Genomic DNA, 72,089 nt, shown 5'->3' on the forward strand with positions numbered 1-72,089 from the left:
TGGGTCAGATCCCCCGACTTTATTTGTCTCCTCAGCGCAGTCATGAGTATAACTGATTGATTGATACTCCCCTCGGAATTGTGAGTAGAGCTGTTATTAATATCCCCACCAGGGTTGTAAGTGGAGTTGTTACCGCTTTTCCCCATGCAGTGTGCCAGCGGAATTGTCTGTTTCCTCAGCACGGTTGTTTTCTTTTGAAGACTTGGTAAGTCAGTGGTTTGATACCCGGTACTTTACCTTTTCCCCGGCGAAGTCGTCTGCGGAATTGTTGCTATCTCTCCATCAGAGTTTTTCTCTTCAGCAGAGCAGGATTTATTTTCCTGAGCAGTGGTTGATTGGGTTGACATCCCAGTATTGCAACCATCTTTTCCTCAGCATAGTCTGCAGAGTGTTTGTTGCGGCAGTTTCGCCTGTTGAATACTCTTTCATTCCCCGATATGGTCGGATGATGGCTCTAGCCTCCAGTGAACGGATTTGATTTCCTGACTGTTTGTGATCCCTAGTAGAGTGGCTTATATTGCAGAATCTACTTGTTGTGATCAGTTTGCTTTGTATATTCTCCCCAAGTGGAGTGGTTCGTTGCAGAATCTGCTTGTTTGGTCTATCCTCCCTCAGTGGGTTGTTCCCCAAGAGAGTAGCCGACAGTTTTCCCCAGTAGAGTTGCTTATGCAGTTAAGATTCTATCTGGATGATATCATTCTCCCTCAGTGGGTTGTCCCCCAGTGGAGTTGTGTGGATTTGCTTCTACAGCAGTTCGTGCTTGTGCAATGCACTTTTGTTTCTCAGTCGACACTGGGATCCCCTGCAGATATACTTTGGGATTTCTCTTGTTCCTCTACAGATTTGTCTTGGTGGCTGTCTTGCCCGTTGTGACTTTCTGTACCCTGATTGGGTTGTTTCCTGATGTCTCTGATTCTCTGTTTCTTCAGCAGTACTTGCAGATCTTTGCTTTACAGCATGTAGATCTTCGCAGATTGGCTCTCCAGTTGGTTTATTTCCCTGGAAGTATAATACCGGACGTTTGTTCCTGAACCTGTTGTGTTAGAATTGTCTGTTTTGTCAGCATTCATCAAACATAAATCACGCATATTCATGCACATTCATAAACATTCAGATATTCATGTTGCATTTCTTGCCATATATCTTTTGTTTGTCGTGTCTCCTGCTATGGTGATATGGATCTCTTTACAGATCTCCCCAAGCAGATGTCGGGTGTTTAAAATCTCTCCATATAGAGTCAGCCCCATAAGCAGAAAATGTTTGTCTTTCCTTCTGCAGTTCCCCACTGAGATATATCCTCGTGGATGACGGTTTCTTCCGTTTCCTCCCAACACATATATTGGGATGGATGTTCCTATTTGAGTTACATCCTCATTAGGATATGTTTTGATTCAGTCTGTCCTTTCGGATTATTCCCGAATCGGCTATTTGTCAGATGTCTTGTGTTTCCCAGTGGGTTGTCCCCCAGCGGAATGTCTTTGGGCCTCTACCCTCATAACCGGTAGTTATAAGTCCTACTTTTCCTGGCTTTCTTAACAGAATTTGTGGTTATACACCTTTTATTCTCCAGCCAGAGTTTTGGTTTTCTACCCGTATACCGGTAGTTGTAAATCCTATTTTCCTGCTTTTTAGCAGTTTGTGGTTTGTTATAAACCCTATTTTGGTTTCCCGTGCGGATTTGTGATTTGTTCTATCCCCACGCGGAGTTTTGGTCTTCTACCCCGTATTCGGTAGATGTAAACCCTAATTTTGTGGTTATCTTCATTCAATATTTGATGATGATTTTCCTTTTGCTTGTATAAGTTGCTCAGATCAGCACTTATATATCCCTAGCAAGTCTTTTATGGATAATTGCCGTATGCTAGCAATTTTATCCCCAGTGGGTCTTTTCACCGTATGCTCATGATTTGTTCCCCGGATCATTGGTTGTTTACCAGTGCATCCCCAGCTAGTCTTCTGTCGATAATTGCCGGATGCTTGCAATTTATCCTCAGCAGTTCGCCTTTCATTCACCCTTTTGTTGGTAATGTCTGTTGCTTCTTTGATTGGTTATCATTATATACCTAATTTGGTATCCCGATGTCTTTCTTTTCGGATTTTATCCTTAAACAACCCAGTAACCGGTTTTGGATAATCTTCCTTGCGAGTATATTATTCACGGTCTGCCGGTAATGAATAATATATCTCATGCACTCTTCAGTCGAAGCCTTTTGTGTTTCCCCAGTCGAGTAAGATTCGTTATTTCCCTTTGTGGAGTCGAATATTCTTGTTGTCGGATAATTGCCGGATGCTTGCAATTTATCCTTTGAGTTGTCTTTCGTTTACCCGGATGCTTGGTATCGATTGTCTCCCTTTTTGGTTAGTCACCTATTATATACCCAGTAACCGGTATCTCTGGTGTCTTTGCCTTTCGAGTATATTATCTACGTTCTGACGGTAATAGATAATATATCTCATGCGAGTGTATTATTCACGGTCTGCCGGTAATGAATAATATATCTCATGCGCTCTTTAGTTGGAATCCTTTGTTGATTTTCCCCAACTGAGCAAGATTCGTATTCTTTGTAGAATCGAATATCCATCCGTTAACCAGTTTGTGTTTTGGATGATGAGTGTTTTGGAAGTGAAATCCAATTCACGTTTTCGGTAGATCACCTATTATATACCCAGTAACCGGTATCTCTGGTGTTTCTTACCATGCGAGTTTATTATCTACGTTCTGACGGTAATAGATAATATATCTCATGCGAGTATCTTATCCACGGTCTGCCGGTAATGGATACTATATCTCATGCACTCTTTGGATTTGTGTCCCCATTTGAGTAAGATTCGTTTTCCCGTTGTGGATTCGAATGCCCATCCTTTAAGTTGTTTTGCTTTTTCAAGCCCTCCTTTCGGATGATGAGTGTTTTGGAAGTGAAAACCAATTCACGTCTTCGGATTTTATCCTATAAACAACCCAGTAACCGGTTCAGGATAATTTTCCTTTCGAGTATATTATTCACGGTCTGCCGGTAATGAATAATATGTCTCATCTGAGTATTCTATCCACGTTCTGACGGTAATGGATATTATATCTCGTTCGCTCTTGAGGCAATCTTTTGATTGTTTTCCCCTCAGAGTAAGATTCATTTTCCTTGTGGAATTGAATGTCCATCCTATAAACAAGTTTGCCTTTCTAGCTCTCTTCAGGATGATGAGTGTTTTGGAAGTGAAATCCAATTCACGTCTTTGGTCGGTCACCTATTATATACCCAGTAACCGGTATCCTTGGTGTTCCCTCCTTTCTGCTCCCTATTATGACCTCGGTACCCCGTGGAGTCAGATTTTCCTGAGTTTGTTACCCGTATGCCTGGTAATATCTCATTTCTTTGTTGCCTTCCCCAGTGAAACTTCCTGTTGCTTCTCCTCCAGGAGTCAGCTTGTGTCTCTCCAATGGATTTATTTTCCTTTGGAATTCCTTCCCAGTGTGAGTCCTTCACTCCCCAGTGAATTCTCCAGTCTGTTTTTCTGGTTTTCTAATCAGAGTCGTGTCTTGTTCACGTTGTGTCAGTTTTGTTTTTCCCCAGTTTAGAGTCGTGTATTGTCCACGCATTTCTTTTTCTTTTATTATCCCCATAGAGTCTTGTTAGAGTCTCTGTTCCTGGTGAGTGTATTACTCCGATGGATCGTCTTTTCTTCTGTGTGAATCATATTCCCCACGGAATTTGTGTCTTTTGCATACATACATTTGCATCATGAGGTCTCTTAGGGACCAAAATTTGTCTCATTACTGTTATTTAAGCCCATTCTACCGCGTCGAGTTGAAGATTTCTAAACTTCACTTCTCCGGCTAGAATGACCTTAAATAGGGGCATTTGTAAGACCCCAATTTTGGGCCCTAAGATCCCTCATGGCCCATATCATTCATATCATGGCCTCAAGGATCATTGCATGCCTTTGTCCCCTCCTAGTGGGTAGATTGCCTTGTGGTTTGTTTCTTGATCACCAAGCATACTTTGCATTTGTATATCTTTGCTTTCATATGTTTATCATTCAAAAAGTACAAAAATATTGTCTGTTTAACCTTGTTGCTTGCAGTGGAAGCAATCATCAGCAATTAGGTCAAAGTTGGTCAATGATCAGTCAAAGCAATGGATGGTGGCCATTCTTGCAGAATTTGGGCACCATGATCAATAATCACAAGTTCATACAACTTGTGATATCATTTGAAGTCAAGTTCTCAAGGAATCAGGTTTTGAAATCATCAGAAGAAGTTCAATCAGTCCAAAACCCTAGAAAAGTCAAACTTGGTCAACTATTGATTTAATCAAGGATTTGATGGATAGAATTGATCTGAAGGAGTTCATTCATGCTTGTATAAACCTCATCTATCATGTTCAACCTCATCATGGAAGAAAATCAAGTCAATCAGAAATTTTCCAGAAATAGAAAGTGGACCTGTAATTTCAACTACCAAAAATGGAAACTTCTTGATCTTAAACTTACATCATGATACAAGCTCCAAATGAATTTTTGCCCAACATGAAAGTTGAAGATCTTGTCTTCCCATTTTCAAAAAGTCCAAGAACATCAAAATCCCATGTGTGGTTGTCAAGATATGATCAAATCATTTTCACCAATTTTTGAACTTCAACAAGCCATAACTCTCAAACCATAAGGCCAAATTTGGTGGGGTTTTTTCCTACACATCACATTTTTCATCCTCTTTCCAAAAATATAAATTTCATGACCTAAAACCTTACCATTCAAAATGGCATTTTTGGACCTATTCCTTTAAAATCAAAGTTTGACTCACAGTTGACTTTTTGATTTATGCATTTTTTCTCACTTTGGCCAATTGGGAAAGGTTTAAAATCATATTTGAAACTTGCCTCAAGCTTAAAACCATCATCATACCACCATTTTCCCATCATTTTGAATTAAAATGCAAAATGGACAAAATTGGCAATTGGCTTCATTTGAACAAATCAAGTACAGCAATTCATGTGCAGCCACAAAACAGCAAACATACAGTCTGTCTGCAGCCTGTAGCAGGCCCAAATTTGTGCCAATTCACACCTCCACTTCACTTGTACAAAGATTAGCAAATGTGCATTTGGTCATCTTTTAGCTAAATATGATTAAGCATTCCTTAAGACAGTCATATATAAATTGTTTTTCTGCCACAAAGCAACCCTAGAGACCAAGAAATCGCAGCCTCCACAGACTTAAAGGACATTTTCTCTCATTCTTGCATTTTGGCAAAAACCCAATTTCTGCACAAACCATTAAAAGAGCTCGAGTTCTCTTGCATCCTTCATCATCAGAACATCTTTTGGAGCGTTGTTACGGCCTTAATCACCAGCTGGAACTCCAGTCTTTGTTCTGTTTTCCAAGCACATCAAACATGGCAGTGAGAGTTTGGAAGGATTTCAAGCAAGTGTGAGTCAAGGTTCTTCAAAGTTTCTTCACTCCAAAAGCATATTGGACCTCTGATTGAGCTGGAAGCATACAAACTGCACTGTTTCATTGGGTTTTCCAAACCAGGTGAATTTTTCGACTTCATTGTTTTCTTAAGTCTTGCTACACACCATGTAGGTCTTGTTTGGTAGGTTGACTTAAGCTCTGAATCACATTAAATGGATGACTATGCTATGAGATATAAGGATTGCTATTTTAGTGAGCATATGCATTTTTCATCGATTTGCCTTGTTGGGTTTGATTTGTTGAAATTGCATACCATATTCTTGTTGCTGGAGGTTTAATGATGCTATTGGCATGTTTGGTTTCATTTTTTTGGGCACTTTGATTCTTGATGATTTTTACATAATGATGATGAAACCATTGCTGCTGTTTGAACCAACCCTGTCCAAAATTTCCATGATCAATGTTTTTGGTTGTTGGCTAATGTTTGTTTGATGGTCATTATACCATGCCCTTGTGTGTCTTTGCTTGAAAACTTATTGGATGATTGTTGAACCATGGAGTTGAATTGATAAATGCTGCTGAAATTGATGCTGTTATGCTTGAATATTGCCCAGAAAAACCACATGTACTGTGTTGCATATTGTTGTTTGGTTGCTATGTGAACATTGCCATATGCCTTGCCATTAAGTAATTTTGCTCAAAACCTGTTTGATGCTGTTTGGATGTTGGCTAAATTTGTTTGAAAATACCATGAGCCATACTGTCAAACCATGCTGCCAAACCCTAATGCTGTTTATATGCTGTCGTGTACTTTTATTTTGTTTGATATGATGCTGACAAACATATGCTGCCATGCCTCTTGAATTTTGGTTGAGAATGCATGTTGATGATGAGCTTGTTTTGATTATATGATGAACATGAGTTGTTGCTGCTATTGCTGAACCTTACTGCAGTTTAGAAAACTCTCATGAACTGCATTTGAATGTTGTTGTTTGGTTTGTTGTTTGAATCATGATGATGAATACCATGCTGCTACACCCTGCTAGCTAAAACCTGCTGTTGTTATTTAAACCACAAACCATGACTAGAAACTCCCATGATTATGTTGTTTGCTGTTAGCTAGGCTTGCTAAAATGATAAATGATCATTACCATTGCTGTCTGCTTGATGCTGTTATGATAAGTACATGATGATGAATGCATTGTGCTGCTGTTGTTAGTATATGCTGTTGGTCTTTTTTGCTTGGCTTGATTTTAATGTTGTTGTTTTTTGAACATGATAACCATGCTGAACCATGCTGATAAACCCTGTTACTTTCTCCCAGAAATCCATCTCATGTATGTTGTTTTGCTGTTTGCTATATGAGCATCATGAATGTTTGTTGCCATGTGATTTCCACATTGTTGTTTGATGATGAAATCCCATGCTGTTTCGAAACCTATGCTGCCCAGAATTTCCAGGATTACTGTTTGCTTGGTTGTTGGTCAAAGTTTGCTTGATGTTCCATTGGCCATGTTGGTCATTATGTCTGTTTGAAATTGCCTGTGTGAATGTTGAGCAACTGCCCTGCTGTCGTGTGTGGGCTTGTGGCTACTTGTTTGCTGCATGTTTGTTATATTACATTTGTTGTTCATAATTTTGTTTGGGTGTTGGTGAATACACGATGCCTTGCTGTTGCCTTGCTGCAGTTTAAAATATTATGAACATGCCATTCTGCTGCAATGCTAAAACCATGTTGCTGTTGTGTTTTTGCTTGTTTGATGATTTTTTTTTAAACATGATGAGCACATGATAATGATGGTTGTTGCTGTTGTTTTAAAACCAATACCCTGCTGTTGTTTCCAAGCCAGGCTGCTAGAGCCATGTTGCTGTCTTGAACCTTTGCTAAAATTCATGCTGTTGTGTGACTTTGGTGGAATGCTGTTTGATGAAGAGGATGTTGCTTCTGTTATGTTGTTTGTTGGACTGGTTTGATGATAAACACTGATGTTGAACACATAATGTTACTGCTAAAATACTGCTGCTGTTACATGAGGCTTGGTTGAATTTTTGGTTGTGGATTACATAAAATGCTATGCTGTTATGTGCTGTTGTTTTGATTGCATGATGATTGTTGATGCTTGCTTGAAGACACCATGAAATTGATGCAGTTTTGAAACCCGACATCTTTTCCAGAATTTTTCATGATGTTTGTGTTGGTTTGGTTGTTAGCTGATGATTAGTAATGATGTTATGTTGTTTTGTTTTATGGTTGATGCTTTGATGATGAGCACTGAATGTTGCATGCTGCTGTTAGTTGATTTTGTCTGTTGGATTGCTGGAAGATAAGATGAACATTGCCCTGCTGATTAGAAACCCTAGGGGTTTGTTGCATGAAAACCAAAACATGAAGCCCCATTGGTCGTGTACTATTCCCTTAGCAGCTGGCCAATCACAACATTTCGTTGTGTAGGCCAAAGCTGTGTCGTTTCATTAAGTTGGTCAAGCATGTTACACATTTGCCACCCGTTGACTTACATTTGACCACTTGCCATGCTAGCTTGCTCATATTTCATCCAATATTTCACCCAATTTCACAAATCATTTTCTCATTCAAATTTCATCCAAAAATCTTGAAATTTTTTCCACATGTTCACAAAGATGTCTACTATTTTATGGTGAATTTTAATTAATTTTCCATTGGCTGGTTTTTAATTGATAATTATTTTCTTGACATGTATGCCAAAATGATACATTGTGCCATTCTCTTTGTGAAATTGTCATATTGCATCCAATGAGCTTGAAATTTTTTGTGGTAGAACTAGACACATTGACCTTCATTTCCATATCAAGTTTGTGCATTTATCATTTGTGGATTGATAGTTATGATTTTTTGAAGATTGTGTGTTGCATTTGGTGCTATGCCATGATCATGCATTTTTACAAATTTTGTTCACACACTTCCCCACATCCAAATCACTTCAAATTTTGCATGAATAATCCCTTGTATGTCTAATTGATGTATGAATTTTCTTGGAATTAATCTTGCTGTTTCCCATTTGATTGAGAATTTTCTTCCATACTTGGTCATTTGTTGACTTTTTGTGCTATGCATTGCCAAATCTTTTGTGAAATTCTCAAATCATATTGTATGTCCATGAAATTTCATATGTGATAACTAGACATCTCAAGCTTTGCATTGGTGTTAATCTCACTCATCTATCTTCTGTTTTCAAATTGATATGATTTTTTGAAGTTGACCCTTGCTTGTTGACTTTCACCATGCTTACTTGAACTTGGCTTGACTTCATGATTTTAATTGACTGCCTTCCTCTCATCCAAATGCATTGAAATTTGACATGTATACCATGTTAGATGTTAGGATTGAGTGTGATTTATTTCATGATTTTTGAAAATGTTTGAGTTGACTTTTGAATGAAGTCTTTGCTGTTGACTTTTGTATGCTTCTCTTGCCATGATTTGCATTGCTTTGCACATGAAATGATCATAATGCATGATTTGGTTATGAATCCAATTGAAAATGCTTCTTGAATGATTAAATTTGGTTTGGGTTGACTTTCCTTTGCTGTTTGACTTTTTTTTCTTTCATCTTTGACCCTAGGCTAGTCCTAGTGGTCTTCTGAGCTTATGTTGAGTTCATCTGTTTCAGGTTAAGCACCATTGCCTTGAGGATCATTCAAATATTTGTTTGAGTTGAATTATGTGATGTGCTAACCTTTGTTTTGTAGGTGACTCACATGCTTGAGTCTTTGTGCCTTGCACAATTGGTCCCTCTGTGGTTGACTATTTGGTTATTTCCTTTTGATTTTGACTGTTGACTTGTTTACTAATGAGTTTGACTTTTTTCAGGTACTTTAGTTGCCTAAGTTCTTTGAACTTGATTGCTTGCTTTGCTTTATAGCATTTGCTTTGAGGTATAATTACTTCTTCTTCATGTAGTCTGGAGACCCGGTCTGTTATTTGACCGGGCAAACTGTCTGAAGTCCTCCTTAAGAGGCAATGCCTGTGTTTGTTTATATTTGTCCTAAGCAGGAAAAGTCCTTCAAGTAAGGCAATTGGTGGAAGGTAGGGATAAGCAATCTATCCCCCACTATTCAGTGTGTCCTCTCTTTGCTCCCATTACATGGTTGAAGCAATGAGATAAATACCCAAGATCTAATCGAGTCAATAATGTGGAGAGAGTTCCTACTTTCTGAACTCCCACACTTTCTTTGATGCTCTCTCTGATTTGAGATTGAAGCAATGAGGCACACCCCTCATCTCCTTTTCATCTGCTTCACCTGAGCCCCTCAATGGCCAGGTTAAGAGCGACCTTTACCTATTACAGTGGACTGTTAAAGTCAAACCCTCTTGTGTGAGCCCCCATTGTTTGGCTATAGAGTGTGTTGTTTGCTATTCATTGATTGTTTGATTTGCTTCATGTGCACTTGCTTGCCTGTATGCTATGCATTTATCATCATCATCAATTGCCATTAATGCATGATCATCTCATTTGTTTTGTGATGTTATCATTGTTGTTTGCCCATTGAGGACAATTGTAAGTCCATTGCTTTGGCATTTGCTCCTGTGATATGGAAGGATAGAGTGTAAGACCTCATTGGTCACTCATATCTTCTGTTTATCTGTGTGTATGTGAGGATACAGTTATAAGTCCCTGTAAGTTGGCATCTGTTATCCTGTGATCATAATTTGATCTGTTTGGTTGGTATGTGAGGTTGCAGTTATAAGTCCCTGTAAGTTGGCATCTGCTTTCCTGTGATCATAGTTTTTTTTCATCTGTTTGTATGAGAGGTTGCAATTATAAGTCCCTGTAAGTTGGCATTTGCGTACCTGTGATCATATTGTTGCTTTTGTTCTTGTATGGGAGGATCCATTGTAAGCCCCTGTGATGTGGCATTGGATTTCCTGTGAGCATACTGTGGAGTTAACCTAAGTCCAGATAGATTGGCAGTTGACTTCCATATTTCATCTTTGTTCTTTTCTTTTGAGGAGATCGGTGTAAGTCCATTGAGTGGCATCTGATATCCTGTTCTGTTTTAGGAGACTGGTGTAAATCCATCTATTGGTATCCGGTATCCGCTTTTATTTCTTTGCCTGTGGAGATCGGTGTAAGTCCATTGAGTGGCTTCTGACATCCCGTTTTGTTTTTAGGAGATTGGTATAAGACCATTGATTGGCATCCGATATCCGCTTTTGCTTGCTTTGTTTGCTTGTTATTATCCATTGCTATTCCAAAGGACACACTTGAATCATCTCCCATATGATCTCAAGAAGTGAACCTTCTAAGAAGTTTTACAATCCATCCTCATCCATTCATCATTCATTACGTCTTAGAACCTTTTCACACCTTATCTTTTAAACTTGACATAAGTGTCGTGCAAACATCTTCATGTTTTTCTAACTAAAAACCTGGACTCAAGTCCTTGACCTTTTTCAAACTTCATTTCATAATACTTATTTGAATTGATCTTAATCATACTTTGACTCCATTTTCATAATCACAATCAATTAACTCCACTCATTCACTTGTTTTGGCTTTGTCCATTAATCTTTTCATACATGAGCTATAGGTTTGATTTATCTTAGTGGTTGATGTCAATCTCACCTTCTGTCTTTAGTGATTGAATTGTAAGTCTTCCTCGCCTATTATAGGGTTAACCCCTCTCTGGCCAGTTGAAGCTTTTCTCACATGGTGGACGTTGTTGTTTGTATAAGGTTGAGTTTTCTCCCGTGGATAACGTAAGACCTAGGGTTTGTGTTTAAAATTGAACCTAACCCACTTTTGGAAATCTTTTAGCCGAACTACGGCGTTCTGATCCTTACCTTTGATGGAAGGTACGTAGGCAACGGGTTCATCCGTTCGAACCCAATAATAATAAAACTTGTATATTCTTTTCTCATCATCCCAATCATGTTTGCACAATGTTTATGTCATACAAATAACAATATTTTACAACAAGTGTGAAAAGGGCTCCCTAGGAGTACCTAGGACGTAGTGGGTGCCTAACACCTTCCCATTGCGTAATTTACCCCTTACCCAGAATCTCTGATCTTTTTATTAGTTTTCTACGTGTAAAACTTCTTAGGCTTTTGTTCGCTTTTTAGCCAATCCTTTGGATAAATAAAAGTGCGGTGGCGACTCGAAATTTTTCATGTATCTCTTAGCTTATGATTTAATCGATAGATCATATAGCGACGAATACACCGCTACAGTACCACTGAATGTTATCTCAATGCTTCTTTAATCCAAAGAACAAGAATTGTTATGTGTAAATGTTCTTGAAGAAGAGTGATTGAGAAGATGAAGAAGATGAAGTCTCTTTCAGGTTTCTATGTGCTCACAAAACAATTGCTCCAACACTGCTTTTGATCTGTGTTCAATTGTTTTCCCTCAATGAATTCGTTTTCACCACCTGCTGTTGAAACCTGTATTTATATCCTTCAAGAAACAGTTGCTGTTATGACTTAAAACAACTCTGTGTATTGATACATAGAAGTGTGTATCGATGCATACTGTAAGTTGTATAGATTTTTGGTGAAATTAATTAATCATGTATCGATGCAGGAATCGTGTGTATCGATGCATGTGAATTTTACACTAATATGTATCGATGCCCAATGCGTATGTATCGATGCACAGGCTGACTCAAGTAGTCATGTATCGATGCAGGTGTCGTGTGTATCGATGCACAGAGTTTTTGGCCTTCCATGTATTGATGCATGGTTCGTATGTATCGATGCATACTGAACAAGAATTGTTTTATGATTAATCACAGGCTACATGTATCGATGCAAAGGGTCATGTATTGATACATACTGACATAAAATGCATTTTAATTGTTATTTTAAAGGAAATTTTCAATGTAGGCTTATATGTGTGGTTATGCAACAATAGAATGGGATGAATTACAAAGTAAGAACACAAATATATCATGTAATGCAATGCACAACCAATTTGGATGATGATCACACAATTTGCTATCATTAAAAGTTAATTCAAGTTAAAGAATTCTTTCACAAACTCCCACTTTTTGATGATGGCAAATTCTTGGCAAGATGTGTGATACTCCCCCTGAGTTTGTGCATATCTGCATTTTTCTCCCCCTTTGTCAACATCAAAAAGAGGAAGAACCAAAGTTATCAAGCAGAAAGTGAAGCAGGGCATGGCAAAAATGGATAAAAGGCTATCAATCACGAAGAAAGAAGCTGCAAGTTAAAGAATCATTCACAAAGAATCATTCAAACAGTAAGGGCAATAACAAATAGAGGTAAACAGAAATTGAAAAGCATTTTAAGTGTGCGAACAAGTTTAAGAGTTACATAAGCTAAACCATATAATGTGCAACAAAATAAAACATGAGCAATATGAAATGAAATGCAGTGAGATGAAAGGGTGGTTGGTTAATTTGGATTGTTTCCACCACAGGACTCCTCATCATGTCTGTCAGGATCTCGGTAGCTTGGCGGAGGCGGAGGAGGAGGCATTGTGTCTGGATTTTGGCCCATGAAGGAGTATCGCCTAAATCGATTCTGAACTTCAGTGCTTCTAAAGCTGTCCATAATCCCAGGGTTTTCACGGCAATCATCCATAAAGCCGGACATTTCGTTGTAGAAAACCTGATGCCATTTAACCAAGTCTTGGTGCCAAGCGTGTTGATTGTGATACATCCGTGTATGCTCATCATGCCAGTCCCGATGCTCGTTGTGCCATTCAGTTTGTTGAACATGCCAGTACCGTGCTTCTTCATGGCGTTCTTTGTTGACGATTTCCATCTGTTGAAGCATGTGAGTGATGTCCGCATTTGGTGTTGAGGCTGAAGTACCACCGGCGAATGGAGGGGCTGTAGGTTCAGGTACGTAGTTGGTGGGAGACCACCTTCGTGGCACCCACTCACCCCAACCAGTATTGGCCTCAGCTTGAGGCACATCTGTTTCAGGCGCATCTTGCATTTCTTCATCAGGCTGTTCTTCAGCAACATGGATGCGTTCCGAAGGCACGTCAAAGTTGTAAATTCTGGTTTTGGATTTTCTTTCAAAAAAGTAGAAGCACTTGCGGTCTTTGTCCCATCGATATCCCATATGCGATAGAGTGGCAGAATCAAATTCTTGAGCTGCAGATGGAGATAGGAGAGGCACAATAGGTATTGTAACTTTCCAAAACTTGAGAATTTTCATTACTTGAGAGGCATACCCTAGCGCCACAGTTTTGGAGCTGTCTCGCACATAAAATAGACGTTTTACAAAGTAGTTCGCCCAATTTAAGTGAATCTTATTTTGCAGAATGTAGAGAAGATGTATGCTAGGCCTATCCAACCGAGAGTGGCCACTGTTGGTTGGACGCAGAATGTGAGTAATGATCCAGTGAAGAATACGCGGAGTTTGTTTGATCATACCTGACGTGACGTGTTCGTCCTCACTCAACGGTCTATCAATCTTTAGGATAGAAGTTGTAAAGTCCTTCAGGTCAAATTCAGGATCAAAATGCAGGTCATGCCAGGACTTGAAAGCCATCGACGGAAGCGGCATTTGAAACACTGTTTCCCAATTACAAGCTTCAAAGGTATATGTTCTGACTCCGATAGAACACCGGAACATATAGCCTGTACCAGTTTGTAAACCAGCATAAAAGGCCCGGATGAAATCCTCATGATAGTCATCTTTTGTAGATAGAAAGGACCCAAGTCTTTGTGCATGTAACAGTTCAACTACTTCATTTAGGTGCAGATGAACAGCATCTGTTTTATCAAAGATATGAGGTTTCATTACCAACCTGGCCTTGAATGATTCCTCAAATTCAGCAGCAATGGCAGGATGAAGAATGTCTAAGGCATTTGAAGGAACATCTGGTGGTTGCTGAGACGTACCGGCTGCTTCCTTTCCCTTTCCTTTTCCTTTGGCTCTGGCTGGGATGGTGCGTGGAGGCATGGTGATATGAGATTTAGGGTTTTACCAAGTTTGTGAGAGAGTGAAGATGAGAAGGATTAGGGTTAGCCACTGGTTTTGGGGTTTTTGAGGGCAGATGAGATGAAGTAATGAGATAGGAAGTGAGATGATTGGCTGATGTGTCGATGCATGAGAGAGAAAAAGAATGCATTTAATTCAGATGACAGCAGTAAGTATCGATGCAGAGAGTTATGCGTCGATGCCAAGTATTTCAAAATTGTCATGTGTATCGATACATGCGATGGATGCGTCGATGCCTAGTGTTTACAATTGCCTTGTGTATCGATACATGCGATAGATGCATCGATGCATACTGAAGCAGTTTTTCAAAAAATTTAATTTCAGAGTATATGTATCGATGCAGGCTTCGTATGTGCCGATACATACTGATGCTGAACTGGTTTTTAATGAGTTTTAATGCAGTATGATTATGCAGTTGCACTATGTCATGATAATTTTGCTCAGAAATCAGATTGTTAATGAACACACATTATAGACAGGAAGTATATTCAAGCAAATTTTACATCAACTAGAGTAAGCATATTTGTTTTAACATACACAATCACTAATCAATAAGAAAATTGTAGAAAGGATTGATATTACCTCTGTTGGAGAGATCTTGTGAAGGATAATTGACATCTAAAACAGTGCTTGTCACACACGGTGAGGCATAATATAATTAAGATGTAACATGCTTATGACATCAAATGAGATAGATCTAAGATTCCTAATTCACGACGTATGTTGAAGAAAGGTTCCGTTGCCAATGGTTTAGTGAAAATATCAGCAAGCTGATTTTTGGAGTCAACGTGCTCAAAGACAACGTCTTCTTTTTCAACATGATCGCGAAGGAAATGATGTCTAATCTCTATGTGTTTAGTGCGTGAGTGTAAAACAGGGTTTTTAGTAAGGTTTATGGCACTAGTGTTGTCACATTTGATAGGAATACGTTTGAGTTGAATGTTGAAGTCTTGTAGTTGCTGCTTAAGCCATAAAATCTGAGCGCAACAACTACCGGCTGCAACGTATTCGGCCTCTGCAGTTGACAAAGCCACAGAAACTTGCTTTTTGCTGTGCCAACTGACCAAGGAGTTTGAAAATAGGTGACACGTACCACTTGTACTTTTCCTATCTGATTTGCAGCCAGCAAAATCAGAATCGGAGTACCCTACTAGGCTACAATCACTTCCTTTAGAATACCAAAGCCCATATTTAGATGTTCCATGAAGATATCTAAATATGCGCTTCACCGCTTTTAGGTGCGATTCTTTAGGATTTGATTGATAGCGTGCACACATGCAAACACTAAACATGATGTCAGGTCTAGAAGCAGAAAGATACAAGAGAGATCCAATCATACCTCTGAATCTTTTGACATCTACACACTTACCGTGCTCATCCTTTTCTAGATTTCCGTTGGTAGGCATTGGAGTGTCGATTGATTTTGAGTCATTCATTCCAAAGCGCTTGAGTAGTTCTCTGCAGTATTTTGTTTGACATACTGCAGTACCTTCATCAAGTTGCTTTATTTGCAGTCCTAGGAAGTAGTTTAGCTCCCCCATTAGACTCATCTCAAATTCACCCTGCATAACCTTAGAAAATTCTTCGACCAAGTGTATGTTAGTTGAACCAAATATGATGTCGTCGACATAAACTTGAACTAAAAGAATGTGCTTCCCTTTGTGTTTAATAAAGAGAGTATTGTCCACTTTACCTCTTGAATATCCATGATCAATTAGGAATTTGCTAAGCCTTTCATACCAAACCCGAGGGGCTTGTTTAAGACCATACAAAGCTCTTTTTAATTTGTAAACATGATCTGGATTTTCAGCATTTTCAAAACCGGGAGGTTGTGAAACATATACTTCTTCATTTATGACACCATTAAGAAAGGCACTCTTTACGTCCATTTGGTAAAGCTTAAAATCCTTAGAACACGCATAGGCAAGCAAAAGACGTATAGCTTCGAGGCGAGCAACTGGAGCATAAGTTTCCTCATAGTCTATGCCCTCCTCTTGGTTATATCCTTGTGCTACTAAGCGTGCCTTGTTCCTAGTAATCACTCCGTTTTCGTCAAGCTTGTTTCTAAAAACCCACTTAGTGCCTATGATATGATGATCTCGCGGACGAGGGACAAGTTCCCAAACGTCATTTCTTTTAAATTGATTAAGCTCTTCTTGCATGGCCATTAGCCAAAATTCATCAATCAAGGCCTCTTTGGCATTTTTAGGTTCTACTTGTGAAACAAACGCGAAGTGAGAACAAAAGTTACTTATCTTAGACCGGGTCATTACTCCCTTTGAAATGTCTCCCAAAATGTTGTCGATGGGATGGTCTTTTGAGGATCTCCAAGCTGTTGGAAGATCATTCACTTCAGCTGTCTTTTCTTCCTCAATTTCTTCATGACTTGTATCTTCCTCCTTCTCATGGGCAGCTGTTTTGGACTGATCAATTTCCTCAACAGCTTCCTTGAGTATGTCTTCTGTAGATACACCTGCGTCATCAAAAGAAATACCTTTTCCGACATTTTTCGGATAAGACTCATCAAAAGAAACATGAACCGACTCTTCAACAGTAAGTAAACGCTTATTATACACTCTATATGCTTTACTTGACATTGAGTAACCAAGAAAAATACCTTCATCCGCTTTTGCATCAAACTTCCCAATGTTTTCCTTACCGTTATTCAAAACAAAACATTTACAACCGAATACGTGAAGATGTGACAAGTTTGGTTTTCTTCCTTTCAAAAGTTCATAAGGAGTTTTGTTCAAAATAGGGCGAATTAAGATTCTGTTTAGGACATAACAGGCTGTGCTAACAGCATCAGCCCAAAAGTATTTTGGTAATCCACCCTCATTAAGCATTGTTCTTGCCAACTCCTCTAAAACACGATTTTTACGCTCCACAACGCCATTTTGTTGTGGAGTGCGAGGGGCTGAAAAGTTATGCTCAATGCCATACTTGTCACAAAACTTCTCAAAGTGATAATTTTGAAACTCACCACCATGATCGCTACGAATTGTAACTATTTTGGAATTCATTTTGTTTTGGGACAGATTTGCAAAATTTTTAAAAGCAGAAAAAGTTTCATCTTTGCTATGAAGGAATATAGTCCAAGTGAATCTAGAGTAGTCATCAACTATTACAAAGCCATAGTAGTTTCCACCTAGGCTCTTTGTCCTAGAAGGTCCAAAGAGGTCCATATGGAGAAGCTCAAGGGGTCGTGAAGTTGAAATTACATTTTTAGATTTAAAAGACACCCTTGTTTGCTTTCCCATTTGGCACGCGTCACATAGGTGGTCTTTTGAAAATTTTATTTTTGGTAGACCAACTACTAGATCCTTAGATACAACCTTGTTTAGCAAATCGAAGTTAACATGAGCTAAACGTCTATGCCAAAGCCAAGAATCATCATTCAAGGTGACTAGACATTTAGTATTTGTTAACGGTACATCAAACAAGTCAAGCATATAGATGTTGTTTACTCTTACACCCTTAAACACAATGTTTTGTTCAGCATGTTCAATTATGCAGCAAGTTTTTGTAAACGAAACTTTATAGCCCATGTCGCATAGTTGACTTATGCTTAACAAATTGTGTTTAAGTCCCTCAACTAAATGGACATTTGAAATAGTAGTGGTGGAGGGATTACCTACACTACCTTTGCCGAGTATAGCTCCTTTGTTGTTGTCTCCATAAGTAACATATCCCTTTTTCTTTGCCTTGAAATCTATAAAAAGCGATATGTCACCGGTCATGTGCCTTGAGCAGCCGCTGTCAAGAAACCACCTTCTATCTACGGAGGCAAGGCACTCATCCTACAACATCAAAAGAGAGAAGTTGGTCCCCAATTTTCATTGGGTCCAAGAGGGTAAGTGTTAACATGGTTGCCTTTTGGCTTCCATTGATAAATACCTTTAGGGACTAGAAATCTCCTAAATTTGCATTTCTCAATGGTATGGCCAGCATGACAACAATAATGACATAAACCATGATGATGTGTTTGTTGTTTCTTGTTCATTGAATCCTTTAAAATAAAAGAGTATTTTGCATATGGAGGATTCAATGACTTCTTAAACAACTTGGGGTCAACGGCATAAGTAATTTTAGGTTATAGCGCTTTCTCTAGTTTGACCTTAAGAGTGTTTACCTCTTTTTGCCAAACATAACAAGCGTCACAATACCTAACTCTACTACATCCGTCAATGTCAGTAGTTTTTGAATTTTCTGCAATACTAGTTTTCAATGCTTCTAAATCAATTTCAGCTTTGTTTACTTTACCTTCCAAAAAAGAGAAGATATGTTTGTCGGAAGCAAGTCGTTTAAAAGCATCTACAGCTTCGTTATGCAGTTTTTCAAAAGCTATTTTTAATTCCGAAAAAGACATAGAGGAGAAGTTATTGAAATAGGCTTGTTTTACCTTTTTGTCATTGCTTTTCTTCTTGTGGTAGGACTGAATTTTTGTGTGAGCCATAAGGCACAGATTTGCAGCTTCATCATCATCACTTGAGCTTTGTGTGCTTGATGAATCACTATCACTTTCCCATGCAATATACGCTCTTCTTTGCTTGCTGTACCCTTTTGGTGAGTCTTTTCTTTGGTCCTTATACTTCATAGGGCAGTCCGTTTTAAAGTGTCCGGATTTACCACAATTAAAGCATGATCCTCTTCCTCTACTCTTCTTGTTTTCTTCTTGTTTCGAATTTATGGATTGTCTTCGAAACTTCATGAGATTTTTGTCGGAATGCTTGACTCCATTCTTTCGAATGAATCTATTGTATCTCCTTACAAACAGTCCTATTTCCTTATCATCCGAGTCTTTGTCACTACTTGAATCATTGTCGCTTTGCTCTTTTCGTGAGGACTTAGAGCTAGAAGCCACAAGAGCTATTGGCTTCTTCTCTCCCTCTTTGTCTCTTTTCTTCTCCTTTTCCTTCTTACTTTTATTCTCATATTTTTCAAGACTTTCCAAAGCTTGCTGATGTTCTTCCAGCTTTCCAAACAGTGTTGTAATCGTAAGTCTTGTAAGATCGTTGGCTTCCTTGATTGCTGTAACTTTAGGTTGCCACTCCCTGCTTAGACACCTGAGAATTTTATTAGTAGCAATTTCATTGGAAATAGGTTTTCCAAGAGCATTCAATCGGTTAGTTAGATGGGTGAATCTCTTTTGCATGTCGGAGATGGATTCTCCTTGTTTCATGCGAAAGAGTTCAAACTCTTGATTGAGTGTGTTAATGCGGGACTGTTTTACTTCAGTAGTACCCTCATGGGCAACTTCTAAAGCGTCCCACATTTCTTTAGCTGTCGTGCAATGTGATACTCGATAATACTCATCAACACCAAGTGCTGAAATTAACATGTTTCGAGCTCTCCAATCACACGACCACTTTTTTTCATCTTTCTCATTCCAATCATCTTCTGGTTTAGGTACTATGGCGCCAGCCGCATTAGTCATTGTAATTTGAAACGGACCGTTTTCAATGGCAGCCCATACTAACCTATCCACAGAATTTATATGAACTCGCATGCAGTCTTTCCAGTAGCCATAGTTTTCACCGTTGAAAATAGGCGCTCTATTATACGCCCCCTTTGGTTCAGAATCCATACTGTTACAGGCAGCCACAGAGCACCAGCGAACCGGCGCTCTGATAGCACTTGTTAGACGGTGTGGCTAGTGATCGAGAGGGGGGGTGAATAGATCACCTCTATAAAATTAACGGATTTAACGTTTAGTCAGAGTTTTCAAAAACAACGGAAAAAGCAGTCCCGAATCGACTTCCGTCTATTCTGAACTGCTACTAGAAAGCCGGACACGCAAGTACAGTTGCTGGATTTTAATGAGAATGACAGAAATAATACACACAGAATTTTAACAGATTGAATGCGCTTATCCTCAAATACTATTTCCAATGAACACAATCAAGTTAACCGTTTTGTCAAACAGTTGGTGTGTGAGTGTTTGATGATAAACAACAATGGTGTATGACTAAAGGTTTTATTATCACTGCTGTCCAGAAATATGATCAATCACCACACACTAACAGAAATTGCAAAACAGTTTTGAAACGTAAAGAAGATTAAGGTAAGAGTACGATACGCAGAGATTTGTTAAGGAAGTTCCCCACGTCGTCCTCGCGTGTGGGTACGTCTCCCTCTCAATTTCAAATGAAATTGAGAACTTTTGATTATCAATTATTGCCGAATCCGTTGATACAAGGTTTTGATACAAAGACAGAATTTCTAAACTCCAAGAACCTCTTCTTGTATAAACCTTCACTTGATCTGAGCTCGATCAAGATTTTCCTGCACAAAGTTGCAAACAATTCACCGGTTCCACGACCTGCTTGCGAAATCCCCCGATCTCCAAACGCAACGCTGCGGCTGAATCTGTTCTGCAAATGTGACTCCCAAACCCTCAAGAACACACCAGTTCTTGAAGGACAAACCAGTAGGTTTTTCCTAGAAACCCCCTTCAATCTTCGACTCAGCTAGATCCTCGATCGTTCCACTGCAACCCACAGCTAGATCCTTGATCGTACCACTGAACGTTATCTCAATGCTTCTTTAATCCAAAGAACAAGAATTGTTATGTGTAAATGTTCTTGAAGAAGAGTGATTGAGAAGATGAAGAAGATGAAGTCTCTTTCAGGTTTCTATGTGCTCACAAAACAATTGCTCCAACACTGCTTTTGATCTGTGTTCAATTGTTTTCCCTCAATGAATTCGTTTTCACCACCTGCTGTTGAACCCTGTATTTATATCCTTCAAGAAACAGTTGCTGTTATGACTTAAAACAACTCTGTGTATTGATACATAGAAGTGTGTATCGATGCATACTGTAAGTTGTATAGATTTTTGGTGAAATTAATTAATCATGTATCGATGCAGGAATCGTGTGTACCGATGCATGTGAATTTTACACTAATATGTATCGATGCCCAATGCGTATGTATCGATGCACAGGCTGACTCAAGTAGTCATGTATCGATGCAGGTGTCGTGTGTATCGATGCACAGAGTTTTTGGCCTTCCATGTATTGATGCATGGTTCGTATGTATCGATGCATACTGAACAAGAATTGTTTTGTGATTAATCACAGGCTACATGTATCGATGCAAAGGGTCATGTATTGATACATACTGACATAAAATGCATTTTAATTGTTATTTTAAAGGAAATTTTCAATGTAGGCTTATATGTGTGGTTATGCAACAATAGAATGGGATGAATTACAAAGTAAGAACACAAATATATCATGTAATGCAATGCACAACCAATTTGGATGATGATCACACAATTTGCTATCATTAAAAGTTAATTCAAGTTAAAGAATTCTTTCACAACAACCATGGATGGCGAAGACTTCCCATCCCCTGTCAACTCAGATGCAGTAAAAAAAATACTTCGCATAAAATAGACCCGCTGGACAGTAAAAAGAATAGTCCAGGCAAAAAAAGGGCATCCCGACGAACCAAAAAAAGAATAAAGAGGTTCGGGCAAAAATTAGGGATATAAAAAGAAAAATGTACACCCGGTGAGTCGAAAACCTGAAAGGGCGACTCAGGAAAAAAAGGGTATCCCGGTGGATTGAAAACCCAAAAGGGCGGTCCATGCAAAAGTTAGGGAATAAGCGAATGACTGCAACCTGAGTTCACCTGTGTTACATCGCCGTTTCATTCAATCCGGTAATCTTCGAAGGTTAAAGATCGTCTAACCATCCACTTCAGAAAGCAAGATGAGCAGAGTGTCTTGAGGACATACGAGCCATAGCAGAGTCGAAACTCAGGGGGACCCCGTTTCCATATTGCCATTAGGATAGTTTCTCTTGTTCAATTTATAGCGATCGCCTCTTTCCAGGGATCAGCTTCCTGATGTACTCGCCTATTCCTGGCACAAATGTTTCAACCAACAAAAGTTGAATAATTCAGTTAAAAAGCCTCTCTACTTTTCATTTATCAGTTTGTTTGCAAAAGATGTCTGAATTCTTGAGGAAACATATTGCATATAAATATAATGGTGGCTTTTACAGACGACTTGCACAGGAAAACAGTCAAAATTGCTTTGAATGTGCTTAATCCCGGACGATGAATTCAAAACGAGTAATTCCCCGGGGCATACATGTATTTTTTGGTTACAGGTCACAGGAACCGGATGCCAAGTCATGAATCCTCACCCCCAAGCGGTTGACAAAGTCTCTCCTCAGCAGAGCCTATCCCCAGGAGAGCTGACAGTATCCAGACTATATATCCCCAGTGGAGTTGACAGTGCCAGACTGTATCTTCCCAGCAACAGCGGAGTAGTCGCATACCCAACAGACAAGAGGGTGGTGTTCCCAGTGTTCATCTCATTCCCCCAGCAGATTATTTCTAACAGATTTGTTCTAATCCCCAGCTTGAGGACGATTAGCAAGTCCATATCCCCAGCAAAGGTCGATTCATACGACATTTCCCCAGGAAGTGCTTTCCTCACAGACTCTCCTCGCAGAGCCTCGCCAAGCAAAGTTTCCATAGTTGATACTTCCCCAGCAAGGTCAACTTTTCAAAAAAGGCCGATTTATTTTCGGTGGCTCCCCGGTCCCGGAAGACGGATTGTTCCCCACAGAGCATTCAAGGATTGATACAGCGATCCGCTCCCTACTAGAGTTGCTTCCCCAAGCAGATTTCTTTTTTCTTTTGCATCATGCATAACATTTGCATTTGCATTTGCATGCATATCAAACATACACATAAGCTGATAAACAGGTTCTTCCAAGCAGACTGAAGAATTACTTTACAACCAGAGTCATGAGATCTAGCCAGAGGATCAAGTGTGAGTGATCCAGCCTGAGGGTCATTTTTGAAGATTCAGCCTGAGAATCGTTTTCCCAAGAGCCAGCCTGAGGTTCAATTTGAAGATTCAGCCTGAGAATCGTTTTCCCAAGAGCCAGCCTGAGGTTCAATTTAAAGATTCAGCCTGAGAATCGTTTTCCCAAGAGCCAGCCTGAGGTTCAATTCAAAGATTCAGCCTGAGAATCGTTTTCCAATGAGCCAGCCTGAGGTTCAATTTGAAGATTCAGCCAGAGAGTCGACTACGAGCGTTATTTCCCCAGCCAGCCAGCTAGAGGAATAAATTGACAGTTCAACAGAAAATCAGCCTACAAGAGGATCCAGCCCGTGGATCGCATTTAAAAAACAAAGTCTAATCGAAGAGTCGTTATAACATGTTCTAGCCTGAAGAATATGTACGAAGCCCAAGAGTGGGATATTCTCGAAGCTGCATATCTAACATGAAGATTGGGCGCAGATTTCGAAAGAGAGTCAACCAGCGCATGTCTCAGATGCGAGATCCTGATGATGGGAATTTATCATCAAATCAATCCAGATCTAGCCAAAAGATCGAAGTAGATTCAGCCGGAGAATCAAAGAAAATAGATTCAGCCAGAGAATCGAAACAAAGGAGATCTAGCCAGAAGATCGAAGAAGATCTAGCCAGAAGATCGAAGTCAGGTCTAGCCCGAAGACCGGAAATAGATTCAGCCAGAGAATCGAAACAATTCAGATCTAGCCAGAAGATCGAAGTAGATTCACCCAGAGAATCATGGATTCAGCTAGAGAATCGAAACAAAATCGTATCCAGCCCGAGGATCAAAATCGTATCCAGCCTGAGGATCAAAATTAACATCCAACCAGAGGACTAAATTGAGTATAGATTCAGTCAGAGGATCGAAACTCCAGATTAAATCAGAAGATTGATTCAGATTCAGATTCAGCTAGAGGATCGGAAGAGAAATAAACAGTGCGGTGTATTTCAGCATTTTTGTGGTGTCCTCGGAGCGCAAATTTTTGGTCTGTCTTTAGTATTCAATCACAGCTCACCCTGCTTGTCTGATAAGCTGTTCGCTTTCATCCTGCTCGGGTTAGCTGATGACTGAATAGGGGCAGCTGTAACACCCCAAAATTTTCCCTTCTTATTCACGCATTCATTTTTAGGTCATTTAACATTAGATACATTGCATTTCATCATGTCAATCGGGATTAGCTCCAAGAAGCTTGAACATCATCCAGGACACTTTGTGGGTTCTATTTAGATGATCAGTCAACAAAAGGGAAAGACTTGAGTTACTTCCAACAGGGGTCTATTCGTCAGTCAAAACGTTAATCTTGAAGGAGCAAAGGTTTGTTCATGAGTCGTCATGCTCGCTAGGCGAAACACACGTTTTTTGGAAAAAAAAAACGAAAAAAAAAACGAAAAATGAAATATAAATAAATAAATAAATAAATAAATAAAAAATCTTGGACTTGGACCTCTCTCATTTGAGCCCACAGGTTCACAAAAATCAGGTTATAAATTCAGAGTTTCAGTGAAACAAAATTTCATTCTATTTCTATTACCCTGGCTGGAGGAAAAAGATAGTGAGAGAAGAGCTGACAGAGTTCAGAGCAACCTCCAAACCCTGAAGGGAACTCAACTGCACAGAATCACCTTTGCCTCACATAAACCCTAAAGATCGTTTTGTAAACCTCACGGGTGCAACTCAATTTCAATCAAGCTCTCCAATCAGGTTTGCCCTATTCCCATTATTCTACGCCTTCAATTTGAATGCTCTGAATGTATGAGGTATTATGGGTGAATTTGATACCCTTTTGATGCATGTGTTTAACAAGAGGTTTAGGCCTCCTACCCTTGGTTGCTTTTTGTGAATTGAAAGGGCATGATTCATGTGGTTACATTTTGATTTGGGGGCAACTCTTGGTTACCCTATCTTGTTTCTCTAACCTGTTTGTTGAGTTTTGTTTTGTGAGGGCTCACATGACTTTTGCATGGATAACTTGCGTGGTTTCCCACCTTATTTGTGGGATACCCCCTGGAGGTTCATTCCGATTACCTGTACTGACCCACTTTCTTTGATGATGTTAGCTTGTAAGGATCTCAGGGTTTATCGTTCCTTTAATTGTTGTTACCTCGGATCTTCATCCGTGTGGTACTTTTACATTTATCCCGCATTTTACTGCTTTCCTAGCTGGAAGACCTCGATAGGAGGCAATGTTTTTGTGTTTACTTTATGCAGGTTCCTTCGTCTAGGATTTCCCTTTTGCCTGAGCGTTCCTAAAACGCAAACAAATTCATTGATTTTTCTTCTCCTAAGAACACGTTAACTCCTTATACTACAGGCGAGTAAGTCTCCAAAGGTCGAGCATCCGGTAGATTGCGTAGTAACGTCGTTCGTCCAAAACCCAATCCATAACCCCGTAGTTAGCCGAACTACGACTTGCTCTGATTCTTATTCCAGATGAGATACGTAGGCATAAGACGCGATGTTTTAGCGAGCACAATTCCCCCTAACCCCTAGGTCAGCCGAGCTACGAAGACTCTGATTCTCATACTCAGATGAGATACGTATGCAGTGGATGCGACATCCGTGCGAGTCATTTTCTTTTGACCCTTCTTTCAGTAAACAACACAAGATAAACCCACACCCTTTAGACAAGAACTACAAAAGTGGATCCCGTAGAGTACTACGAATGCGTAGGGGTGCTATTACCTTCCCTTCGCATAATCGACTCCCGAACCCAAGATTTGGTTGCGAGACCCTGTCTTGTCGTTTCCTTTTTCCATGTTTACTTCGAGCGTTTCCTTTCCCTCCTTTGGGATAAATAACGCACGGTGGCGACTCTCCTGTCTTTCTTCGCCGGTTGTTTTTTTCGCATTCCATTTTTCAGGTTGCGACAACAAGGATGACACGGTCTATGCCTTGTGTTCAATATAGACATAAGGGAAAAAGGGTAATTATACACATAAGTATTATCACAAAAGGATTTGTCACATCACATGATATTTTTGTGTCTTGGGTAGCAGTGATGTGTTGCTAGATACCGCTCACTATTTATTATGTTAAATACGTGATTTAATATAATTGCCAATGCCGTGAAAACCTACAGGGTCACACACAAAAGGACGGATTGATGAGAGATAGAGTAACTAAAGAATACCGTAATGTACGGTGCACTTAAGTGAATTCTAGAACATCGTAAGGTACGGTGTACTTAAGTAGAATACGAAATATGGTAAGGTACCACGCGCTTAAGTGATTTTGGCATATTATAAGATATGGGCCACATACACTTGAGTGGGCTTTTTTAGATTGCAACCCACACAAGTGGTTCTATAAATAGAACCCTTGTGTAGAAGCATTTGAGCAGTTGCAATTTCGTTTCTCTCTCTCTCTCTCTCTCTCTCTCTCACTCAAAGCCTTCATTCGTAGCAGCTAGCACTGAGATTGAAGGAATTCGTTCATGTGGACTGAGTAGAGGCGTTGTCATCGTTTAACGTTCGTGATCGCTCCATAGATCTGCATCAAAGGTAACAATCTCCACAAGAGGTAATGATTCTATCATTGATCATGCCTATTCATAAGGATCACTAAAGGAGAAATTTTAAATTCCGTTGTGTTATGGATCACCCTTCTCCTTCACTATGTTTATGGTTATGGTTGAGCCATTAACTCTCCCTAACCAAGATGTAGAGGAGTTGGAAGACGCACTCTCCAAGATGAAGCAAGAGAAGGATATGTAGGATGAGCATTTCCATGCATTGAGCAGAAAGCATGAGGAGTTGCAACTAGAGTCTAAGGACAAAGATGCACTTATTGAGCTTCTTGAAGACCAAGAAGTGAAGAGGGAGAAACAACCAGAGGGTCCATCTTCCTCTAGTATGCTTCAACCTTCCGTTGCTTGGAAGAAGATTGTAGATCAGCTTTTCCTTGAGAAGGCTCAGATGAAGACTTCTTTTGAGTCTGAGATTCGACGCATCCAAAGGAAGTACGCGCCTGCAGCCATATCATCTGAAACTGTTGTTAGGGGATCCTTAGGATGACTAGTTTCCATTTCTCTTGTATTTGTATTTTTGGTTTCTGAAAATGTACTCAGTGTAATCCTTCCAAAATTATAAGAATAAAATAGATTTTTATGGTCAGTCAAATTGTTAAAATTGTTATTATATATTTGCAAATAAAATAGTATGTTCCTTGAAAATAAAAACAATCAAAGCATTGCATTTCATGCATCATTTGCATAGCAGGTTTTCTTCCGCCAGATGTCTTATTGGTTATTCTTTCGTGCTTCTGGCAAGTTGACTCATCGATACAATACCCGCGCCAATCATCCGAGAATCATGGAACACTTGGAACAAGAGAATCGAGAACTGAAGGACGAGATTTCCCGCTTGACTGCCATGATGGAGTCTGTGTTAACTGCTCAAAGTCAATCTTCTCCAATGCCTGCAACTCATCCTCCTCAGAGGACTTCCATTTCAGAGGTTGTGACTTCAATCGTGCCTGCCACTCAGTTTTCTCCTGCCATGCCTGCCGGATTCCCATGGGGAATGCCGCCCAACTTTGTTCCTGAAGGTTATGCCCCTACATTTTCTTCCATGCCGATATCTAGCCCGGTCATGTCTGTTCCTCCTCCAGTTGTTGACACACTGCCTCGTGTTGAAGACACCATCTACCATTCCGAGCCGTTTGAGGGTCCATATGTTTATGAGAAAATGGACGAGATGAAAGACCAATTCCTTGAGTTGCGAAAGGAGTTGAAGACCTTGAGGGGAAAAGATCTGTTTGGCAAGAGTGTTGCTGAACTCTGCTTGGTTCCCAACATAAAAATACCGATGAAATTCAAAGTCCCTGACTTTGAAAAGTATAAGAGGAATACATGTCCACTCAACCATCTTGTCATGTATGCTATAAAGATGTCGACGCAAACCGATAATGATTAGTTATTGATTCATTACTTTCAAGATAGTCTGACTGGTGCCGCTCTGAGGTGGTACATGGGCTTGGATAGTGCGAGTGTCCGCACATTCAACAATTTGGGTGAGGCTTTTGTGAAACAGTATAAGTACAATATGGATATGGTGTCAGATAGGGACCAACTTCGGTCGATGTCTCAGAAGGACAAGGAGACGCTTAAAGAATATGCCCAGAGATGGAGAGAGCTAGCTGCTCAGATCAACCCTCCATTGGAAGAAAATGAGATGACTAAGATTTTACTCAAGACCCTGAGCTCATTTTATTATGAGCGAATGATTGTTAGTGCCCCTAGTGACTTTATCGAAATGGTAAATATGGGGATGAGGTTAGAAGAAGGTGTCCGTGAGGGACGGTTGTCTAAAGAAGAGGTATCTTCGAGCAAGAGGTATAATAACAGTTTCACTAAGAAGAAGGAAGTTGAGACCAATGCAGTATCAGTTGGGAGGTAGAGGAGGCCTCATGTCAGAAGAAGTCTGCAACCCCGTCAACACCATCATCAAGTATCATATGTTATTCCAGTGTTTTCCAATAATCAATCAGTGTTAGTTCAACAACAACGTCAACAACAACCACAACAAAGAACAAACAACTACTATAACAACACTAATAATACCCCACAACAACAGAATTTCGAGAGGAAGAAGGTCTCTTTCGACCATATTCCTATGTCATACGCTGAGTTATATCCGTCTCTGGTTCTCAAGACCCTACTCCAACCAAGAAATCCCCAGCAAATACCAGAACCACTTCCATGGTGGTATAAGCCAGAGCTTCATTGTGCCTTTCATCAAGGGGCTCCTGGCCATGATACTAAAAACTACTACCCGTTGAAGTACGAGGTCCAGAAGTTTGTGAAGAGTGGGATGGTGTCCTTTGAGGACCGTGCGCCAAATGTTAAAGCAGACCCATTGTCTGCTCATGGTAATTCCTTTGTCAACATGGTAGATGGCTGTCCAGGGAGTTTCCGGGTGTTTGATGTGCAACGTATTCGTCGATCTTTGGTTGAGATGCATAAAACCCTGTGTACTATTAGTGGTTGTGAGCATGATCATGATAGTTAAACAGTCTGCAGTGTGAACCCTCGAGGGTGTTCGATTTTCAAGAGAGATATCGAGATTGATGGACGAGAATGTGATTCAGATTCAACAATCAAGGGATGTAGATGATGTTAATGTGATAGCTACTGTGTTCGAAACCCTAGAGCGGGTGGCAATTCAGTTTGATAGCAGTAATAGTAACAATGTCAATAGATTAGTATCACCGTTGGTAATACGGTTACCGGGTCCAGTCCCGTATGTATCCGATAGAGCTGTTCCATATCAGTATAATGCAAATATGTTAGAGAATGGTCAAGAGGTTCCATTGCCTACGACCAACTCTGTTGTGAGTATCGCTGATGTAACAAAGGTGACCAATAATGGTCGTGTTTTTGGGCCTGTGTTCCCGAAGGATGTGGAGGATGTCAGTAAGAAGGTAGATGTGCCTGTGGTGAATTCGGTTAGCGCTCCAAGATGTAAGTTTGGTGAGCCCAGCACTTTGAAGCCTAATGATGATGATGATGAGGTACTCCGTTTGATAAAGAAAAGCAAATTCAATGTGGTGGAGCAGCTACTCCAAACTCCTTCCAAAATTTCAGTGTTTTCTCTGCTCATGAATTCGAAGGCACACAAAGAAGCATTGCAAAAAGTATTGGAGCAAGCTTATGTAGAGCATGATGTAATAGTAGACTAGTTCGATCATATTGTGGCTAACATTACTTCCTGCAACAACTTGAGTTTTTGTGATGAGGAACTTCCTGAGGAAGGCAGAAATCACAACTTAGCGTTGCACATATCAATGAATTGTAAGGAGGATGCACTGTCCAATGTATTAGTCGATAACGGTTCTTCATTAAATGTACTCCCGAAATCAACTCTTTCCAGATTGTCGTATCAAAGAGGTCCAATGAGATACAATGGCGTAATCGTCAAAGCTTTTGATGGTTCTCACAAAACTGTTATAGGAGAAGTGGACCTTCCAGTGAAGATAGGTCCGAGTGATTTCCAAATTACTTTCCAAGTAATGGATATCCATCCGGCCTATAGTTGCTTATTGGGAAGGCCGTGGATACATGAGGCGGGAGCTGTGACGTCAACTCTGCATCAGAAGTTGAAGTTTGTGAAGAATGGTAAGCTTGTTATCGTCGGTGGAGAGAAGGCTCTGTTGGTGAGCCACTTGTCATATTTCTCATTTGTTGAAGCTGAGGATGAGATTGGAACTCCGTTCTAGTCTCTATCTATTGCTGAAGCAAAGAGAGTTGGGGCACCCATGTCCTCTTTTAAAGATGCACAAAACATTGTTGAAGACAGTAATTCTGATCAGTGGGGCCGGATGGTAGAGGTCGCCAAGAACAAGAGCAGAGCTGGTTTGGGTTTCCAACAAGGGTCGTCAGTTGAAGATATGCAACCTAGTTTCCATAGTGGAGCGTTCATTCATGGTAATGAGCAACACTTAGCTGCAGTGATCGAGGGAGATGAAGATGAAAACTGCACCAATTTTGTGACGCATGGAAAAGCTTGCAACAATTGGACCGCTATCGATGTTCCTATTATTGTTCATCATTATAAGTAATTGCTTTATTGTTTTTGAAAATCCTTTTCCTATGCCTAAGGGAGAAGAGAACATTGTTTTGCATCTTTTAATTTGATTATTAATAAAATGCACTTCTATTCACATCTATGATGTTTTTATTTTTACTTTTTGCTTTTCTGAAAATGGTAATCACAAAAAACATAAGTAAGTAATAATTGTCCATCTGCATAATATTTTGTCACAATTCACTTCTCTAAAATCAAAATATCAAATCATTATGCAGGTTGGTTTCTAAACCCATTGAATAGAATGATCTTACTCTTTCTCCAAACTTTGAATTCCCTATGTTTGAGGCTGAGGAAGAAAGTGATGAAGAAACGTCTGATGAATTGTCTTGTCTACTTGAGCACGAGGAAAAAGCCATTTAGCCATTCGAAGAGTAGATTGAGTTAATCAACTTGGGCTCCGAAGATGATGTGAAGGAAGTCAAGATTGGGTCTCAACTGTGTCCAGAAGTGAAGAAGGGGTTGATTGATCTTCTTCGAGAGTATTCAGATGTGTTTGCCTGGTCCTATCAAGACATGTCTGGTTTAGATTCTGAGATTGTGTAGCATAGATTGCCGTTGAAACTAGAATGCACGCCAGTCAAGCAGAAGTTGAGAAGGACTCATCCTGATGTGGCAGTGAAGATCAAAGAAGAAGTGCAAAAGAAGATTGATGCTGGTTTCCTTGTTATTGCCGAGTATCCGCAATGGGTTGCCAATATTGTGCCTGTTCCAAAGAAGGATGGAAAAGTCTGCATGTGTGTCAATTATAGAGATTTGAACAAAGCTAGCCCAAAAGATGATTTCCCTCTGCCACACATTGATATGTTGGTAGACAATACAACTAAATTCAAAGTCTTTTCATTTATGGATGGATTTTCCGATTATAATCAGATTAAAATGGCACCCGAAGATATGGAGAAGACCATATTCATTACACCCTGGGGAACATTATGTTATAGAGTGATTACTTTCGGTTTAAAGAATGCTAGTGTAACATGCCAAAGAGCAATGACCACTCTTTTTCATGATATGATGCATAAAGAGATCGAAGTCTATGTTGGTGATATGATTGCTAAATACAGTGATGAAGAAGAACATGTTAAGCATTTGTTGAAGTTATTCCAGCATTTGAGGAAGTACAAACTCCGGTTGCATCCCAATAAGTGTACATGTGGTGTTCATTCTGGTAAGTTATTGGGCTTTATTGTCAGCGAGAAGTGTATTGAAGTTGATCCTGCCAACGTCAAAGAAATACAAGAGATGCCTGCGCCCAAAACTGAGAAGCAAGTCAGAGGTTTCATCTGCCGCTAGAATTATATCTCAAGATTCATTTCACACATGACTGCCACATGTGCGCCTATATTCAAGCTTCTTCAGAAAGATCAGTCTTGTGATCGGACCGAAGATTGCCAGAAAGCTTTTGACAGTATCAAAGAGTACTTGCTTGAGCCTTCGATTCTATCTCCTCCTGTTGAAGCAAGACCATTGATCATGTATCTGAATGTGCTTGAAGATAGTATGGGTTGTGTTCTAGGTCAGCAAGATGAAACTAGAAAGAAATAATATGCTATTTACTACCTCAGTAAGAAGCTCACCGACTGTGAGACTCGGTATTCTATGCTTGAGAAGACTTGTTGCGCATTGGCTTGGGCTGCTAAGCGTCTGCGCCAATATATGTTGAATCATACCACTTGGCTGATATCCGAGTATATTTTGAGAAGCCTGCTTTAACTGGGAGGATTTCCCATTGGCAGATGTTGTTATCCGAGTATGATATTGAATACCGATCTCAAAAAGCAATCAAGGGTAGTGTCTTGGCTAACCATTTGGCTCACCAACCGATTGAAGATTACAAGTCAGTGCAGTATGATTTTCCTGATGAAGAGATTTTGTACTTGAAAATGAAGGATTATGATGAACCATTGCTTGAAGAAGGGCCAGAACCTGGTTCCTGTTGGGGCATGGTATTTTATGGAGCTGTTAATCAATACAGTAATGGCATTGGGGCAGTGATTATTACTCCTCAAGGCACTCATTTTCCGTTTACAGCTAGATTGACTTTCAAGTGTACAAACAATATGGCAGAGTAAGAAGCCTGCATTATGGGGCTTGAATAGGCCATTGATCTCAGGGTCAAGTATTTGGACGTCTATGGGGATTCAACTTTGGTTGTAAATCAAATCAAAGGTGAATGGGAGACGAATCAACCCGGTTTGATACCATACAGAGACTATGTAAGGAGGATTTCAACGTTCTTTACAAAGGTTAAATTTCATCATATACCCCGAGACGAAAACCGGATGGCAGATGCTCTTGCAACGTTGGCTTCAATGATTGTGGTGAAATATTGGAATGAAGTTCCCAATTTGACTATGATTCATCTTTATAGGCTAGCTCATGTGTTTGTTGTTGAAGAGATCAAGGATGAGAAGCCGTGGTATTTTGATATCAACTGTTTTATCCAACGTCAGATATCCCTGCCTGGGGAATCCTTGAAAGATAAGAAAACCTTGAGGAGATTAGCTGGAAACTTCTACCTAAATGGTGATGTGCTTTACAAGAGAAACTTCAATATGGTTCTGCTCTGATGCATAGATAGGCACGAAGCAAACTTATTGATGACTGAAGTCCATGAAGGTTCCTCTGGTACTCACTCTAATGGAAACACTATGGCTAAGAAGATATTGAAAGCAGGTTACTATTGGCTGACAATGGAATCAGACTGTTGCAAGTTTGTGAAGAAATGTCACAAGTGTCAAATCTATGCAGATAGGATTCATGTCCCTCTGACACTGTTGAATGTCATTTCCTCTCCATGGCCCTTCTCCATGTGGGGAATTGATATGATTGGCATGATTGAGCCCGAAGCGTCAAACAGATATCGTTTCATTTTGGTGGCTATTGACTACTTCACAAAGTGGGTTGAAGCGACATCATATGCGAATGTAATCAAACAGGTTGTTGTGAGGTTTATCAAGAATCATATTATATGCCGTTATGGTGTGCCAAGTAGGATCATTACTGATAATGGTTCGAACTCGAATAACAATTTGATAGAAGCTCTTTGAAAAGACTTTAAGATTACACATCATAATTATTCTCCTTACAGACCTAAGATGAATGGGGTTGTTGAAGCTGTGAACAAGAACATCAAGAAAATCATCCAGAAGATGATGGTGACGTACAAGGATTGGCATGAGAAGCTCCCATTTGCTTTGCACGGGTATCGTACATCCATCTGCACTTCAACAGGGGAAACCCCTTTCTCACTTGTTTATGTCATAGAAAGTATGTTCCTCGTAGAGGTTGAGATCCCATCATTATGTGTGTATATGGAAGCCAAGTTGACTGAAGCTGAATGGTGTCAGACCAGGTATGACCAGCTGAATTTGATTGAAGAGAAGAGGTTGACTGCCATGTGTCATGGACAGTTATATCAGCAGAGAATGAAGAAACCTTTTGACAAGAAGGTTAGGCCTCGTGTGTCCAGAGAAGGTGATCTTGTGCTCAAGAAGATTCTATCTTTCAAACCAGATTCTAGAGGAAAATGGACTCCTAATTATAAAGGCCCATATGTTGTTTAGAGAGCCTTTTCAGGCGGTGCTTTGATTCTTACAACTATGGATAGTGAAGAGTTCACTAGTCCTGTGAATGCCGATGCGGTCAAGAAATACTTCGCCTAAAAAAGAAAAGAACAACTCGCTAAGTTGAAAACCCGAAAGGGAGGCTTAGGAAAAAATGAGTGTCTCGGTGGATTGAAAACCTGAAAGGGAGATCTAGGAAAAAATTAGAGACATAAAATCTAAAATTATCCCGATAAATTGAGTACCTCACCTTGGGGAAATTTATGCAAAAATTAGGGATCATGGCAAGTAACTGCATCTTGTTGATCTTCAATCTTGAAGACTTTCTTAAGCACAATGATTGGTTATGATTCATCTTCAACCAAAGCCATAAGTAATGTGGATTTTAAAGACGGTACAAGGATTAGTGATCATTGTATTCAATGTAGCCCTTTTCCATGTAAATTACCATTTTTCAACTTTTGAAAAGATCTATGGAGTCTTGTCATTAGAGACTACCATTCTATTAAATAAAGTTGAGCTTTTATCCAATTGTTTCTACTCTTATTTATTCAGCTAAATAGAATTAAATTTTATTGTGATCATTTTGAAGTTAAAGTTTTAAAATAAAAAAGCATGTTTTCTTAAATAATAAAAGCAGTTACTTTTAAAAAGCAATTAAAGGAATATCAACAACGGTCTGAAAACAATAAGCCCTAAATGTGAAGCATTATTGGTTTTTCCTTAAGAAGTTGACGTGACCTTTGTTTCTTCCCCAACAGCTTTTCAGCATCTCCAACTGGGTTTCGTTGGTTTCCCCAGCTGAGTTTATGATTGCCTCCCTCGAGTTGTAGGCATGCTATTTGCAGTAATTCACACGACTCGGCAGATTTTGTTTCCCCTCAAGTCGCCAGCAGCGTTGTCCATGACCCTTGTTAACCCGATTCTCGAGCGGGATTTTCGATCCTCTGCAAGGTTGTCTCCCATTTGATATGGTGTTGACCTAAAATTCCCTACAGAATTGGTAATGCAGTTTCCTTAGCAAATTCTCTCCTCTTTTCCCCAGCCAGGGTTGAGCCTTTGAGGTGACCGATTCTCTCCAGCAGTTGTTTCCCTCCTTTGAGGATTGGCGGAGTATTGTATGGATGACGTAGTCCAGTGACATTTGTATCCTTTGTGATCTTTCTGTCAGCATAATCATCATGTAAACATATACATATACATATACATTCATAAATTTCATCATTACATAATACACTTTGTGATTCATTGTATCCCTGATCCTCTGCTATGGTGGTATCTTTTCACCATGCAGATGTGGTTTGTTTGTCCTCTTTCAATTGTAGAGTGTCGACCCCTTAAGCAGAAAGAATATAACCTTTCTCATTCCCCACTGAGTTATTTCCCCGTGGATGATTATTGTTTCAGTTTCCTCCCCAGTTGATTATCTGGATGGAACCACTACCCTTGAGTTATATCCTTATTAGGTTGAGTCTTTGATTGACCGTTCATTTCTAGATCTTACCTAGATGGATGCTTTTGGTCCACTGAGAGTATATTACCCAGTAACTGGTAATATTCTTTTCAATTTTTAAGTATTTCACTTTTTTTCCCAATATCCGGCAAAAGTAACCCCTTTTCTCCCCGGCGAATTCGTTTTCACGTCTCCTAGAAAGTTTATCCTTGATATGTTCATCTTAACCGATGACAGATACTCTTTCCCTTCTGAGGTTATCCTTGATATGCTCAGCCTAACTGGTGACGGATATTCTCTTTTTGTTATTCTACCAAGTAAAAAGGTAGTTGTAATTCCTATTTTCATTCCCCATAGAGTTAATCCTTGATATATTCATCCTAACCGGTGACAGGTTTCTTTCTCTTTACGATCTTTTCCCCAGTAACCGGTAGTTGTAAATCCTGCTTCCACTCGGAGTTTATCCTTAATATGTTCATCTTAATCGGTGACGGATAATCTCTTTTCGGTATTCTTTCCAGTAGCTGATAGATGTAATCCCTATTCCTCCCCGCAGAGTTTATCCTTGATATGTTCACCCTAATCGGTGACGGATATTCTCTTTTCTGGTTTTCTATCCAGTATCCAATAGATATAATTCCTACTTTTTCAGGCGGTTTATCCTTGATATGTTCATCTTAACCGGTGACGGATATCCTTCCTAATGTCCCTAGGTGAGTCTATCCTTGATATGTTCATCTTATCCGATGACGGATATTCTTCCCCTTTGAGTTTATCCTTGATATGTTCACTTTCATCAGTGACGAATATTCTCTCCCTTTGCTGTCTTCTACCCAGTAATCGGTAGTTGTAAATCCTATTTAGCTTTTCCAAGCAGGTTATTCTTACCCAGTAACTGGTAATGAATATACTGCCTGTTTACCCTCAGCAATTCATCCTTGATATGTTTACCCTAACCGGTAACGAATGTCCTCCTTGTCAGAATTTGTTATCCCCTTTACCCAGTAACCGGTAGCGGATAATATAATTATGTTCCTCCTGTGTTGAAGATCATTTCTTCCCTAGTTGCGTTTGAGTGGGTAATTCCTTAGTGAGATCGCCATTTCCTGCTTAGTTCGAGTATTTCAGCTTTGTTCTGATCTACCCGTTTCCCTAGCATATGTTCCTTTTATTTCCCTAGCTAAGCCTTTCTGTAGCAGGGTATTCGTTACCTTTAGATTTATTGAATAAATCAAAAGTAAATCATACAATTCGAGTCGCCACCGCACTTCTATTTATCCAAAGGAAAGGTTAGAAAACGAACAAAAACCGAGATCTGGATAAGGGGGTTGGTTATGCAATGGGAAGGTTTTAAGCATCCAAAACATCCTTAGTACTCTAAGGGAGCCCTTTTTGCAAATGGTGTATGGTAGGTTGGTATTTGTGAAAATATTTGTGCAAACATGATTGGGGAGATGGGAAAAGAATATACAAATTATTTACAATTTTGTTGTTTGAATGGATAAAACCATTGCCTACATACCATCACAAAGGTAGGATCAAAACCTCGTAGTTTGGGGTAAAAATCTCAAAATAAGTTGGTGAATTGGTTTGTCAAAAGCCTTAAGGTCTTTTGTTATCAGAGGGAGAAAACTCAACCTAAACCAACAATCCACCATGTCAGGAGAGCTTCAACATACTAGTGAGGGATCCACCCTATAATAAGTATGGAAGACTTATAGTCCAATCACTATGGATGAGGTGAGGTTTACATCAACTACTATGATAACTCAAACCTATGGCTAATGTTTATGAAAAGCTTTGGCAAAGGTGGCCATTGGAACCACAAGAAAACAATTTGAGTGAGTAGGATTTACCAATTAGAAGTATTCACAAAAGGAAGTCAAATTTGACTTAACAGTCAATTCAAAATAAGTATTAATGAAAAGAGTTTGAAAAAAAAATCAATGGCATATGGCCTAGGTTTCTAGTTTTTGAAAACAATGTCAATGTTTGCACAAAATGAGTTTGGCTTAGGTTAGAGTGGAGAGAAGAAGAGAAGGGCTAATCCTAAACATGCAAAGATGAGAGAAGAGAATAAAACCCTTGGAGTTCCTTTCTTGAGATCATAAAGATGATTCAAGAGCTCCTTTCCTTTGGACTTAGAAAGCAATAAGCAATTAACTCAAGCAATCAAGCAAATATTCAATCGAGCTCCTAGGATCTTCCAATTGGCTTGTCTTTCTCTTAACTTGGATGTTCATGACAATGGTCCTTCTAACTAGCTCAAGTTTGGAATCCCTATCACACAAGAACAAACAATCAAAAAGTTCACAATACAATAAGAGGAATGGACAAAGAGAGAGTTTAGATTAGGGGTCCTTTCAATGTCATCTTCAAGATTAAGCATTCTAAAGGCATGAGGCCTAGTTGCTCTTCAACAAATTTAGCATTCTAAAGGCATGAGGCCTAGTTGCTCTTGAACTCCATTAAGCATAGGTAAGGTCCTAATTCTAAGTCCTTTCTCCTCTTTTGCATTGGATTCACACACAAAAAAACAAACAAACACAAGGCAATAGTATATTTACACAATAATGTGCTCAAGTGAGCAAAAGGCAAATGACATAAACATAAATATGAGCTCAAGTGAGCAAAGGGAAAAGGCAATATGAATAAATGGGCAAGAAATTAAATTGCATTAAAGTAAATTACAAGAATTAAATGCTTGAATTAAAAGTTAGTAATTAGTAGTTAGTGTTAGTGTGCCATAAGGCAATTTAGTGCTATGTTAAGCAATCGTAAGTGGACTAATGTAGTAGTCACACCTATCTGAGGCCGGTCAATAAAACTATAGGCAAAATAAATACAAGTTAGAGATCATGACTAGTAAGCTAGGGTGATGTACATCACCCCTGTAACCTTAGTTTTTACTCAAGATCCTTATAGAAGAAGAAATCTGAGGTTGAAAAACTAGGTGTTCAATCTGAAGTTCACCAATTCACAAAATTAAAGCCACAATTGACTTGCCTCTCACATGAGGACTTCAGAAATGCAAACCAACACATGCAATGCACAAAATATAAGGAGATTCGAAGCAACACAGTTGAGGTATAAACCTTTGTAGAGCAACTTTTATGAGCATAATTCAACCAATCCTTTGCTTGCAGCTTGATTCTGATGCTTCGTATGAGAGCTAGGCTTAGGAATTAGTGATGATAATCAACTAATGTTGTTGAAAATCACACTTGAAAATGAAAAGTGAAAACTCAAATTCCTTTGGTGATAGGTTGGGGAATGAATTCAACAGAGATTTAGGCACCTTCAGGTTACCATTTGAGTGAGGCAAGCATTCTATTTATAGCCACTTGCAAGGAAAGTGTGAACAAATTCGTGTGCATGAAGTTGGGTCCTCCATGCATGGGCCTGTACAGGCGCATGTGAGGCCCAAAACCAATTGCAAATGAATGTTGAACATCAACCAAGTTGAATTGGACGTGCAGTTTGCAAGGCAATGGATTGTGTATCAAGATTTAACATGAAATGCATAAATGGTCATAAAAGTTCCTCTCTTCGAAAATCACATTTTGAAAATTCAAACATAAGCATGTGAGTAATGGTTGGAAAGGTCTTGACATAAGGAACAAAAATCCATTTGGAGTTTGGAAACTTATGAAAACTAGCCACGAAGTACAAGGTACAAAACATGCATTGAAATTTTTTACCAAAAATGAACAACTTCAAGCCCTCCTGTTTCAGTGATGCAAGCTTCAAATGACAAAACTTTAAACATCGAAGTTGTAGATCTTTTCAAGAAAATTAATTTGGACTTAAATTTTGCATCATTTGGATTTTTGATGAGAAAGTTATGGACACTCAAAGTTGGACTTTTTCAAGATTCAATGGCTTTGGTCCAAAGTGACCTATAATGTTTTGTATTATCACATGTGTTTGTTTTAGGATTATGAAATTTTGTCCAACACAACATTTTAAGAAGACATCTTGAAATTTCCAATGCACTTTGTCTCACCTCAAAATCATAAAAAATGAAGGAGTTAGGTCTTTGGGAATTTGACCCAAAATTAGGGTTTCAGTCAAAATGACCTATAATGTTTTGAAATGAATGATGACCTTCCAAGTTTCAAATGGATTTTGGATGAACATTAAAGTTTTTCATATGGTTCTTAAGAACATGTTTTCTCTTGGGGTCATCTTCATTTGACAAACACATCAAAAGTTAGGTCTCAGTGGATTTCAAAATAGTTAGATGATTTGACTAATCAACTTCTCAAAGCTAAACTTCAAATATTAATGAAAGAATGATTGAGGATACTCACATAGGCTCATATATGCATACAATTATGAATGAAAGAACTTGCCTTGATTTAATTTGATCATAGGTTGAAGTTGCTTCATGAGCAAGGCACAATCAATGCATAGTTGAATTAGGGTTTCCTTGGGAAACAATCCTCAAGCCCTTTGGTTTATCTTGATAAAATTGACAAATTGAGATACTTGGGAGGCATATATGATGATTGAGAGCTTTGGGAACCATTGTCATGCTTGCTTCCAACTTCATCTAGCCACTTCAATGGGCATAGGGGCCTCCTAGAAGCCTTGGATCAGATGACTGCTTAAGCTTCAAAATAAAAGATGTTAGTGACATATTTTTGTGCTTTTGGTTAGTAAAAAAAATAAGAAAAGCAATAATATACAATTCAAGCATGCTTGGTGGTCTCAAACCAACTCACACAAGTCCCAACCCAAGGGTTAAGGAGCCAAGATGCTATGATCCTTGAGGCAAATGCAAAGAGCAATGATATGATGCCATGAGGGATCTTAGGGTCAAAATTAGGGTCTTACAGATGCCCCTATTTAAGGTCATTCTATCCGGAGATATGAAGTTTAAAATATTCGTCTCGACGAGGTAGAATGGGCTTAAATAATAACAAAGAGACAAATTTTGGTCCCTAAGAGACCTCATAATGCAAATGTATGTATGCAAAAATTAATGCTCTGTGGGGATATATGTTCATAAAGGAAAAAGAAATCAGGAGACACTGAAAATCCAAAGGAGTAATACGCTCACTAGGGAGACAGAGACTCTGGGGGGAAATAAGGGTAAAAATGCGTGAGCAGGTCACGACTTGAATCTTGCTGAGAGACACGAAGGGATTCCATGAAAATAATTCAATGGAAAGACTCGAGTTGACGCAAAAACGCATGTATTGGGTAATATGCCAATACAGCAAAACTATTGTTAAAAAGTATATTTTCGGCAAATATTTTAATATCGTATCCACAGAGATTGGTTGTTATTACCGCTGTTCTATAATCCAAGTTGTTATAAGTTCAAAGTGTAACCAACTTGTTTTGTTTGAAAAGTTATCTTTTGAGTAAAATTTCACTAAAACAATAAAATAGTTTGGACAGCAAAATATAATGGTGAAACAAACTCTGTTTTTCTCTTACAATGTGTGAAACTATGAATGAATGAATGACTATTTTCCATTCTGTTTTCTTAAAGAGTAACTTTTCCTAAAATGTTCATTTTCATCTAAAACTGAAAAGTACCCTAAAACAGATACAAAACTGTCATAATACAGCTGGCTTAAAAACAGAGCACTTGGCCCAAACAAACAGCTTGCTGGTTTCGCAAGGTTCGCGACGCCATCCCTGGTCGCGGCGCGAACTGAAGCTAATTCAGCTTCCTTGCCTTGCAAGCTTCATGCAATAATTCTCCCAAGTGTTAATCTTCCAAATTATGCCTCCAAATTGCATTCAACACTTCTTCCAAATTATGCTTATGCACTCCGAAGCTCTCTTGTCCAAAAACTCTACAAAACTAACAAATACGTGAAATAACTACTCAAAACAACATCAATTAAACTTAATTGCATTTATACAAAATTGTGAGAATAAAAGTGTGTAATTACATCAAAATTTGGTAAAAGGGACCAATAAAATTATATGAAAAGTAGTACTAATTGGTCCCTAACAACTCTCCCCAACTTATCATTTTGTTTGTCCCTAAACAAAAGTTTCCACCAACACAACCAAAGCAATGACACAAAAGATTGAAACAAGGATTAACCAAGGACATTCAAATGGTTCAAAAGTGTATGGCACTTTCTCAATCCACCTATCTCATTGCTAGACAAAACATGAATAAGAGCAATGGTTGGGTGCAAAAATCATACCAAGGAATTCAAAGCCATATATGTCAAAATTGAATCAAACTTACACACACATCATAATAATGATGAATAAACATGAAGGTTTACTTTCACTCATCCAAGCAATTAAATCAACAACAACTCAAATCATGCGGTCATCAAAACAAATACCAAATCATGTGAAAAATGAGAATCAAGAGGTCTTTCAAGGGTTGTAATGTGGCTTGGGTTACAAGAAAGGATATGATTAAGAGAATTCAACAAAAATGCCTATCTTAAGGGAGCATTCCCATACATTCAACTCTATACAATTTCCATTTCTTTGATCCCCGTCTTTTTTCTTTTCTTATTGATTTTTACATCCACACAACCATGAGCCTTTTCTTTGTTTTTTTCTTTCTTTTCTTTTTCTTTGCTCTATGGTTTCAAGGGTGATTTCTTTTTCTTGTTTCTTATCATACTTTCACCCTTTCATAAAAACTCATTTTTCCAAGTTTCTAATCAACTCTTTTTACTTTACTCTCCCCAACTTTAGATTCCAAAACCAAATTTATTCAATAATGCTCCCTACTTAGACATAAGAAAAAGGAAAAATTTGCAAACAACTCGGTTTGAGGGTTCAATTGACACGAAAGAAATTAGGATTCATTTATTCACAAAATTTTCAATTGATTTTACACTTATCAATCAAATGAATCCTAAAGCAAGCTCAAAGGGGGTTAACTAAGGATCACTCCTCACAAGGTTAGTTGATTCAAAACTTTTTGGTCAAGTGGTTTTTCTCATAACAAACAATGCCTCTATCATTTTCAATATTTTCACCCAAAAATAGATTAATGCATGATTTACCATGATAAGAATGAGTTGAAATAATGTTCGGTTTCCCTCATTTTAGTGTACAATGGAAAGCTTCCTTACAATTGGTTAAGTCCTATTTTGATTCAAAAATGATATGTATTTCAATGAATTTATGATATGGAATTGCAACACACCATCAAACTACTCATGTTAAGTCTATAAAGCGATAAAGTGTAGCTTGAAATGCCGACACTAATTCTTATCATCACCACTCGAAGTGTCCTATGCTTCCTTCTTTACGAACATTTCTTGGTTGCTTTAAGCTTGACTTAAGAATAAGAACAATTAAACAAACAAATGTTGGTATATCAAATTCATCGTAACACACTTAATTCCTCACAGAATATTCATGCAATTGACAAAACAAATTAACAACCCAAAGTTATGGTGAAACTAAAGCCACCAAAAGTACAATCATAATTAAACAAAAGCAATAATAATACAAAAAACTCAAAATAAAAACTACTCTAATTCAACAAACTCCTCAATCTTCCTCCTCATGGCCACCACCAACGGATCCAAGGACATCCTCCATCTCATCGTCATGGTTCGCACCACCTCCTGCACCCCCTATAAAAGCTGGCCTGCCCTCAAGCCAATTAGCATAAGCAACATACTCCGCCTGGGAAGGGAATGTGCAGGCTTCAGGTGCAAGGAAGGTGTTCTGAAATTGCTGCGGCATAACATCAAAAATGAATGATTGAGACCTCCTAGAGGCCTCAAAGCTCTCACAGCAATAATTAGCGAACGCCATCTGATCGAATGCTTGAGTAGTGCGGGCTCAGGGTCGAGAGGACGAAGTCCTAGCTCCTTCGGCTCTGTCCATTTGGCTCTGAAAAAACCTATTCAGATAAGCATCATTAATAACACTAGTGATAGACAAATGTACCTCATCCGGCATGGGAACATTTGCCCTTCGGCAAAGTCCCATAATCAGCCCCGGATATGTAAGAATACCTGCTTTACCATCGAACTTTGTTCCGCTAGTAGCCACTTTGCGCATTTCCCCCGCAATAATGGATGCCACATCTACAGATTTACCGATCATGATGTAGTACAATAGGCATCCTACATCCAAAGGAATAGTGGTGTTGTGGCTCCTTGGCCGGATATTATTCAAAAGCAGCACCAAATATGCCCTTGCCTCCAGATTCAAACTTTCTCTCTTCCATGACTTTGGGAATCCCTGATCATTTAAATCATACGTCCTTCCTTCAAGGCATAAGGTAGCGCTCACAGTCGGAAGATCCCAATCGTTGGCCAATTCTTTGGCACGGTACTCGCACCACCCATTCTCCGCCAAGATGAGAGGATTACCTAAATACGCGTTGATCGCGTCTCTACCGAATGAAATGGTCTTTCCTCTCACTCTTGTCTGATAGTGGAATGCCACTTCCTCTTCTAGATGAAGAGCATTGGCGTAAAACTCACGCATAATGTCATAATTAATTTCCGGCTCTGGTTCACAAATCTTATTCCATTTTCTTCGTTCAAAATTCAACACCAACTTCCGATAAGTTCCACCTGGCGACAAGCGGATGATTCTCTCCGGTTGAATGGTTCGTTTGATCAATTTGTCGAATCTCTCTTCATGCTCATCTCTTGTGAGTCGTCGCACGGAACGAGAAGGACCGACGCCCGTGGTTTTTGTTCGTTTTGACATCTGCAACAAAAATCAGAACAACCACACAAAAGACCATAAGAGAAGTTAGCACTCAAAAGCATAAAACACGAGACTGGAATTTCCCAGTTCACGGCGCGATAGCCCGTTTGCGACGCAAACCCTGCGAACCAGGAAAATTCCAGGTGCCTTTTAGGGTTCCTAATGCTTACACCTTTCTGCAATCATAACCACAATCCCTAACCTATTCCTAGTTTGAATCCACTTTAGACATGCAAGGTTATCTCTAACATCTAATTCCAATTTCTTTTATTTTTTTTTGCAAAACCCTATCTTACCTAAGTGAGAAACAAAAAGGAACGGGAAGAGAGCACACATACCTTGTTGAAATTGACTTGGTTCTTCGTTAACAAGTTGGGATTTGGGAGTGGAGAGAAATAGTTTTGAAATTTGGAAGTGGGGCAGTGAGATTGTTGAAGAAAATCTTAAGTTTGTGAAAATAAGAGTGAAAAGAAAATAACCAAAATAGAACTTAAATGGTTCTGCCACGCTCAGTTCGCTGGGCGAAAGTTATTCGCGGTGCGAACTTAATTTTTCCACTCAGTTCGCGGCGCGAACTGAAGGAATTTTTTTTGAAAAATTATTGGCAGTGGGCAGAACTCAATTTTCTCATAAAATAAACACAACAGAATATCATAACAACAGAATTGACAAAATTTAAAATGCAGACTTACAACGTTGGGTTGCCTCCCAACAAGCGCTTTGTTTAACGTCGTTTTGAGCTCGACGGTTCAATGATTAGCTCGGTCCGGTTAGGGAAATGACACAGACATCCCGATTCACTTCTCCACTACGGTAGACTTTGAGTCTTTGTCCATTTACAGTCCAGCTCTCCTATGACTTTGGATCCTCAACCACAATGGCCCCATAGTTGCGCACCTCCTTGACAACAAACGATCCTGACCACTTTGACTTCAGCTTACCAGGGAACAACTTCAGTCTTGAGTTGAAAAGCAGTACCATTTTTCCAACTTTAAACTCTTTATGACGGACCTTTCCATCATGGTATGCTTTTACCTTTTCCTTGTAAAGTTTTTTTCGAATGGTAAGCGTTGTTCCTTGATTCCTCCAATTCATGGAGCTGTCCTTTTCTTCTCTCTCCAGCTAAAGTGGAGTCAATGTTCAAGAATTTGAGAGCCCATAATGCTCTATGCTCCATTTCTACCGGAAGATGACAAGTCTTCCCATACACAATCTGAAATGGAGTTAGTCCAATAGGAGCTTTGTAGGCGGTACGATACGCCTACAAAGCTTCATCCAGTTTTAAAGACCAATCTTTTCTTGAACTCGAGACTGTTTTTTCAAGGATCCGCTTGACTTCCCAGTTAGAAACTTTCGTCTGACCATTTGCTTGTGGATGGTAGGGAGTGGTCACCTTATACTTTACACCATAATGTTGTAAAACGTTTTCTAAAGGTGTATTGCAAAAGTGTGATCCTCCATCACTTATCAACACCCGAGGCACAGCAAAACGTGAGAATATGTTTTTCTTTAAAAATTTAATCACTGTTTTGGCATCGGCCTTAGGTGAAGCTATTGCTTCCACCTACTTCGAAACATAGTCAACGACCACGAGGATATACTCATTTGAGAAGGAAGAGGGGAATGGGCCAACGAAATCAATACCCCAACAATCAAAAACTTCTACTTCTAGCATGTTGGTTAGAGGCATTTCATCCCGTTTGCTTATTCCTCCACTCCGTTGGCATGTATCACAACTCTTCGCGTGTTCATATGCATCTTTAAACAAAGACGACCAATAAAAGCCCGCTTGGAGCATTTTAGTGGCTGTTCTCAAACCGCTATAGTGACCTCCATACGGAGAGTTATGAAAATGCCAAAGGATGTCTTTTGACTCCTCAATTGTTACACACCTTCTCAAAATATTGTTTACACCCACTTTAAACAAATATGGATCATCCCAAACATAATATTTTGCATCCGCCAAGAATTTCCTTCTTTGATTACTAGTGAGGTCTTCCGGTGTTAAACCGGTTGCCTTGTAATTAGCAAAATCGGCAAACCAAGGCCTCACTTGAATCGCATACAGTTTTTCATCCGGAAATTCTTGTGTTATTTCCTCTTCTTTGTTTGTAATGTCCACATTAACCAAACGAGACAAATGATCCGCCACCAAGTTTTTGGAACCTTTTTTATCCCGGATTTCCAAATCAAATTCTTGCAATAAGAGAATCCAACGAATTAATCTTTGTTTGGAATCCGGCTTGGTTAACAAATATTTGATCGCCGAATGTTCGGTGTATACTACAACTTTAGACCCTATCAAGTAAGCTCTAAACTTTTCCAATGCGTACACTATAGCTAGTAATTCTTTTTCGGTAGTCGCATAATTGACTTGCGCCTCATTTAAAACTTTACTAGCATAGTGGATAGCATGAAATTTTTTATCTCTTCTTTGACCCAACACCGTACCAACCGCATAATCGCTTGCATCACACATAAGTTCAAAATCAAGTGTCCAATTTGGTGCAACGATTATGGGTGGGGTGACTAACTTTTCTTTCAAATCAAGGAAAGCTTTTAGACACGACTCATCGAAAAGAAAGTGCGTACCTTTGTTGAGCAAATTACTCAATGGCTTTGCTATCTTTGAAAAATCTTTGATGAATCTCCAGTAAAAACCGGAATGTCCGAGAAAGCTCCTTATTCCTTTTATATTTGTTGGAGGTGGTAATTTTTCAATGACTTCCACCTTTGCTTTGTCAACTTCTAACCCTTCGGAGGAGATCTTGTGACCGAGTACAACACCTTCGGTGACCATAAAGTTGCATTTTTCCTAATTGAGCACTAAGTTGGTCTCCACACATATTCCAAAAACTACATCAAGATGTTTCAAGCACAAATCAAAAGACGATCCATAAACGGAGAAATCATCCATGAACACCTCAATGCATTCTTCTATTAAATCCGAGAATATCGCTTGCATACACCGTTGAAATGTTGTTGGTGCATTACATAACCCAAAAGGCATTCTTCGGTAAGCAAAGATGCCGAAAGGACATGTAAAAGCCGTCTTCTCATGATCCGCCGGATTGACCGAAATTTGGTTGTAACCCGAATAAACATCCAAGAAATAATAGAAATTTTTGCCGGCCAACCTTTCCAACATTTGGTCCATGAAAGGTAGTGGGAAGTGATCTTTCCTTGTAGCTTAGTTTAGCCTTCTATAATCAATACACATACTCCACCCGGTTACCGTTCTAGTTGGAATCAACTCATTTTTATCATTTTTGATAACCGTCATGCCACCCTTTTTTGGAACTACTTGCACCGGACTCACCCATTCACTATCGGAGATAGGATAAATCATTCAGGCTTCCAAGAGTTTGACAACTTCTTTCCGAACTACTTCTTTCATTGATGGATTTAAGCGACTTTGAGGTTGTGCAACGGGTTTGAAGTTTTCTTCCATCATAATCTTATGCATAAAATAGGTAGGACTAATACCCTTCAAGTCGGATAATACCCACCCTATTGCACCTTCATTCTTTTTCAGCACTTGTATCAATTTGTGCTCCTCTTTTGTGGACAAGGTATTGCTAATGATCATCGATTTAGTACAATCATCACCAAGGAACACATACTTCAAGTGTGAAGGTAGCATTTTTAACTCTAGTTTTGGTTCTTCCACTTTCTTTGTCACATCCAAATCTTCATTTGTCTCTTCATGATAAGCAAGCTCTAAACAAGACTTTAATTCATGCAACATTGCTTCAATCTCTTTTTCTTCATTTTCGGTCAAAACAGTGTAGGCTTCGATAAGAGATCTCTCTAATGAATTAGAAATATGAACTTGGTTTGCGACCTCCACTATTTCCTCATCGGTGGCATCGATTCGGAAGGAATCATGTTTGTCATTAGGATGCTTCATGGCTTCAAAAAGATTGAAAGTTACCTCTTCATCTTGCACACTTACTTTCATTAATCCATCATCAATGTCAATCATCATCCAGGCTATTTTCATGAATGGTCTTCCAAGAATTAGAGGAACATCACGATCCTCATCCATCTCCACTATCACGAAATCTACCGGAAATAAGAATTTGTCCACCTTCACTAGCATATCTTGAGCAACTCCATATGGTGAAGTGGTAGATTTATCGGCTAGTTGTAAAGTCATCCTTGTAGATTTGATCTCAACATTTCCCAATCTTTTAACAATGGATAGGGGGATTAAATTGATGCTAGATCCCAAGTCAATCAAGCCATTACCAATGTAAGTGCCTCCAATGGTTACCGGTAAAACGACTTGGCCTAGATCGGATTCCTTCCTTGGGAGAGTTTTTTGAATGATGGCACTACAACGTGCATCAAGCAAGATTGTCTCGTCTTCCACATGTCTCCTTTTCTTTGTGAGAATATCCTTCATGAACTTTGCATACCGTGGCATTTGCTCTAATGCGTCGGCAAATGGAATATTTATTTGAAGTTTTTTGAATATGTCCATAAACCGTGCATAATGTCTAGCATTGTCCTTCTTTGATGGTGCATGCGGATAAGGTAGATGTTGAGTTGGAATGACACTCACGCCTTTGTCTCCTTTCTTCTTCTTTCTTGGCTCGGCTTCCTTCTTCCTTTCCACCTCACCCTGTTGTTCTGTTGTCATTTGCTGATCCTGCTCTTTTCGCGGCGCAAAGGGAGATCGCGGCGCGAACTGAAGAGTTTCTGCCACTTTCTCCTTTCCACAATCCACATCCTCATTTTCATGTACAACATCCATATCATTTTCTACTGCAATCTCCTCACTTTTTTCACTTGTCAACTCTTTACCACTTCTCGTAACAATTGCTTTACAATGCTCCTTTGGATTGGTTTGAGTGCTAACGGAGAATGAAGATCCCGCATTTTGTTCCCACAATTGCTTCGCAAGTTGGCCTACTTGATTTTCCAAATTCTTAACTGCTGCTTCGTTGCTCTTCTGATTTGCCATGGAGGCTTACATGAATTGTTGAAGAGTGTCCTCTAACTTTGAATTTCCTCCTTGCGATTGTTGTCCTTGAGAATTTGGGTGTTGATAAGGACTTTGTTGTTGAAAATTTTGGTTGTTGAACCTTGATGGTTGATAACCTTGATTGTTTCTTGGATATGAGTTGTTGTGAGGTGGAGGTTGTCTTTGATAGCCTTGATTTTGATTGTTCACATAACTCACTTCTTCTAATGGAGGACAAAAACCGGTTGGATGATCTCCTTGACATAGTTCACAACATGCTATTTGATGTCGAACTTGAGACCCTTGAATTTCCTCCATTTGTTGTGGAAGCTTGGCAATTTGTTGAGTGAGCAACTCCACTTGTTGAGAAAGTAGCTTGTTTTGAGCAAGAATGACATCATTGGTATTTAACTCAAGAACTCCCGGTTTCCATTGTGAAGGACTACGGTCATGTTGACTTTGACGATCATTGAGTGCCATCCGGTTAATAATGACTTTTGCTTCTTCCGCATTCTTTGACATAAGAGAACCACCCGCGGTAGCATCCAAAAATGTCTTGTGAGTTGATTGGAGCCCATTTAGAAAAATATGGATTTGAGTGAGCTCATCAAAACCATGGCCTTTGCATTTTCTCAACATTGACTTGAATCTTTCCCAAGCCTCATTTAGAGACTCGTTGCTTTCTTGAGTGAATACCGCAATAGCCGTTTTGGCTTCCATGAATCGGGATTGAGGAAAATATCTTTCTAAAAACTTCTCTTCTAACAAATTCCAATCCGTCATCACTCTTGGTGCTTGATCAAGGTACAACTCTTTTGCCTTTCCCACTAAGGAGTGTGGGAACATCCTCTTGAATAATGCTTCTTCACCCGTTTCGTCGATTCCCGTAGAACCCGCAATCTCATAAAATTTGATGAGATGGGTATACGGATCTTCATGGTCCATTCCGGTGAATGGATTTGCATAAAGGAGTTGGAGGATTCCGGTCTTCATTTCCGTATTCCTTCCACCACGAGCAAATTGAGCATTCCTTCTTGGACTATTAGTGGACATTTCGGTAGGAGTTTCATCCGCCATGTTTTCTGGAAAAGTATCTACAACCACTTCTTTGATTCGAACAAGTGAAGAAGTAGATGCTTCCTCTCTCCGATTCCTCTCTTCGGCTAGTTTCCTTCTTCTTCGTGTTTTGCTATTGAGCTTTCGAAGTGTTCTTTCAATTTCGGGATCGAATTGAAATTGCTCCTCGGTAGCTTTTCCTCGCATGCACTAGAATCTACAAAACTAACAAACCAGGTGAAACACAAGAGTGATAGTAAGTACAAAACTTAAAACAATGAATTATTGCAATGCTTGTAATATCGAACACCAATCCCCGACAACGGCGCCAATTTGTTGAAAAGTATATTTTCGGCAAATATTTTAATATCGTATCCACAGAGATTGGTTGTTATTACCGCCGTTCTATAATCCAAATTGTTATAAGTTCATAATGTAACCAAATTGTTTTGTTTGAAAAGTTATCTTTTGAGTAAAATGTCACTAAAACAATAAAATAGTTTTAATCAAATGTAAAAAGCTTGACAAAATTGGAGTTCACTATTCAAATTGCTTATGATTCCTTATGACAACTATATAGATTTAAGATTATTGATGATGTTCAAGTATCCTCTCAATATCATTTATGTCTAAATGATATTGTGATAATCACTATATTAATCTTTAGACGATTTCTCCACCTAACTATCAATATAGCAATCTTTAATGGTTGATACAAAAGAAGAGTAGTGAATAAATCTATTTCTACAACTTATTCACTACTTGAAAATATATTTTATGTCAAGACTTAAATAATCTCTTTCAACAACTACTCAAATCTAATATTCAACTTAGGGCAAAAATATCATTCAATACATCAATAACCTTTTATCATATATAAGCGTCAAATGAAATACATAAACAAATAGGAATAGCTACTATCTCCAATCTTGACAAAATGGGGTTTAGCTCCTCATCATCATTTTGGACAGCAAAATACAATGGTGAAACAAACTCTGTTTTTCTCTTACAATGTGTGAAACTATGAATGAATGAATGACTATTTTCCATTCTGTTTTCTTAAAGAGTAACCTTTCCTAAAATGTCCATTTTCATCTAAAACTGAAAAGCACCCTAAAACAGATACATAACTGTCACAATACAGCTGGCTTAAAAATAGAACACTTGGCCCAAACAAACAGCTTGCTGGTTTCGCAAGGTTCGCGGCACCATCCCTGGTCGTGGCGCAAACTGAAGCTAATTCAGCTTCCTTGCCTTGCAAGCTTCATACAATAATTCTCCCAAGTGTTAATCTTCCAAATTATGCCTCCAAATTGCATTAAACACTTCTTCCAAATTATGCTTATGCACTCTGAAGCTCTCTTGTCCAAAAACTCTACAAAACTAACAAATACGTGAAATAACTACTCAAAACAACATCAATTAAACTTAATTGCATTTATAAAAAAATGTGAGAATAAAAGTGTGTAATTACATCAAAAATTGGTAAAAGGGACCAATAAAATTATATGAAAAGTAGTACTAATTGGTCCCTAACAACTATCCACAAAGGATACTTCAGATAAAAATCCGGACTCATATGGGGAAATCCATAAAGGACTCAGCTGAGGAAGAAACAAATGAGGTATTACCGACTATTGGGTAATAAACTCGAAAAGAGACATGTGATCAAAACACCGGTTACTGGGTAAAAGAACAACACGCTCAGGGAGAAAGAATATCTAAGACCGATATAAGGGTGAGAGATATCAATCATCCAAAACATTTGAGGAAAACCTAAAAGGTATATTTCAACTCAGGAAAATCTGACTCCACAGGGGACAAAAGGTCATAATAGGGAGCAGAAGGAAGGAACACCAGGGATAACGGTTACTTGGCATATAATTGGTGACCAACCAGACTGAATTGGGGAATATTTCCAAGACACTCATCATCCGAAGGGAGGGCTGAAAAAGCAAACTCGATTACAGGATGGACATTCGATTCCATAAGGAAATACGAATCTTACTCAACTGAAAAAGCCATCGCCAGGGATTTGCTGCTAAACAAACAAAAAATCCGACGTAGAGGAGACTCTACCGGGGAGCTCAACACGAATAAGATCCATCGTAGAAGAAACTCTACTGGGGAATCTTATCAGGGAGAGATATGAAACTCTGTGGGGAACAACCACCGAACAGAAGTTTCAAAAAATGACAAATTTCCTCATATCTGCTAGAGAAACATCTCTGCTAGGAAAAGAGCGAACCACTGCTCCACTGGGGAAGGAAATACACATCTTCAACACCAGCTCTGCTAGGAAGAAATTATCCAAGGAGGAAAAAACAAATATCATGCTCTGATCAGGCAACTCCATTGGGGAAAGACTGAAGGCGATCATACTGGAGATAATCTGCTGTCGACCCAATCTGGGGGAAGTCTGATATGAGCAACCCTACTAAGGAGGAGTGGTAAGCAAACTTGTTGGGGAAAAACTGCAAGCCAACCTGCTGAGAATTTCCACTCATGCTGAGAATTCCTGCTCAATCTGCGGGAGATTTTCATTCACAACGAGGGAAGACCAACTTCCTCGAAAGGATAACATATCAACTTTTATCAATTTATAAGGGATTTTAGGTCAGTCCACCCAAGGGATGACAACCATATTATTGATAAAACACAGATGCTAGACTCATACTCTCCGGGGATCTAAGGATGTTAGAGGTATACATCTCTAAACAAATCAGGACCAAGACTCTAGACTCTCTGGGGATTTTGGTGGTGTATCACCTTCCTCTGCTCGCTGAGGAGACAAACTGAAAGATGATGAAGAGGATACAAATATGCTAGGAATATGAACAAATGTCTTACCCTTTTGGAGATCATACTATCCTTGGGAGAGCACTGAAGACATTCCATTTATCCTTTCAGTCATTGTGAATGTTCACTTTGTTTAAAAACAGTTTATAAAAACTTTATTTATTTAAAACAATGATATTTATCAATTAAAACATGCAAATATTTTCTAAACAGAAACAAATGAGAGTGCAGAGAATTGGATAAAGGCTCAAATTTATTTGATGGAATGGTAGTCTGCAAATGGCAAGACTCCATGGATCTTTACAAACTTTGAAATTGGTGATATATATTGGAAAAGGGCTACATTGAACATAATGACCATTTCTCCACCAACTCTGAATCCAATGTATTTGAAGCTTCAGTTGATGATGACTGAGCGAGATCTCTGACAGACGGCAATTGTAGAATAAAGTCTTGTTAGGATGCACGTACTTGCCAAATCCCTAATTTTTGCCTAGATTGCCCCAGGGTGAGGCACTCAATCTAGCGGGATATATATATATATATATATATATATATATATATATATATATATATATATATATTTTTTTTTTTTCATGTCTCTAACTTTTGCCTGAATCGTCCTTTCGGGTTTTCAATCCACCGAGACGCTCTCTTTTGCCTAAGTCGCCCTTTCAGATTTTCAACTTAGCGAGCTATTCTGTTTTTATTTTAGGAGAAGCATTTCTTGATTGCATCTGAATTCACAGGACGAGTGAAATCCTCCCCATCCATAGTTGTAAGTATCAAAGCACCGCTTGGAAAGGCTCTCTTAACAACATATGGACCTTCATAGTTTGGAGTCCACTTGCCCCTGGAATCGGGTGCGAAAGGCAAAACTTTCTTGTGCACGAGGTCACCTTCTCGGAACACGCGAGGCTTGACCTTCTTATCAAAGGTTTTCTCCATCCTTTGCTGATACAACTGACCATGGCACATGGCAGTTAATCTCTTCTCTTCTATCAAATTCAGTTGGTCATAACGACTCTGAACCCATTCAGCCTTAGTTAATTTGGCCTCCATCAAGACTCTCATTGATGGGATCTCAACCTCCACGGCGAGCACAACCTCCATGCCATAAACAAGAGAGAAAGGGGTTGCCCCTGTTGAAGTGCGGGCAGATCTACGATAACCATGCAAAGCAAATGTCAGCATCTCATGCCAATCTTTGTATGTAACAACCATCTTCTGGATAATCTTCTTGATGTTCTTATTAGCAGCTTCAACAACCCCATTCATATTGGGTCTGTAGGAAGAAGAATTATGATGTGCAATCTTGAACTCGCTACACTGCTCTTTCATCATCTTGTTGTTCAAGTTAGATCCATTATCAGTAATGATCTTGTCTGGCACACCATAACGGCATATGAGTTGATTCTTGATAAACTTCACAACCACCTGTCTGGTCACATTTGCATACGACGCAGCTTCCATCCACTTGGTGAAGTAGTCAATTGCTACGAGAATAAACCTGTGGCCTTTGGACGCCTTTGACTCTATCATGCCAATCATGTCAATTCCCCACATAGAGAAAGGCCATGGTGATGAAATGACATTCAGAAGTGTCGGGGGAATATGAATCTTATTCGCATAAATCTGACACTTATGGCATTTCTTCACATATTTGCAGCAGTCAGACTCCATTGTCAGCGAATAGTCGCCTGCTCTCAACATCTTCTTTACCATGGCATGTCCATTGGAATGAGTACCAAATGAACCCCCATGGACTTCAGTCATCAACAAGTCTGCTTCGTGTCTATCCACGCATCTGAGTAGAACCATGTCAAAATTCCTCTTATAAAGCACATCGCCATTGAGGTAGAAACTGCTAGATAACCTCCTCAAAGTATTCTTATCTTTAACAGATGCCCCAGACAGGTAAATCTGACTCTGAAGAAAACATTTGATGTCATAATACCATGGCTTATCATCTTTCACTTCTTCAACTGCAAATACATGAGCTGGTCTGTCCAAGCGCATCATAGTGATATTGGGGACTTCATTCCAGAATGTTGATTCTAAGAGTTGGCAGCAATTTTGGTAAAACAAAGAGTGTTCACAAGATGTCATGTGTGATGTCTTAACATAAGATATCCTATGTACCTGCTGGAGTTCAAGAACATGTGCATGCAGGAATGTTTCAGAATGCCATTTACAATGCTAAGGCTTCTGATATTGGATGTACCTGCTGGAGCTTAAATGAAAGACAGGTTCATGCAAGATTGTTTCAGATGACATACACAATGTCATGACATCTGATATGGCTGTACCTGCTGGAAGTTATAAAAGGAATTATTGGATTATGCAGGATTTTTCCAGGATGTCAGACCCGATGTCATGACATCCTGTACACAGAACATTCAGTATGAATGTCTGGTGTTTTGTGATTGCACAATTAATGGCAATCTTTGGATGATTGAAGTTATGGCTAGCTGGCGCATTCAATCATGGATTACAACCAGATTTACTTATTTTCCAAGGAGATCTAAACAACTGTTATAAAAAGATTTGATTGGAAAATAGATTTAGGGTTTTCAAGATGTCCAAGCCCAGCAGGATGCTTCTATAAAAAGGGACTTAGAAAACCTGTTTAAATACACAACCAAGACTGAGCGAAATACAGAGAGAGAGCTAGGGTTTGTGTCTGTTTAGTCGTAAGACTTGTAGGTCATTCAAGTCATCCATTGATGGTTGAATTGGACTGATTTGTGGTTGTAATTTGTCACTCTAAAGCTGTTAAGAAAGAGTGTGTGTCTTCTTGATCAAAGCTTTGAAGCAAGATCAAGAGTGTGTCTTCTTGATTGAAACTGTGAAGTAAAATCAAGAGTGTGTAATTGAAAAGTATTTTCTTTTCACAAGGGATTGTAGTTTAAAATCACTGGTGTGATTGTAAGGGAAGTGAGTGGGTTCTCATATCTAAGAGTGCTTAGGTAGAAATTGCACGGGTAGAGATTAGGTGATAAAGACTGTAACTTGTTGAAGTGTACGAAGAGTCTTTGAACTAATTCTATTTTAGTGAATTTCCTTCCTGGCTTGGTAGCCCCCAGAAGTAGGTGAGTTGTACCGAACTGGGTTAACAATTGCTTGTGTTATTCGCTTTACCATTCTGTTTTTGTTTATCCATTGTGTGTTAACAGATATTAGTGTCGTAATATTACCTTCGACATCTTATATCTGATACCAGAATTTCAATTGGTATTAGAGCAGGCATCCTGCTCTGGTTCTGGGTGAGATCTAGGGGAAATACTTTCTGGTACAATGGAGAGAGATGGAGGATTTGTTCATAGGCCACCAATTTTGGATGGTTCTAACTATGACTATTGGAAACCTCGAATGGTGGCGTTTCTAAAATCCCTTGATAACAAGGCTTAGAAAGCTGTGCTAACAGGATGGGTGCATCCTGTCATTACTAAGGAAGGAGAAGCCACCACTTAGAAGAAGCCTGAAGAACAATGGTCCAAGGAGGAGGATGATCTTGCTCTTGGAAACTCTAAAGCCTTGAATGCAATATTCAATGGGGTAGACAAGAATATTTTCAGGCTGGTAAATAACTGTGAAGCGACCAAAGATGCTTGGGACATTCTCAAGACCACTCATGAAGGCACCTCTAGGGTAAAGATGTCTAGACTTCAGCTGCTCACCTCCAAGTTTGAAAACTTAAGGATGAAAGAAGATGAAAACATTCATGAATTTCACATGAGTATCCTTGAGATTGCTAATGCGTCAGGAGCCCTGGGAGAAAAGATGACAGATGAAAAACTGGTAAGAAAAATACTTAGGTCACTCCCTAAGAGATTTGCAATGAAGGTGACTGCCATAGAAGAGTCTCAAGACATCTCCAACATGAGGGTAGATGAGCTAATTGGATCCCTGCAAACCTTTGAGATGGGATTGAATGATGGAACTGAAAAGAAAACCAAGAGCATTGCCTTCATATCCAACACAGAAGAGGAAAACAGTCAAGATATGGATAAAGAATGGGCCAATGAAGTTGCAATGGTGGGAGACAATTTAACAAATTGTTAAATAAAATGGATGTAAGATCCAAGACAAATGTCAAGAACATCTCATCTGACATCAGCAATGGAAGAAGAGTAAGGCCAGAGGAGAAGCCCAAAGAAGGAAAAGAAGTGAAGTGCTATGAATGTGATGGGTATGGACACATTAGAACAGAATGTGGAACCTACCTTAAGAAGCAGAAGATGAGTCTTGCTGCCACCTGGTCAGATGAAAGTGATACAGGAAGATGGGGATCTGATGAAGACTCAAGTGATGGTGAAGTTACCTTTGAGGAATTGGCCTCTACCTACAGAGAGTTGTGTCATAAAAGTGTAGAGCTGAGCAAGCAGGTTTTAAACCAGAAGAAAGAAATAACTCAACTTGAAAATGAGAAGGTAGAATACTTGGAAACCATGTCCAAATTGAAAACAGAAGTTGTGGGTCTGAAGGACAAGCTAGATGAAAGTCAACAAGTTGAGAGCCAGAAGATAGTACAACTGGAGAATGAAAAGGCAGAACAGGTGGAAACCATCTTCAAGCTAAAAACGGAAGTCATGCTCTTAAACTCAAAACTAGAAGAGACAACCAAGTATGTAAGGATGCTAAACAATGGATTTGACTCCTTAGACAAGATTCTCCAATCTGGACTAATCACAGGAGCCAAATCTGGAATAGGATACCATAAATCTAAGGCTGAAAGTAGTTACACTGGTTGCAAACCTCAAGCTAAACCTAAATACAGCAAGAGTAAGAGCAGTCCTAAGATGTCACATCATATGTCACACCAACAGAAGAGAAAACAGTAGAAAGGCAAACATCAAAGATGGAGATGTCATTAATGTGGGAAATTTGGACACTCAAGGCCCTTCTGCTATAAGCTGCATGGTTATCCTACCCCTGTTCATCAACAGACTCACTATCAACCCAGACCCAAACAGCACATGCCTATCAACAAGAAGCAATGCGTTCCTAAGACTAATGTTACAAGTCTAACATCTCACAAAGAAGAGTGGTATTTTGATAGTGGATGCTCTAGACACATGACTGGAAACTCAGACATGATAACTGATCTTCACCCTCATGACTTAAGCTATGTAACCTTTGGTGATGGAGCAAAAGGTGAAATAAAGGGGATAGGCAAGCTTGAGTGTCCTGGAGCTCCTAAACTTGACAATATTCTACTGGTCAAGGGCTTGACTTCAAATATAATAAGCATCAGTCAGCTAGGGGATCAAGGTCTGACTATCATCTTCACTAAAACTTAATGTATGACTGTTAACAAAGACAGTGAAGTAATTATGAAAGGAATCAGGACCAAAAACAACTGCTACATGTGGAGCTCTCAAATGGATGACCCCTCTAAGATGAATACAGTTGTAAGAAGAACCTTCAAGGGAAAGGAAAAATGTCAGACAAGGATGTTACACCAAAAGCTAAGACCTAACCTCAAGGAAGAGAAGGTCATGATGGCCCAAACACCTGAACATATGACTGGTGGTATGAAGTCTGAAGGTAGTGAGAGCTTTGTTGGAACTGAGACACAAGGGACTATGTGTGCAAAGAAAATTGAGATAGAAAAGATATCAGATGAAAGCAACAATACTGATAATTATATAAAATGTCACACTCAATGCTATGACATTGTATTATGACAACCTGTATGGTACACCTATGTCCAAAGACCATATTCAGCACAGCTGGACCAAGTACATTATTTGCTTTCATCACTCATGTAGAAAATATGTGGAAAACAAACTCATAGTTCTACAACATGAAATGCAACTAATCAACAGGACTGCAAGGGATTTGTATGATGTCCAACTGAAATATGAAAAGGGAAAATTAGGGACTTGGTTTCTTGAGAAAATATGGCAATTAATGTGGAGTGGAAAAGGTAACAAAAATATTGTCTGCCCAATGAAAAGAAAAAGCCACATTAATAATGAATCATCTCCTAGTATTGGAAATAGTATCTATTTCATTTGCACGCCCTGCCTGAACACAATTCTTTCCATCTTCATCAAACTTCTCAGAGAACCTCTGCTAGGGCAAAGAAAGTTTTCTCAAAAGTTCAACAACATGTCTCAACATCCATCAACATCTAGCTCAAAACCCTTTCATACTAGAACTTCCTCCATGGAATTTTTAGATGAAGATTTGATGGACGTAACTCCTCTGCGTATGATACCAGGTGACGTTCCAGGCTCCCCTTCCATGGATGGAGCTAAGCAAGGTAACACTCCTGACGCCTGATAAAGAGGACATGCACTCTACTGATCGCATCATAAGAAACCTAGTGACTAGGATACTGAATGAAGAGCATGGAGTCAAGGACATTTTTACCCCTATGTCCAGAAGGGACCCCTCTCCTGAGGTGGAAACCCAAGCTGAGAAAGATGATGACTCATCTAAAATAGAAAAGGAAGTAGCTGCTGAGGGACTATGTTCTCTTGGAAAAAACTTACCTAGTATGTCCCCTGATACTGCTCAGGACATTGAGGAAGAAAGGTCTGAGGAAGAAGATGACACGTTGGTCAATCTTGTGAAAACAAGTGTAGCTAATAGACTGAGAAAAACGAAGAGTATGGCTGAGATAAGGACAGGTAGGAAAGAGAAAAGGGTTGCTGGTATAGGTCCCTCCAAATCTTGGAGTAAAGTAGAGGTCAAGAAGAAGAAAGAAAGTGAGAGTTCTGAATCTGATGAGGATGTCGAATACGATGTCTCAGACATCCCCCTTGTTAAAAGGAAGTCTGTAAAGAAGTCTCTAAACAAAGTGGCTGCTGTTCATCTTGACAATATCTCTTTTCACGTAGAAGATGGTGCTGCCAAATGGAAGTTTGTGACTCAAAGAAGGGCAGCAGTTGAAAGAGAATTGGGAAAAGAGGCAAGTGAAGTAAAGGAAGTCATGGAGTTAATTAAAGCTGTTGGTCTTATGAAAACTGTGACTGCTCTGCCCCAGTGCTATGAGGGCTTGGTCAAAGAAATCATTGTGAACATCCCTGAGGAGATTTATGGAAAAAACAGCAGGGAGATCTGCAAAGTTTTTGTAAGGGGTAAGTGTGTGAAACTTTCACCTACCATCATCAACAAGTTCCTAGGGATAGGAACTGATGGAGGAGTAAATCTAGAGACCACAGACAATGAGGTCTGTAGAATTATTACAGCTGGCCAAGTTAAGGAATGGCCTAGTAGGAAACACCTATCAGCTAGTAAGCTCACAGTTAAATATGCCATTCTGCACAAGATTGGTTCAGCAAATTGGGCACCTACTAATCATGTCTCTACCATCTCCATTGTCCTTGGAAGAATCATTCATGCTATTGGAACCAAGATAAACTATGATTTTGGCAAATTTATATTTGATCAAACCATCAGACATGCTTCTACAAATGCTGTGAAGTTACCTATTGCTTTCCCTTCCCTTATGTGTGGTATTATCCTGAGCCAACAACCAGACATACTCAATACAAATGACATGCCAAGCAGAAGAAAAACCCCTCTATCCATTCATTATAAGCTGTTTGAGGGAAGTCATATAAATGATGTTGTTATGACATCTGACAGAAGAGAGCCTGCATCTCAAGGAAGCCTAATTGATCAATTGAAAGATACCTGCAAGGAATTGGAGAAGGGTATGAAGGTGGCCAAGGCAAGAAAAGAAGCTTTGGAAGCTCTTATTTGTAGGCTGGAGAAGGAAGAAGTAGAGAAGGCTGGGAAGGACTCAAATACAAGACCAAAATCCCAATCCAGTGGCAGCTTTAGAAGCTCTGAGTGTTCTGAAGATGAAGATGAAGGTGAAGGTGATACTTCTTCTTCTGATTAATGGTTCCATCCTGAATTGAAGACTGGGAGGTGTGGTGGAAGCTGGGCTGCTGTTTGGGAGGCTGTTGTCTTGATTGTTTTTTTATTATGTATTTTGTGGCAGTCCTTATTGATGCCTGTCATGTAATATTTAGGGCTCTTAATGAGTTCCTTGAATTTGTTCATTATCTCAGCTTTCAGCTGTGTATAATGATGGTGTGTACTTCCTGAATATTTTGTTTTAACATGCTTAATGTTATAACATCTGATCTAACATTCTCTGCTAGGCTAATAGACATTTATTTTGTCTAATTGGTCACCTTTGGTCAATTTTGACTAAAAAGGGGGAGAAGTGCTTGATATGGAAGCTGTTGTGGAAGTTGTATGTGGCTGGACGGAAGGACAACTATTATTGAAAGGAGTGCACAGGTGCTAAAACAGAATGTAATTCTGTTTGTTACAGATGTCAAAAAGGATGTCTGATATGGTGCACAGGTGTTGATGTTGAAGTAGATGTCAGTATGTTTGTTGCATGCACAAATTGAGGGGGAGAAGAAGTACCCTTGTGCATTATGTATTTGTGTGTCTTACTAGTTGCATCCATAACTAGTAATTCTGTTTGTTGCACAGATTGAGGGGGAGGAGAAGTACCCTTGTGCATGTGTGTATTACTAGTAGCCATAGCTAGTAATTGTTTTGCTTCTGCTGCTGATTAAACTTCTGTTCTGTTGTTTAACTGCTGATAGTTTACCTTGTGAACAAAAAGGACATATATATGTTTTAGCCAAAATTTGCCAAAGGGGGAGTTTGTTGATTCTAAGAGTTGGCAGCAATTTTGGTAAAACAAAGAGTGTTCACAAGATGTCATGTGTGATGTCTTAACATAAGATATCCTATGCACCTGCTAGAGTTCAAGAACATGTGCATGCATGATTGTTTCAGAATGCCATTTACAATGCTAAGGCTTCTGATATTGGATGTACCTGATGGAGCTTAAATGAAAGACATCTTCATGCAAGATTATTTCAGATGACATACACAATGTCATGACATCTGATATGGCTGTACCTGCTGGAAGTTATAAAGGGAATTATTGGATTATGCAGGATTTTTCAAGGATGTCAAACCCGATGTCATGACATCCTGTACACAGAACATTGAGTATGAATGTCTGGTGTTTTGTGATTGCACAATTAATGGCAATCTTTGGATGATTGAAGATATGGCTAGCTGGCGCATTCAATCATGGATTACAACCAAATTTACTTATTTTCCAAGGAGATCTAAACAGCTTTTATAAAAAGATTTGATTGGAAAATAGATTTAGGGTTTTCAAGATGTCCAAGCCCAGCAGGATGCTTCTATAAAAAGGGACTTAGAAAACCTATTTAAATACACAACCAAGACTGAGCGAAATATAGAGAGAGAGCTAGAGTTTGTGTCTGTTTAGTCGTAAGACTTGTAGGTCATTCAAGTCATCCATTGATGATTGAATTGGAGAAGACTGACTTTGGGCGGCCAAGAATGACTCCATCAGGGCAGTCAACCTAGCCACTTCCTCCTTAAGTTCTCTGTTCTCTTGCTCGAGGTGATCCATTAGCTTTGAAGAATTGGCCCTGGTGTAGTACCGGTGCGTCAGCTTGTCTTCAAAATAAATGAAGAACACAGAGTTAGACCACTGATCAAGAAGCCCTGGACAAAACCTGCTTATGCATATGATGCATGCAATGCTTGTGCATATGATTTTATTTTTCTTCAGAGGAATTTTTAGAGATCTATTTGCAAATATTCAGAAATATTAATCCTTTAGACATATAATGGAATAATCATACCGATAATATCTGGAAAGTTTTTTACACCAAAGAAGTATGGTCTTGGTAACCAAATACAATACAGGAGAGAAGGAAAATAACATCCTACGGAACCCTAGAAACAATCGTCCAAAGCTCTCGAGACCGGAAGATAGGCTGCACGAAGCCTCTTCACCTCTCTCTCATAGGATGCCTCCATATCTGCCTTCTCCTTGGCGAGTCGATCATACTTCCTCTTCCAAAACCTGGATGACTGAGGAAGAAGAGAAGTCACCACATCATCTAGCTCATCAATAACCTGATGCTCCAGAAAATCTTTCAAAGCATCCTTATCTCTGAGTTGCTGAAGTAGCTCTTCTCGCTCACGGACCCAAGCACGCGAACGGTCTTCATCTCTCAACTCCTCTACTCCTTGGTTAGGGAGGGTTGAAGGCCGAACCATAACCATAGGTGTAGGTCTCGGATATTCATAGGGCATGCAGTACTCAGAAGCTCTCTTCCTCACCCATGAGGTGTAGGGTTCCAAAGCAATACAATTATTCGGACCATGCTCTTTTCTTCCCTTCCTATGAATCTTGAGCCAAGCGCGGACCATCCTGCCCTTCAAGTTTTGGGGATCTTTACCCTCTTGAAAGAACACACCTTCTAACAAAATGTTATTAGGTTTATCCTTTAAGGGGAACCGAAGCTGACGGCGTGCCAAAATAGGCTTGTAGTTAATTCCACCACATTTACCAAGAAGAGGCACATTGGAGAATTCACCACAAGAATCAATAATCTGCACACCATCATACACACAGTTATACCAAAAGATATCATCATTAGTGAGAGACATAAGTCTCGTGGACCATCGTAGACATCCTTTGTTCTCCTTGAAGGAGAGCGTCTAAGGCAAGTGCGAAATAAACCACTTGTACAACAGAGGCAAACAACACACAATGGTACCACCACCCTTTGCATTCCTCATATGCAAAGAGAAATAAGTGTCAGCCAACAGAGTAGGAACGGAATTAAGAGTAGAGAAAATCCTAATGGCGTTCACATCCACAAAACTGTCGATGTTGGGGAATAGCACTAGCCCATAGATGAGAAGTACAAATATGGCCTCAAAGGCGTCCTCACTCATGGCCTTCCCAAACAAAGTAGCTTGAGTAATGAGGAAATAAGATGGGAGACCTTGAATTCCACCTTTGGTAGTCATATGAGCACCAATATCAGATTCATCTATGTGCAACAGATCAGCAATCTCTTGGGAAGAAGGAACTCTCTCCAAGCCACTGAACAGAAACTGATCTAGGATAGGTATACCCACAAGATAGGCATACTCCTCAAGTGTAGGCAAAAGCTGGAAATCCAAAAAAGTGAAGCAACGACACAGAGGATCATAGAACTGCACCAACACACTCATCAGACCTTCATCCACCTGAGTAGCAAGAATAGACAGAAGCTTCCCATGGCGAGCTTTGAACTCCCAGGGATCTAATACACAGGATGTCAAACTCCTTAACTCTTTCAAGTCGGGTTGTTTGAAACTGTACTTCTTTGTATTCCTTCTTTGCTTATCCATGTCTGAAAATTTGCAAATAGACCTCTTAAGTTCTTTGAAAATTTTCTCATTGTTGATGATATGGATGCGTATGAATGCATGAATGCATGGATGTAACAATCTCACTCAAGGATCAAGCAAGTCACACCATACAAAGGTTACGGGATGGATCAAGTCATCCTTAATATAAATCATCCATTTTGGTGGATTATGGTTTACACCTTATCAACACCCAAGTTCCATTGATATTAAGGATATACGAGAATAGATCAACCGCGAATCAAGGGTTTGTTGCAAGTCACGAGCCTGGAGTCTCGGTTAAGAACCACCCAAAGAAAGTGTACTATGGTTAAACCTGACAATCATGTTCTAAAAGAGGTTCCCATAGTCATCATCCCATCTTTCGGATATTATCGGATAAACGACTACTCATATTCCAAAAATATTCTCAAGAGAGACTCTTATGAGTGTAGTATCGCGTAACAATCGTATCAAATCTTACACTTGAACGATCTTCGCGCTTCGTCCTAAAATAGGCCAAGATGGGCTAGGTAATCTAAGGTCCTTGGCTTCTAAAGTCTATATTGGAAAGAGTAATGCCTAACCACGACTACTCGTGTGACATTATTGATCCTAACAAGACCTCCACCAAGTGAATGGGCTTGCAAGTCAACTTGCTAAGGAATAACTCCACACAAGTCAACAAGACTATGCCATTCTCCTATCATAAGTGCACTCGAATTCGGGTATAGAACTCATCTCACAAGAGACCACTAAGCACACAAGCAATTGATATATATCAAGCAATTCATACATTACAAACAATACAGTCATCCCAAATTTGCACAAAAATATGTCACGAATAAATATAAACATACAATACAACAAAGGAAAAAAGTAGGCTAAACCAACTAGGAAATTTATGCAAAAATTGAGTACCCCACCTTGGGGAAATTTATGCAAAAATTAGGGATCATGGCAAGTAACTGCATCCTGTTGATCTTCAATCTTGAAGACATTCTTAAGCACAATGATTGGTTCTGATTCATCTTCAACCAAAGCCAAGGGTAAAGTGGATATTAAATACGGTACAAGGATTAGTGATCAATGTATTTAATGTAGCCATTTTCCATGTAAATTACCATTTTTCAACTTTTGTAAAGATCTATGGAGTCTTGTCATTTACAGACTACCATTCTATTAAATAAAGTTGAGCTTTTATCCAATAGTTTCTACTCTTATTTATTCAGCTAAATAGAATTAAATTTTATTATGATCATTTTGAAGTTAAAGTTTTAAAATAAAAAAAGCATGTTTTCTTAAATAATAAAAGCAATTACTTTTAAAAAGCAATTAACGGAATATCAACAACGGTCTGAAAACAATAAGCCCTAAATGTGAAGCATTATTGGTTTTTCCCCAAGAAGTTGACGTGACCTCTGTTTCTTCCCCAACAACTTTTCAGCATCTCCAACCAGGTTTCGTTGGTTTCCCCAGCTGAGTTTATGATTGCCTCCCTCGAGTTGTAGGCATGCTATTTGCAGTAATTCACACGACTCGACATATTTTGTTTCCCCTCAAGTCGCCAACAACGTTGTCCATGACCCCTGTTAACCCGATTCTCGAGCGGGATTTTCGATCTTCTGCAAGGTTGTCTCCCATTTGATATGGTGTTGACCTAAAATTCCCCGTAGAATTGGTAATGCAGTTTCCTTAGCAAATTCTCTCCTCTTTTCCCCATCCAGGGTTGAGCCTTTGAGGTGACCGATTCTCTCCAGCAGTTGTTTCCTTCCTTTGAGGATTGGCGGAGTATTGTATGGATGACGTAGTCCAGTGACATTCGTATCCTTTGTGATCGTTCTTTTGGCATAATTATCATGTAAACATATACATATACATATACATTCATAAATTTCATCATTACATTATACACTTTGTGATTCATTATTTCCTTGATCCTCTACTATGGTGGTATCTTTTCACCATGAAGATGTGGTTTGTCTGTCCTCTTTCAATTGTAGAGTGTCGGTCCCTTAAGCAGAAATAATATAACCTTTCTCATTCCCCACTGAGTTATTTCCCCGTGGATGATTATTGTTTCAGTTTCCTCCCCAATTGATTATCTGGATGGAACCACTACCCTTGAGTTATATCCTCATTGGGTTGAGTCTTTGATTTTCCGTTCCTTTCTAGATCTTACCTAGATGGGTGCTTTTGGTCACTGAGAGTCTATTACCCAGTAACTGGTAATATTCTTTTCAATTTTCAAATATTTCACTTTTTGCCCAATGTCATACCCCAATTTTGTCCGGGCATATTAAAATTTTCATAAAATTGATTTCATTTTTTAATTCGCATCATATGTACAGCATGACATGCATTCCATCATGAATAATACCTAAAATATCAGTCAAAAAGAATTTATTGAGAATACAGACAAATCGGTTAAATTGGTTCTCAAGAATATGCAAAATCAGCAGGTAAAAAGTTTCAAAATTAAAATCAAAGACGCCAGTATTATTAACCTACGGTTCATACAGTTTAACCTGGTGGGCTCGTTGTATTTTTTAGCGACTGTATCGATTACATTTCGACCCGCTTGAGCCTTTTAACCGATGCAAATTTATTTCAGAATTTGAAGAAACGCTGTGTTACCGATTTAATTTTTCAAGCAAATTTATACTCGGTTTCTATTTCTAATCGGTCAATATTTTGGTTTAGTTATTTAATTAAAGCAATTAAAATTTATTTAAATCAAATATTAATTAGAATTTGTTTTTATGATTCTATTTCTTTAAGTAAATAACAAATTGTAAAAAAAAATTGTGCATTGGATTCTATGACCCACTCATTTACTCTCCACCTCACACGCATTAACTCACCTCACTCTCCATTACTAATTACCTCACCCACTCACAACAAATTCAGCAGCCACTCATACCACTCAGACTCCCTCACTCTCTCACACGTATCCCTCCCTCACCAGAACTCTCTCATTAGCTAACACGCGTCCTCTCCTTTCTCCTCACCATAACCTACCTTTTCTCCCCCACACTCCAGTTCACCTTTATTACCTCTCTTCTCTCACCTCCCTTGAAAAGAAAACAAAAAAGAGAGAAAATCTGTTTAGCTTTTCTCCACCACCGTAAACCCTCCGTCCACACTTCACCTACACCGTCAACAACCTCACTTCATCATCCTTCGCCTCCGCCTCCATCTTCATCTTCCAAACACAACCTTCATCAACCTACACCCACTACTATAAAACCCCAAAACCGCCATCGTTCACTCCTCACCTTCAACCACGCATCACCCACAAATCCCTCATCAACACCTTCAAAACAAACCACTTTCGACCTCACCTCGCTTTCTCCCTTCCGAACGCCATCACGATCGCAACCACCGCGGAAAATCAACAACCCTCCGTTTTCGTCCTCCTCCGTCCTCCGCCTTCGACGTCATCCTTCTTCTTCCAGCGACCACCAACAACAACACCTGTTCGACTGCAAACAACCACTGCCGTCATCCACACCTCAATCATAAACCGCTGGATCTATAATCCATCCACCGCGAATAACCTTCAACGACCGCCGGGAACCTTATCCGTTTCGATCGCTCAAACACCCATCGTCCTTGCTTCTACCTCCAAACAACTCAAACCCCACCAACGACCAACGACCTTCTACTCTCTCCGCCGTAGACCGATCCATCACCATTTCTTCCGGATTATTTTTATCGCCGGTAGCCGTAGAACAAAATCCAACAGCGCTTCGACATTTGGCTTAGATCTAAATTCTCGGCGACCTAAGGACAACAACTTATCATTGAGGATATTTGGGAGTAACTGATTCGCGACGGTAGCCTGAAAAAGACGGTGTCGCGGCTTATCTTCAAAGAGCTTAAGGTTAAGATTCGATTAGATACTTCTTCAATATTACTGAACTAGGATATGATAAGGCTGGTGGATAATTACTATCTTTAATTAAGAATTTTCTCATCATTAGTGAACATCATCCTGTACATTTGAAGCATAATAGTTATATCCTACATGTTAATGTAAGAATGCTATTTATTTATGTGTGTAGAAGAACATTTTCTTGGATTTTGGTTTTGCATAAGGACTGCTTTTGAGTAGTGTGTGAAAGGTTCATATTTTGGTTATTGCTGCGGTCCAGATTTCGGTTTGCTTGGTTTGTTTGTGTTTAGACCTGAATATTATGATATTAGTGTTGTAATACTAATGGAAATAAATTTATGTCGGGGCTGGCCATTATCCTATTTTATTGTGATGTTGTGTGAATCCGATTTTTATCAACGAATTCGATATCTTGTATGTCGCTATGTCGTTACAAGTTCTACACATTAATTCGGTATTTTCACCGTGTTTTGGTCTTTATGTATGACACTATGATTATGTGGTTGCTATATATAAACCGGTTTCGAGCAGATTGTGATTTATTGGATTTGATCATTTTGTACTCGTTTTGGTCGTTTTGGTCGTTTATCCCAGTTTTATATTCCAAATCAATTAATGGATTAATTAATGTTTTTTAATAATATAGTTTTAATCATTTTCAATCAATTTAATCATTTGATTATATTAACTTTAATTAGACAATTATGGTAATTATTAAGTTTGATTGAAATGATTAAATCAAAAGTTTTAATTGATTTTGTTAAGTAAATTTTGATTAGGTTTCTTTTCCACCATATTTTCATAATAACAAATTCAATTTCATTCCAATCCATCATCAATCCAAACCAATTTCAAAAAGCACAAATCACATTTCTCGATTCAATGTCGAGTCCTTTTTCAAACACCCTTGTAAGTCGATCACTTTTATGCATCGCCATCAACCTCACATAGCTTACTCTTGGGCATTCTTACAATGAGACCTATTTGATTATTGATTAATCGAGTAGATGATCGATTCACCATCATTTCATTCACAAACACAAATTCAAATCATTTTTCAAACCATTTAACTTTTAAAGAATTTCCTACTTTAGCATAAACTTGGGATGAAAAAGATATAGGGAGCGTACACTTCTCTATTTCTTAAGCGCTTGAATAATTGGCGTACGCCATATTGCTCGAGTTCTTGTCACCCGATTAAACCTTAATCATACACATTCAAATCACATTTTCTAAATCAACTATAAATTCTACAACCATCTAATTCTAAATTACGAATAATAAAAGGATAGGAGGCGTATGCCTCACTATCTTTCGATTATTCGAATAATTGGCGTACGCCACATTGCTTGAATCTTCGTCATCAATTTAAACCACAATCGAATAAACTCAAATCACCTATTATATCAAACACAGTTTCAAGATCAACTTTATAACTTAAACTTCAATAGAGAATGGGAGGCGTACGCCTCACCATTCCTTGATTATTTGAATAATTGGCGTACACCACATTCCTCAAATCATCTTTCGATCAAAACCTACCAATTCAAAAATCAAATACAAACATCTAAACATATCTTTTACAATTTAAACCTCGGATGATAAAAGATGGGAGGCGTTCGCCTCGCCATCTTTCGATTATTTGAATAATTGGCGTACGCCATATTGCACAAATTATCGACTTCCAACTAAATTACGCTAAATAAACTTGGATAAGGGAATAGGTGGCACACGCCTCATTATTCATTGAATAAGCAGGTAGGAGGCGTACGCCTCACTACCGTGCATATTCAACATCCATAAACGAACTTTCAAAATAATTCGAACGAAAAGGGAGTAGAAGGCGGTCGCCTTATTATTCCTCAAAAGAATTGGACGATTGGTGTACACATTGCTTAATCTTTCGTCGTTCTTCAAAAAACATCTCAAACAAATCAAACCTAACTTCTCGCCCCCGTGCGATCGAAACCAAACCAAAACACCCAAACACATCAAATCAACTTGTCACCCCCGCGTGACCAAAACCCTTTCAAAAGAACACTGTCAATCCTTTCTAATGCGCACAACAAACCAGTGCTAGAGCCTCCACCGAGAGTAGACAAGCCAGCGTTTAGCCGTTAGAACGCCGACCTACACAGTCGTTCATCAAAACAAAACACACCAAATATTCGTAGTAGCCCGAACTACGAATGCTCTGATTTCCTTATTGCTCCATAAGGATACGTAGGCAGGAGATTGTTGTATCTTCGCGAGCACACTAATAAAAAACCTCCCATTTCCCCCTCATGAGATCTTCATCCATATCTATCAACAATTCTAATCACTCGAAGCAAGCGAATAACAGTCAATTAACAGTCAAATAGCAAAGTCAGACTAAGAGGTTCCCGTTGAGTACAACGGACATAAGGGGTGCTAATACCTTCCCCTTGCGTAATCGACTCCCGAACCCGAATATGGTTGCGACGACCATTATTCTATTTTTTAGAGGTTTTCTCGATATTTTCCTATTCCTTAATTGGAATGAATAAAGTTCGGTGGCGACTCTGTTTCGAACAAAATTTTTTCCGCGTTCCATCGCGAGGGATCGCATTATCATTTTTCGAGGTGCGACAGACTAGCGACTCTGCTGGGGACCCTGCTCCAAGCAAGAGAGAGTCTAGCCTAACTTAGTATGATTTTGCTATGACTGTTGGAAGATATTCTTTCTTTCCATGTTTATCTCTCTGTATTTTATTCTGATTACTTGTGTTGTATGTAATATGTTGATACTTTGATATGGGACTTGGTGTATGCTGTGAGATAAGCTCCATACCCGAGCTTCGAGAAAAACTTAGAACCCGGAGTTGTGTAGTATTGAACTGAGGGGTGTACACCTCATTGGGACAATACGAAGACTCCACCTAGAGTAGATCTGTTTGGAGTCTCCATCACAACGTGGCTAGGCCATTATTGTGGGGAGGTCCTAAATACGATCCATGACTCTAGGGACCTCGCCTTAAACCCAAGTTTTGTTTTCATGATTGGTGATTATGTAGTATTGAACCGAAGGGTCTACACCCTGTTCAAACAATACGATAATCCCACTTAGATTAGACCATTTCAGAACTCCCATCACAATGTGGCTAGCCCACCATTACGAGGAAGTTTTGAACCTGATCCGTGAGTCTAAGTTCCTTCCTCGAAAACATAACTTTAGAACCTACCTTTGGGAATTTCTAGTAATCAGAGAAACCCGTGCTTCTTCCAGTTATACTGATGTACTCGACATATGGATAATTTTGAGTCTGTATTCCTCTGCGAAAAACATGACAGAATTTCATGCATTTGCACATCATCAAACATGCATTGCATATCATTGTCCAGAAACAAAAAACTTACACCATATTCTACCCTTTGTCCGGTAACGTTGACTACTCGACATCGGTACGAGACACGCCGCAATTACAAGTTGACACTCGAACAGTTGGAAGCAAACCAAGTTTCGATGAGAACAAACATTGACTCCATGCATGCCAAGATGGATCGCTTGCTAGAGACAATGTTGCTCCTTGCCCAGAAGGAAAAAGATGCCGAGACTAGCGCCGAAGCCAGGAAAGTTGCTGCTCAGTTTGGATCGCCATCACTTAGCATCCCTGGAGTAACTGAACTTGATGGTAACCCTGCCCAGCCTAGAGGAGGGCCGAT

The sequence above is a fragment of the Lathyrus oleraceus genome, chromosome 4 (assembly GCF_024323335.1).
Source record: "Lathyrus oleraceus cultivar Zhongwan6 chromosome 4, CAAS_Psat_ZW6_1.0, whole genome shotgun sequence".
In the NCBI taxonomy this organism is placed as follows: domain Eukaryota; kingdom Viridiplantae; phylum Streptophyta; class Magnoliopsida; order Fabales; family Fabaceae; genus Lathyrus; species Lathyrus oleraceus.